Source organism: Pollicipes pollicipes, unplaced genomic scaffold (genome assembly GCF_011947565.3).
Source record: "Pollicipes pollicipes isolate AB1234 unplaced genomic scaffold, Ppol_2.1 Scaffold_3087;HRSCAF=3621_pilon_pilon_pilon, whole genome shotgun sequence".
NCBI classification, from domain to species: Eukaryota; Metazoa; Arthropoda; class Thecostraca; order Pollicipedomorpha; family Pollicipedidae; genus Pollicipes; species Pollicipes pollicipes.
The window spans coordinates 39,481,435-39,534,356 of record NW_023596225.1 but is presented as its reverse complement, the minus strand read 5'-3'; the positions used below and the strand labels follow the sequence as shown (position 1 = coordinate 39,534,356).

Here is a 52,922-nt window from a genome sequence, read left to right as displayed (position 1 = left end):
GTTAACGATGAAAATGTCTTGTGACATCTTCCGCCTTAAGTACAACTATGTCACTTTTAGAAAGCCCGAAGCAACGGTCAATGAGTTACAGACTTGACTACTTCTTAGAGGTTACCAGGCGAGGCTGTCTGGAGCTCTGTAACTCAATGTAGAATTTGAAAATGGCATGAGCCATGCGAGCCGCATCAATTCGGGCCAGTTTACAAGTTTCTTGGTTTTAAAAACTGAATGGATGCGATAATGAGCTCGACATGAAAACATTTGGCGCGAAAGAACTGCACGAGCCTCTGTTAAGCCGTCCACGAGTTAGCAGTCGCGAAGTCGGGAGGCCACCCTGGCCTTGATATTTAGTGCTTTTGCCTGCATATTACCCATGAACAAGGGAAGAGGAACGCCCACCCCGCTCCGCCGCGCAGAAAGTAGAACCGTACGTAACACATAAGTTAGGAACTGAATAATGCGATACCGACGCACTGTGCTAAAAATATGGCAGCTGCCAAACAAACAAGGCAAGAATACCGCAGGGTGATTGGCATCCTCTAGGTTAGTGTTGGCGACCTTTGAGTCACAAAATAAACTATCTTTCATTAAAAAGGAAGGGAAAGAGTAATCGGTGTAATCAGCGTAATGTATGACGACTGACAGAGGACGTCAACACCAACACACACACACACCAAGCCAATGTTGCAAGACTACTGCGGTCCAACGTGCTTCAGAGCGTTGCGGACCAACTGGGTCTGGTCATGCGCGTGCCGACATGCCTGCAAAAGGAAAGCTGAGCAGACCTGGTCTTTGCCGGGTAACAAGGTGACGGCGTAGCCAATTAGCGGCGATCGTGGCTGGGCTGCGTGCAAGCTGGAATCTGCTTTAGATGCCACGCATGCATGCACATGTGCACACATTCCCCGTCGACACATGGCATGCATGCACAGGCATTCATACACGACACATGTCGTGCTCGGGCTTCTGTTGTGTAGGTTTTACGGTCTGTTTCGTTTTATTTTATCTATGTTTTGAGCCTACCGGTTACAGTGTTTTATCTACGCTGTGGCGCAGCTCCCACCCGGTGCTGGCGGGGACTGCCGCAGTCCCACAGACTCCACCCGTGGAGAGGCCGCAGACCGTGGGCTGACCGAGCGCCACAGGTGATCGGTACTCGGGTGGGCGGCCCGACGGTCAGGCCGTGTCGCCTGGTCAGCTATGACTCCGCGTGCTCCGGTGATAGGCGGTATGCATGATATGGGACAAAGGATGCAAGGTGCCGGGTGATGGTGGTTGATGGAAACGTGATTAAATGCCGACATGTTGAGGAAGAATAACCCCAAAGATTATTTGCATTGCTTGGACGAAGGCACCATTCTAAATTATAACGGGCTATTTCGCACGTGATGCTGTTCCATAACCGTGGTGCCGATCTTCACACAGTACGTGCGCGATATGCATAGCGTAGTCGTAAATGCACCAATTATGTTGTGGATGTCTCAAGTGATTTGACACTCGTTCGCGTCAATTGAGGCCTCTTCTGAAGCAGAAAATGCCACATGGCCGACCATAAACGACTGAAGATTTGGTTGCAAAGGTGCGCTAACGTTTTTAGTGTCGTTGAAGAGTGCGAATAGCTACATCTACCATCCATAATTTTCAGCGCACGTCTTGAGAGGACTTCAACCTTCTGCAAATTCATGGGAAATGTCTTCTCCAAATATGGTTATTATTGAAATACGTTAAGTTCATACTTCACTAGCCACTTTTTTAGGCTGACTGTTGACTGAATACTGAGTTTTATTCCATGCAAGACTGTTACAGCTTAATACAGTGCATGCATAGTCGGAAGTGGTTATCATTCCATGTCAGAGTCATTATGCATTACAAGACATTTCATTGCGTCAGTGTGCTGAATGGATGCATCATCAAGTAGAAATTGAAGTCCTACGTTTCTTCGAGATATGTTATACAGTTGCTTATAAGATAATACACGTTTACAGAAATTGTATTGGGCCTACACACCCAGACAGCTGTAGCAGCACAGCGTCAACATTTAGCTGCAATTCTATCCTCTTAATTGTGTCAAGGATGTGGGATCATCAGTAAAGAGGTAGCAGATTTGGCACCTCAACCTGTAAAGTACATCACAAAAACTCCCTGGTTACTGAATGGATGTACATGTGGGTATGCACCTAAGAGTGTCTGGCAGCCAAAATTTGTCTTGTTTGCCGAGTTCGCGTCATCAGCCAAACAGGTCGCGAACTTTATCGCCAAAAATAAGCCGCAAAGCTGCAACCTGCTGCTACCGCCCGAGCTGCCGTTCACCGGGCAGATATAGATGACAATTGTCATGTCACCGGCAGACATAGATGAATTGTTATATTACTGAGGTAAAAAGTTGTACATTGATTACAGCCGGGAGGCGCTGTCTGCGAATAATCATTGAAATAACGGTAACGCATATACCTAAATCATTTTAAATAGTCGTCGGCCTTTGGTTCTCTACATAAACAGAAGGCCTGTTCGCAAGTCGAACATAGCCTGGGATCGCCAGTTTATCAATTGACTGGACTTTATTGGATCAGAAGCATGTCCACACACTTGTTACGACTGGAATGGGTTATTCTTTGTTCACCTTAAAGGGAGTGATCTGCATGTGAAGATGTTGGAAAACGCGTCAGATATCATGAAATAATCTCAGTCATGAATGTCGGCATTCTTTTAAGTCGAAAACACTGTTCTTGACAACCCAATTTCTCTGTTTAGTAAATATACTCCTCAATATGTCATTGTTTTATTGCATCATCGCATCATATATGACACTGATAAAAGGGAATGCTCCACATTTCAGGACGATGTGGCATGCACCAGATGTGATGAAACAAGCCCAGTTATAACAATTAGATGCCTTTAAGTAAAATGGACTGCTCTAGATAACACAACTTCTTTGTGTCTTAAATATGCTGCTCGATATGTCGTTGCTTGATTGCGTCATCGTACCTCGCACAGTTGATTGAGAGCCAGTTCACGGCCATTTTATCTAGGAATCGGCCTCATGACCGCTAGGTATGAACGACTCAGCAAGTATATTTTTTGTGCCTTCCCCCTGTATGGCTGATGAGATGGTAGGATTCGGATGACGTTTTTATGACCGTCATGGATATCATAGATGGTCAGCGACTTTGAAATGGTCTCTTCGAAATAATCTGCACAATTTCGCTGACGTTTTAGCCCCGAAACTAAGAGGATTTTATGTATCAAAAAGGTCAGAGCAGCAAACTGCACCGAATGATCTTCAAGATGGCTATTCCAGTCAAACCTCATGCAAATGTGGAACACCCCTTTAAGAAATCGGGCGCCCTGACGAACTGAACCGAATCGAGGACAATATGTGTTTTTACTGCTCTGGATTACCAACCGGTTCAGAATCTTAAAAGCCAGAAGGACGGGGAACAGAGTAGTGTGCAAATGGTTTGAATGGAAAGGAATCGATTGAAAACTTAAATTGTTCATGCACAACTGTTCCATGCAAGACCAACTTTTCCTTTATGCTTGTTGCCTTCCATTGGCCGTAATTTACTTCATCCTTGGCGTCATGTGCGCCCGACAAACCAGTTTGGCACATGAGGAAATGAATTAAGTGTCGGTGCCAGATCAGGTCACTGAGCTGTGACGTCACCGGTGAAGATGAACACAAGGATGCTGCCTTTCACATGTGCGTATCTGCAATTCCCTTTCAGTTTTTTATATTGTCTGATTTAATTATCACCCTACATGACAGCCTTACCAGTCAGCGTTCATTACATCATGCGAGGCCTCACCACATCATCACCATAGATCACCTGAGGTAGACCCATGGGCGTTGAACCTAAGTGATTTATTATTCCCCTTTGTATTAAGTAAGCCAGTATAGCTGAAACACGTCCACGCCGATGATTTCCATACAGCATGTTAACTGGAAGAGCAGAAGAACTAAATCGGTTGGGCTACTTGCTCTTGATCTGACATGACGTTGACTTCATGTGACCTGGGCACTTGCTCTGCGTCGATATGAATAACAATGATATGTTACCATGTTATATCATGTTATAAATGTTATCATGAGTGTTAAAGGTACCCGAAGTCGTTGAAAAAAATTGGATGATTTATAATAGACATCTTTGTCATATGTGCCGCTATCAATCACATTTCGGGTGATAATTCAGCGATTCATGGTCAAAGATGTCCAAAATATCGACAAACTTCTTTTTAACCCGTCTCCCGCTGGCGGTCACCGGCGGCACAATACCTCAGATGGCACCAGGTTGTCGCAGCGCGCGTCGCATTGAACATGCACGTTCTCGTTCAGTCTTCGCGGACGATATAGCGATTTGGTAAACGCACTCCGTGGATCAAGGCGGCTTGCGAGGCCCATATTAATGTCGTTGCCTAGAGCCAGCACTGGCGCATTCCCGTTTTCGCTCCGAGATTGATGGCCCTCATACGAAATAAGTGCCCTATTCATCACTCCCAAAATCAACCCGCAATCACGTTCCACAAAATTCCAGAACGTTTTTTTTCCTTTGCGTTACCCTCAACCTCTGCCTTCGGGTTCACATCTGCGCCCACCGCATCAAGACGAAGGCCACAAAACGACACAACATTCCTTGTGCCATCTTTCATGCACCATCGTAGGGCGATCGACGCATCTGCCTTCACATATGTATGCTAGTTTGATTCAGTCATGTCTAGAGTATAAGAATCTTTATATTTCGTGATATGTCGTCTTCCAATCAGCGGAAGCTCGACGTGGTACAAGCGCAGCTCTTTGATCTGTCATCGATGCGAGGTGCGACGCTCCAGGGATCGATCTCCACGCAAATTTTCATCATCCGACCCTGGCTCTCCGCTTTCATCTCCCCGTCGTCAAATATTATCTTCGATCTCAGTTCATTCCTCACCATCCCATGGCTGCCTGCCTCAAACTTCGGCCAATCGACTCGTGCCCAGGCGCCGACCGCTCCACACTTCCGAGCCGAGTTTCTCGTCCATCGATTACACCACACATTGACCCGTCCTGTTCCTGTCTAGCGGTTCATTCTCCTATCCTTCCATTCAGACTTTGTCACCACTGCCGGTCAATTTTCCTATTTAGTTTTCAAGATCAACCCTGATTACGACCAACAATCAGTCGAGGCTGCATTATTTCCGCGCTGCGCAGCCATCGTCGCCTTTCTACGTCACTGATTACTCTAAGTCAGGGAAGCGGTCGGAGCGGCCTTTTGAAGAGAGTCTCTGAACTCGTTCCGTCTCCATTCCTTCTGCTCAATTTGTCTGCTAACCTTTTCGCCACTTGGTAGCTCCTGTGGCGCATAAAATCCCGAAGATCCGGTCTCCAGTCGCAAGGTTTGGACTAAAAAAACAGATGCTTTTTCCATTGAAACCCTTTATAGATGAATCAGTGTCGTCTTCGGGATTAAACTTGTGTTCGCTCCGCACTTCGGAAGGTTTCTTTTCTATGTATCTCCGGCCACTCGGAAATGAAACGTAGCCTGTGGGCAAATGAATTCATGGAAATAGCTGCGTCATTCCTCCGATTTGCTTTAGCTATTTTTGTTGTGGGGTTGTCAGGGCGAGCGGGGCGAGCGAGTCTATGTCGAGCGATGTCTATGTCAGGGCGATGTCTATGTCAGGGTGATGTCTATGTCAGGGCGATGTCTATGTCAGGGCGATGTCTATGTCAGGGCGATGTCTGTCAGGGCGATGTCTATGTCAGGGCGATGTCTATGTCAGGCGATGTCTATGTCAGGGCGATGTCTATGTCAGGGCGATGTCTATGTCAGGGCGATGTCTATGTCAGGGCGATGTCTATGTCAGGGCGATGTCTATGTCAGGGCGATGTCTATGTCAGGGCGATGTCTATGTCAGGGCGATCATGTCAGGGTGATGTCTATGTCAGGGCGATGTCTATGTCAGGGTGATGTCTATGTCAGGGCGATGTCTATGTCAGGGCGATGTCTATGTCAGGGCGATGTCTATGTCAGGGCGATGTCTATGTCAGGGCGAGCAAATGGCAAGGTGGCCAAGACTATCTCTTTTCCCACCCAGATCAAGTGGGGTCTTAATGCCAGAGGCTGGCATGCTCATTGGATCAAGCCGGTTTTGACGAAGTGCACGAACAGTTACCGCAATAGCCGGTTCAAAAAAGGTGATGTTGGCCCGCCGCCGGGTGAAGCTCCACCACCATCTGATTATCTCACTCGAGCGCCGACTTTTCCGTTACGTGAATACGAACCGGTCTATTTAAGCCCGAGCCGCACCCAATGCAGCAAGGCATAATCACCTCAAAATGCTTCATTTATTCAGCATCTTCAAGTCGTTCAGCCAGTCCTCAGCGTGTGAGCACCGGCCGGTCGATGGTAAGCTTTCCGTGCTGCACGCTTGTCGCGTCGTACGAAGGTGCGGTTGAACGCCGCAATATGCTAACGATTGGTAATCTCAGGGAAAAGCGTCGTTGTACCGCTGCATTGGAGGCATCGTGGTCACGCGAAGAGTTCAATCCGTTGTTATGATGTTGGAATAATGTGACGACGCTCCAACCTTATTGCGGCGCCCCAAGCATTCAGGCGATGTACTGACGGTCGGCTTTACAGTCGGGGCAACCGTGCATGGCCGCCCAACAGTCCTCAGCGGCGTTTCCAGAAGCTCCGATCTGTGTCAGAGGCTCGCGCTCGAATGGATGGTGTGCGGCTTGCCGACAGACTCTGTGGACAGGCGAGCTGTCGGTACATCGCGACGGTGCGTCGCGCGGTCCGTTCGGTGGACAGTCTCTGCGGACAGGTGAGCTGCTGGTACATCGCAGCGGTGAGTGCGCGGTCTGTTCGGTGGACAGTCTCTGTGGACAGGTGGCTGCTGATGCATCGCAGCGGCGAAATGCGCGGTCTGTTCGGTGGACAGTCTCTGTGGACAGGTGAGCTGCCGGTGCATCGCGGCGGTGAACCGCGCGGTCTGTTCGGTGGACAGTCTCTGTGGACAGGTGAGCTGCTGATACATCGCAGCGGTGAAGTGCGCGGTCTGTTCGGTGGACAGTCTCTGTGGACAGGTGAGCTGCTGATACATCGCGGCGGTGAGCCGCGCGGTCTGTTCGGTGGACGGTCTCTGTGGACAGGTGAGCTGCTGATACATCGCAGCGGTTAAGTGCGCGGTCTGTTCGGTTGACAGTCTCTGTGGACAGGTGAGCTGCTGATACATCGCAGCGGTGAAGTGCGCGGTCCTCGTACCGGTCGGCCTAACCATGGTCTTACCATGATTACCGGCTTGGAGACATCAATCCAGTCACAGTGCTCATTTGATCTGATCACGGTCTTTCGGGCGCTCTCCTGAGCCCCTTGTCGTAGTCTCTACGCGCGGCCGATATGGCCCTGAGGCGTTCCGACAGACAGCTTCTAACAGGGGCAACATCATCTGGTACTTTTACAGCTGTGTCAACGGCAGGCTTGGGTCCCACCAGCGCAGCAAAAAATAGGAGAGTGGCTCATGACGCCGTGAATGGAAGTTTTATGAACCAAAGCAGGGAGGCATAAGAGTGCCACCATTGTGCCATTATGGTGTCATTGTATATGACTTAATGTCGTCGTTCCAGTTCAATCCTTGAAGTTAGTATATTTTGCCACCATGTTTTTGGGGTGTTCATGGAGCAATCGGCCAGGCGATCACTGTACAGGTCGGGGGGTGCTTGTCCTGCCTCCTGAATGCGGAGATACTTGGGGTCATGGACATCCGATGGAATATGTCGGATTATAATTATTTTCGTGTTTCCAAATGCATCTTTTCCGGGACTCTAATGTCATATATTCAATCAGTAAACGCATTAGGGACAGTCTCCGCATCTTGCAATTTTCACAGGATAAGCATGGATGGACTTTGAGAAGTATTCCATATCAATTATAGCAAATCTGTGACCAGTTGCTGACAAAGGTATTCCTGCGGATGGTAATCTGTCGTAATGGCTGGCTGGCCATGTTATTCACGACAGAGGCTCGTTCTGCTGGGGTTGGACAGTGACGACGCTGGCAAAGGCTGCAGGAGCGACCGTTCAACAGATATCTTCGTGCTTGCCCTGCCACAAGAAGTGTTGCTGTTGCACTCTTTCATAAGTACGGCGACGCCCCAGGAAATCCGCAGGGGATGATTGCAAGTTTCGATATTTCTAGCTCGGCCAGATTCAGGAGCAAGGGCTCTAAAACTGCTCTTTGTCCTCAGACCAGCCAACCTCGGTCGAGCCCCAACCTGGATCTAGCCCCAACAAAAGTTATTACATGACAAGCGACTGCTCGTGGATACTGCCGTTGCCGATTAGGCAAGTCCACCTGATCCCATTACGGCATCATGCTCCTGTTGTGCTCTTCGTAGCCCAAGCCTCGCAGAGATTCGGAGAAAAGTCACCCTCCTCTGCCTCCGCTGGCATCTGCATGCAGTATTTTCTCGTGGTGTGGTAAACGCCGCTTTACTGCCCGAGGACGTATCACCCTTCAAGGGCGGCGCTCCATCCTGCGAACCTAATTTCCTCCTTCGGAGCCGCGTCACGTGCGTCGCGTTAATCAGCGTTAGATGCTCGCAATGGGGGAGACGGCGACTTTTTCAGCCGTCCACGGGCCGCTAGAATCGGAGCGTTTACACCTCCCTTGGCATTTGCTGCCGCTGCCAGTCGACGTGACATGACGCGCCATCGCCATGTCGCCATCGCCATGTCGCCATTGCCATGTCGCCATTGCCATAGCCATGGTCACGTCCCGGGCGCATGGCTACGTGGAAATGATGAGAGCTCGGCTCAATAACCCAGCGTCCCCGACATCCCGGGTCATCACGTCCCACGGCGATCGCCTTAAGAATGCCAGCGAGTGGCTTATCATCTGTCGCTGCTTCGAACTGCGCTCCCGCTGTGCCCTGGTTCAATCGCCGTGTCGCATGAACGGTGGCCCGGAGCTCCCTGTGCGTAGGCCGTCTACGCCGCTGCTCGCTAGAACTTTGGTATCATATGCGATAACTTTGTCCGTCCTCCCACGGCATTTATGCAGGTCACTAACCCCACTACCGAGTCACGCGTGTCCGTGTCAAACACGAAAGGACCGCGGTAATTCCCAAGTGGCAGTGTGGGTGGCGAAGTGAAAGTAGTTTTCCGCCTGTCGACCGCTGCCTCCGCCTTAAACGGGCCCCAGTAGGCGCTCGCTCTTTGCCTGGGCCTCTCGAAGTGGTGCGGCTGTAATATCCACACGAGTCCGGGAATTTTTCCATCTCATCATCCGCCTTTGGCAAATTAGGTGGCGAGCGCGCACGGTGTGTCTATTCCGGATGGCCCCCTCGCCACCTCTCGGGTGCCGCCGGTCGGCCCGGTCGACCCAGTCGGATGTCGCAGGCGATAGCCGGGTCACCTGCACAGAGCCGGACCTGGCCGGCGGACCCAGTCCCACCCAGCCCAGGAGCTTACTGATGGTGCTCGGGTTTGAACAGATGTTCTTCTGTGCGACCAGATGAGTACAAAAGTTGCTCTCTTTTAAGCGAGGGCTTCACGTTTGTATATGGTTTTGAACTGAAATAGCCATCTTCAAGATCATTCAGTGCAGTTCACAGCCCTACCCTTCTTAATACCTAAACCAGCCCGCCTTCTTTTTGAGCTTCACGCCCGCGAAGATGTGCAGATATTTTGGGAAAATTATTTCAAGGTCACCCAGGCATCCATGACCTCGTAATAACGTCATTTTTATTTACCAATGCGTTGGTCACACGGCGATCGGGGCCAAGACAGATGTCATTACCAAGTCGTTCACATCTGGCGTTTGTGAGCACAATTTACAGATATAACATCCGCCAACAGACTCTTTATCTGCGCTGTGCAAGATACCATGACGTAATAAAAATGACGCATTGAGGAGCGTGCTTTACTAAACAGAGAAATTATGTAGTCTAGAGCAGTCTTTTTCATTTGAAAGCTATAAGTGAGCTCATTTAATGCAATCTGATGCTTGTTTCAATACCTTCAATTATGGAACAGTGCCTGTAAAGGAAGGTGGGGCATTCCTCGGCCCTGAGCTTTCCAGTATTTAGGGGAGAACTTTGTTCAGTTCAGAACGACGGGGACTCTCCAGGGGAAACGAACATCACCTGAAACGCTAGCAAACCATTATCCGGTAGTTACGCTCTTCACAATACAGGCAAGTAAGGACAATTTTCCCGCGGACCTAGCTGTCATCAAACTAGGAAAATCTTACCTTGCGGTAGTGCCCACATGTGTCCTTCGCCCTGAAAAACCTGGGGGCTCATCCGACGACTTAATCTAATAACCTTAAGTGAAAACAAATGGCCAATGCGGGCAAGGCACGGTCAAAAGTCACGACAATACTGCGCACCAGTCCAAAATCTGTCACCAATCCATTCCAGTTAACAAAGGGATGGCTCTCTTTTTGGATACGCCAAGGATGACAGCTTCCGTGAATTTTATAAATCAGTTTACGCGCGCTCGGGTAGCTGGCTGAATGCGACACGCTTGGGTGCCGAGCTGTCATTTCACTCCCATAATATCTAAAAAAGAAGGGAGATAGATACACGCAATCTACAAAGTAGGCAGGTCTGTATGTGAACTGATTTTTGTAGAATTTATGACTCCCGTGGTTACAGCCTTCGGGTGAAAATAAGGTCAAACAAGGTCAAACTCAAGATCGGTATCCTAAGTGCCCTTTGACCTCCTCATGCAACGACCTCAAATGCAAATGCCTGTTCTAGGCAAAAGGTCCTCACTGCTCATTTCAGGTCAATGACCTTATCTGACTTTTAGAAGGTCACGACAACCAAAAACCTTCGTGAATGTTTTGATTTTTTAATACAAATAAACGTCAAAGGTTACGCTGGGTGATATGTTTATATGAGAAATGATGACCGGGGACTTCTGACCTTCGACCTTGTTTAGGTCAGTGTCTTCTGACCTTCGACAAAATAGCATGTCTGCTGGCAATCCCGCGATCACGAATTTCGAAATGAGGGTCAACCCCCCCCCCCCCCCTTCTACCCCCACTGCACCCCACATCCACAGCGAAAGCTAAGCAGTACAGGAACAACTTGGTCTTGACCTAGGTCTGACCTATACGCTTGACCCAAGGTCTATGTAAAGGCTTGAAATCCCAAATTCATTTATCTAATTTTCTAAGAATATACCTCGTAGATGCATGGCTTTGTCTAACACTCTGCTGTCGTATCAGATTGACCGATTCCCCGGAATTACACTCGCTCACGGACGTGGCCTAAACTTTGACCTGGTATGGGTCAATGATCTCGCAGTGTACATCTTATTGTTAAACCAAAAGATTATCTGTTCAATTGTCCACAGCTATGCAAAGTTAAGGCGTGTCTATGCCACGTCGTTCGAAAGCCAATCTGGAAAATCCTTTGGGAAAGGTCAACTTAACTCTCTCACCAGAGAGCGTGTTCAAAGGATATGTGAAATTAAGCAATGTATTCTTTCAATGATTTTGTTATGAGATTTCAGCAGGGAGTCGCAACATATTTGAAGCCTTATTCCATTGATTCATATCATTCTCATTTTATGACGATTCAAAGCATGCGTATGTTATTTTCATTTTATATTACGAACGTTCGAAACATACACATAAATATGATATCGCCACCGAGCGTCCTGCGTTGCTTCCCTCGAAAGCGTAGTCTTCCTCGAATCCCGAGCGGCTGGTCGCCGAGTTTTTCATCAGAGATTTGCAAGCTTTATCAAAAGAAAATCGCCGTTAGGCGCTAGCCATGATCGACTTCCTGCTTGCTAGTGTTGCAAGATCTGTCATTCCTATCAGTGAACAGCTCCCGTACTAATTGCTTTAGGTGTGGTCTGACCGGTTCTGTTCGTACGCATGTGTTTGTATGCATGGATTTATGTTGTATGCACGTATGTTTGTATCCATATAAGTTGCATGCACAACCGCCACCCCGCCATCCAAGTGTTACCCCTGCCTAATCACGGCCACCCGCATTAAGTTCTCTCACTCTTCCCGGCGAAATGCCTGGTGAGCTGGTCGCGTGAGCACACCTGTTTGCCGCCGCCCGAACCCAATGCTCCTCTCCCTGTCTGCGAGCCGACACCCACGCTCTGGCCATCACGCACGGGGACGGCTGCCGCGCTTGCCGAGCACCGCAAACTGAAAAGGATTTTTGACGCATTATGACGGGTCGTTGGATAGAGATACACCATCCAGGATGGGTTCCCTGATGCTCGTGAAGGCTAAGCTGTCGGCATACGAGCAAGTGATTCGTGCGACAGCTGGCGGCGCGCTGCCAGACGCTTAGTTCCTCCTGAGTGGATCGGCTACCGAGCTTATTGGAAAATGGCGGCGCCGGCCCCCTGGCGCGGCTTGGGCACTGAAGCGGGACCGGCCCACACAGGCAGATGCATGGCTATGATTTAGATATGATTTTCTTGTCAAGTGCTGCCAAGTTAATTGCACTCTGAAATGACGTTAAGGACTATCGATTACGTACCCTGCTCACTCGTATCGACGACACAAACATTAGTAACCTGTCAATTAGAAGTGCAGCTGGCGATGCTTAATAACTAAGCTTAAAATGTCAAACTCTTACCGGGTTCTCATCGGAATCTCAGTTCTGACCAACACTTTTAGCCAAAAAACGCTCTTAAGCCGGTCCGGACATTTTTTAGTGCCCACGTTTTGAGTTCGGAGCCAGACTTCATTTCTAATCGTGAAAAAATTCAAGAAAAACGCCACTAAAAGGTATTATATTAGTTATGCATTAGCATTATCATCAGATATACATTAGCGCCGTGATCTCGGTACGTTGCAATTTAATTATGAAATGCTTCGAAATGCGCCGAAGCTATCAAATCTATGCCACTATCAAAGGCTTTGGAAGGCTTGTAAGAAAAAAATCAGGTCGGCTCTTTGGTCAGGCAGTGACCCGCCGTCTCTATTCTTCGAATTGTGTAATGGTCTCGCTGACCGTTCATCCCCGGCGGCACACCACGTTGTTGTTTCCGCCTATGCGAGAGATCGGTAGCCTCATGTGCAACACATGGTGGCAAGGGATATGCAATTTATGATGCTGAGCTTGGCTGCATTCCTTTAAGCTAGTTAATCTTTTTGAGAGAATTTAGGTGATACATGTGCTAATCGAACCACTGTTGGCGCTTCTCATTGACGTTTTTGGCATACAAATAGCAATTTTATTCAAACGACCGCTTCTATCCCATCAGTATGAAATTGATGCTGTCCCAGTTACATAAACACTCCGTTTTGATACTATGGGTGTCCGCGTCCCAGTTTCTTTCTAGGTTAATATCTGTAATACTGATTATTGACAACGTGTGGCGCCCTCGCCGTCGTCTGTGCACTGCCACCTGGCGGCGAGGCTGAGAAATGCCTCCGACCAGACGGGCCAGCGCTGCCACTCACCGCTTAGTGGTAAGTCCCTGACACCATGTGCTGGCAGTTGACCCAATGACGATAGAGGTGCGTCCCGCAAAATGAATAGATTGGCTGGCTAGACTCGGTGCGGTATATTGACTCTGTCACTCAATATGGATCCACCCCTGGCCGGGTACCAGTGAACTTCCGAAGTCTTTGCACGAGATGTTGTTTCAGCGGTTTAGTTTACTTGGCGTAATACGACGTGGGGTGGCCAGGTGGATACAGCTCGCTCGGATGGTGATGTCAGAAGCAAGCGATCTAGATTATCGAACAAACAGGCCATGGGAAACTGTTTGTGAACTTATTTGCGTGACATTTTTATGTTTTTTCGTAACCTCGGGGTCCACCAAGGCCAGCGAAGGCCAACCTCGAAGTCAAGGTCAGAAGTGGCCTCAGACCTTCTCACACAGCCAGCTTCAACCTACATCTACCTTTCCCGACCGACAGGTCCGACAGTGTCGCTTCAGGTCAGTGACCTGACCTTACCTGAAGCGGTCCAAGGTGGTTCAACAGCCTTCTTAAATTGCTTTGATATTTCAGTCCAAAACTAACGTTAAGAAGCACTCTCTAAGCTTTCCCGTACAATATGTTTAATCTCATCCAGGACCAGTAAGTCGCGGTTTCACTCCGAAAGATGATTCTCCAAAAGATGCTGTTTCGGGTTGCAGACAACATGTCCAGGTCAGGGGTGTCATTTCGCATAGACAGTTTGAGGGACTGAGCCTGGGGCGGATCCAGAGGGGAATTTAGAGCACGTTTAGCCCACTAACTTCCATAGCGATGCGTCTCGCGTACTTCGCGCGATACTTGAACGTCTCGTGTTGATTTACGGGACTATTATATTACATGATCAAGATGTTGGCCCCGGCGACTCAAACACGCACGGATGCCCTTGGTCAGACAGTTCACAACGTGCGCGCTCTGAGTGATGGGGATCGCCCGAATGTTGTAATATCTCGTTACTCCGACCTCAAAAATTGTCTGTGGCGATCCCCACAGCCATGGTCCGACAGGCACGCCCGCAGAAAGGCGCTACGGGGTGACGGATCGGGGAAACGAGCCGCCCGTTCCATGTGTCGATCGGTGCCTGGTCACGTGATCACCGAAGTGATTCTGGAGTCACTCCCCGTTCCATGTGTCGATCGGTGCCTGGTCACGTGATCACCGAAGTGATTCTGGAGTCACTCCCCGCTCCATGTTTCGATCGGTGCCTGGTCACGTGATCACCGAAGTGATTCTGGAGTCGCTCCCCGCTCCCTGTGTCGATCGGTGCCTGGTCACGTGATCCCCGAAGTGATTCTGGAGTCACTCCCGGCTCCATGTGTCGATCGGTGCCTGGTCACGTGATCACCGAAGTGATTCTGGAGTCATTCTCAATGAGGTATGGTCCCGATATGTTGAACAAACTACTGGCTGACATGCATACGACTCATTGCAACTGATACCGCAACGGTGACAATTTCGGGAGGGATTTTCCCGAAATTTTAGTCCTCCCAAAATCTTAAATAACACCTGAAGTAACAAGGACTTAATAACACCCGAAAACGTTCGGAAAATTTCCTGACCAGAACGCTGCGTTCGCACTAGTACCAGACGGTTACAATGATACGAACAATTATAACATTCATAACTCCTTGTTGAAAATTTAACGACACACGAATAAACGTTGTTGCACATCCCAGGGAGTTGTCCCTATGTTTTGCTGTCCGACAATATATGAAATCAAGTCTCAACATCAAACTGTCTTCGCCGCTTTGAACGAACACGACCAACACATTATATTCGCATCACGCGGTGTCACTTGCGTCGCTACGATTTTGGATTAGTATAATGGTCACCGCCCTCGTTTGAAACCGTGCACTGCAAGTAAGCTCTGTAATCTAAAGATGCAATTTTTCTCTGGAGGTTTCGCCACATGTAACAATCAATAGCTAGCCAGTATAATCAATTGCCGTGCCTGTATTTTACGGCGTTTAACAACCAGCTTTACTCACTTTGCCACATATCATCTGAATATTCACACATCCTCAATAAAATATTTCGCAAAATTATAACATCTAACAGTCTGTGGACAAAAATGAACGCATTTCTTGTATTTACGTACCGTGTCCCTCCAGTGTGACGCCCATTAAGAGAGTCACCCCTTACTCACATAGCAATAACACGCATCTGAAATTGAACGGCAAAAATCCAGAACTTTTTTGTGGAGGAGAAGACTAAATCCCATAAGGTGTTTCAGGAACATTTATTTCAGGAATATTTGAGCCGAATTCGCTCGTATTCAGACCGATATTACTCCAGATGCGGACTTTCGAACAACCTTTAAATCTGCACACAAATATAACGTGACCTTCTGATTGCGTTAAGTAGAAAAAAAAGTTCGGCACACAAGTTTCCTTACGTCTTACTTATGTTACCAATGTGTAGTGGCAGTTGTAGACGAGGAAATTGTAGGCGTGGTGTATTATGTAGAATCATTTAAAACAGATTCCTTCGATTTTCAAGAGCATTAAGCTAATGCAAATGATAGACATTTAATCGATAGCTACATCACGATGAACACAAAAGCTGGACCACCGAGACCCACTGCCGAACCCATAGGAGGTCGATATGAATATATCGATTTTAATATGAATTTGAATTCGTTGCCAACTTGAGCCCTTATCGAGTGCTCTGCTCTGCCAAAATCCGGGTCCGTAGCAGTGGCAAATACATACATCATGTTACACCGCATGCCCGATCAAGAACTGGGGTTTCCAGAAAACCCCATCGACACGTCGGCCAAACGCGACTTTGCGATGAGTCCCTAACTTCAAACACAGCGAGGCCTTGCACCGACTGACGCACGGTTGTTGCATGCAGCTCGGTCGGCTGATAAGGCGTTCACCGCAGAGGCATGCAGGAGCGTAGATGGATACATGGAGCGCGTATAGCAGCCTCGCCATCCTGCGCGAGGAAAAGAAAAGATACACTAGATTTACACGCGTTTTTACTGTAAATGAGAAAACCGGTTAAATCTGAGTGCTACATGCACCGTGGACGATTTGAACTTGGCGCAAAGGCAGGCAAGCAAAAAAAAACTTAAAAGTCATCTTGGCTTCCAAAAGTTTATGACTCTCTTTGGCCTGCCACCCAAGGATCTGCTCAGTGCGGGCTATATAAATTTGGCCCTTCCCCCCTAAATCCTCGGGTCTCGGCGTAGAAAGTTAAGGATTCTAATGTGTGCTATTTTTGTGCGGAAAAACCATCTCAATGTTCACAGCTCGAGAATGGTATGTATGTTCACACATGGAGGACGTTCATTGAGCAGCGTATGACCTGATGTCGGGCCCGAGGAGCGATGAAGAGCGCCCCGATGGTCGATTAAGGTTCAAGTCCCTGTCAACAGCGCAGGCTCTCCGCTAAAATGGGAAAATCCAACACCAGTCGGGACGGCACCTGAGCGGTCGAACGATCGAGGGCGCCGCGATAGATCAACATAGGGACTCTCGTCAACGCTGTAGGGACCTCCGAGCAAACAAGTGAATCCCGAAACGAAAGAAGTGGGCCCTCTGAAGATCGGGAGTGCCCCGGCAGGTTAAGCACATAGGGTTCCGGCCAGAGCGCAGTGCCCTCCGAGCAAACGGGAAGAACCGAAGAGCAACAGCAGCAAGAAGAGGAAGTAAATTGATGATCTTTAGCCATCGAGAGTGTCTGGGCAGATGAGCGTATAAGACCCCCGACAATCAGTGTAAGGTCATCCGAGCAATTATGATGTCCCCCAAGACTAATGTGGCCGATCCCGGCGCGATCAGAGGTGATCTCGCGGATTAGCAGAGAGGATGCCGACAAGCACCCCTTCTGCTCTGCTTCCTGCTTTTTTTCTGCCGGGTCCTCCTTAAGTGAGATCAAATGGAGAGCGCCCTAGACCAATATAGAGAGCCCTTGGGCGTCGAGTACATCGGTATGTTACCTTATATGGGCCACAGCAAAAGCGCAGGGTCCTCCAAGCATGTGGAAAGAACCCGAAACCAATGTGAAGGGCCCCTGAGCAACCTACAGTACCCCGGCAGGTGGCGGGACCTGGCAACAGCGTAAAGATCCCTTCGGGCAATTGGTAAGAATCCGTGGATGGCTCCGGACTGATCAGAAGTGTCTCGGCAGGTTAGCATATCGGGCCTCAACAGCACCGTGCTCATAAGGCCATCCGAGCGGATGTCAGAAAATCAGGAGTAACGTGGAAGGCTCCTTATCGATCGGATTGACCGGCAAGTTGACATACAGATCCCGGGCAATAGCGAGGGACCTCCAGACAGCGAAGTCAGGCCATCCCATTCCCATATACCCTTCACTTTGCTTGTGACTGTTCCTGGCCTGTAGGACGTTAGGACGTCCTGGCCTCAAAGACGTTAGATCTTTGTTGTAGTTTGAGCTTTAAAAAACTGCGCCCATTCTGCCCGCTTATGTGCCTCTTTGGAGCCCAAAGTTAGAACCGAAGAACAATGTACCGAAGAGCAATGTGCGTGAATTTATTTCGACTGAGGCCACGACTGAGGCCACGACCGAGGCCACAGGGCCACGGTCAAGGCCCCGTGGCCTCCCTCCGGATCCGCCACCGGACTTGCAGCCTAGAGTCCATGATACGAAGTGATAGCCGGGTCGTCCTTGATGCCACCTAGCGGTTTCAACGCTGGTACGCACCCCTAACCGCCCCCTGGCGACCGAACCGGCCACGGCAGCCGTCGCCACCTGGCGGCAGCGTACCGAATTTCACACCAAGCTGGATGGAGATGGGCGCTCACGACAGCGTGGCCTAAATACCCTTTTACATGCACCCTCTGACGTGATATTTGAACGGTGCATGACAATGCTGACTAAAACCTAAGATATAAACAAAAAAACGCGCTTAATATTCGTTGACGGCAATGTGTCATCCTCACAAGGGCGCGCACGAAACAGCCAACTCCCACCGGACCAAAGGTTCATCTCCATCTCACCAAAACAGTGGCACTTGAATGAAACGATGAAGGGAAACAAGACCATCGGTAAGTTTTTCAACGTTATTCAAGGAAAAATATCTGAATTCCGTATTTAAAACTCTGTGATAAAATTATTTGGATTTTGTATTCCAAAACTAATAACGGCCACATCGAAATTGGGAGACCCTTCCCGTGTCTAAGAGATGTGACCTCCCTCCTGTCCCCCTCCCTGTTTCTGTGCCAGCATACTGAATTGTCCGTCTGCCGCCGGCAGCACAAGTTGATGCGCATGCGAAATATATGTCCAGCAAGATGACGGGGTACACCAGTGACGTCACTTAGAAAGCCTGGTGGGATGTGTGCGAATTACGTGTTCAGCTCATCCAGATCAGTGCGTCGTGGGCGTCACAGTGATCAGATGGCTCAGTTCAGCGGGGAGAACGGGTGTGGGGTTGGTACATGAGGTTGGCCCTGTCGAGTATGTGTTCGTAGATATCGGTGTGGTCATTCATGTCGTCGCCGTTTGTGTGAGCGTGGAGTGAGCATTTCCAGCTTACGGCGGTGTTTCCTCATACGTGTTGTAATGGGGTTTGTGTACTGATAAAACCTGATCATTTAGGCTTACCTTGCCGCAGTACTGTCCACCCACGTAAATCGCTATGATGATGGACAATATGCCAGTGTTCCTCATTTTATAGCTAAATGAGGTGATGTGGGTTCCGATTTTATGGACCTACTGTTCAAACCGCAAGTCTGCACCCAGTGTTAAAACCAGCCATTTGTGTGATATCTGTTTCTCCCCAAAGCCTATTGAAAACAAGTTGCACAGTTTTAGTAATTTGCCCTGTTGTGGTACACGGGTATTATACTGTCATTTATATTTAGACTGCAAAACATGCATGTTACGCCAAAGTTATCTAGGGTTGCAGCAACATATTGCTACCATGTCGCTGCACCTTGTAAATGCAAACATTGGTAGAGCAGTGCACTGTGCATACAAATTTCAGTGCATAGAGAGCAAACTCTTGAGGAATTATGATGTTTCCAAGGTCATTTCAGACCAGATTGCCCCTAAGATGCACTACAAAAAAGTGATGGAAATTCAGCCAAATTTCACTTGGCCAAGGGCAGCTTATACAGAAGTGAAATTCAGTTCATCAATGTTGTGTTGATGCCTGATGCAGTGGATTTCTTTCAGATGGGAGTTAGGTATTCATAACATTTAGTTGTCATTGTGCAACTGAAGGACTTGATTATGGCTGTAACTGTCATCATACTTCTAACATTGATAAGTGGCCAGCTCTGATACCAGGGCAATGTATATCAGTACTGAATAAAAAGCCTGATACATATATTATCTTTATTGAATGAGCTGAACTTAGGACTGAATGATTTCAAGCTGGGTCTCTTTAATTGATGGTCATGCTTGGTGTGCATGTGGAGACCATGCTAACTAATTTTTGTTGGAACTTTGATAAGTTTCATGGTCTTGTCTTTAAGTATTAGTATGACTATCATGCACCACTTGGTTTTGCTCAAGGTATGCTGATCTGTCTGAAGCAGAATTCCATGAGTGGTCTAGTTGGGTATCAAGGATATAAATGGAAATACATGTTACCATGCTTCTGGCTTATTTGCAGCCTTCACACCTGCAACATTGTGTGGGCTGGCAATATGTCACCTTTTGAACTAGAACCCTGACATGTTGGTCTATCCACCTGATCTGCCAAGCCACAATCACCTAGGTGATGGGTCGACCATCATTTGACTCAATGCTGTTTGGCTGATCCTAAGAAATTGCTTCTTAACGTCCTGTAATTGGTGCTGATCACCAAACCTGAGTGCTCAGATGTATGGTGTAGATGTTGTCATGATGCCAGTGCTGGACATGTTTGCTGTAATATTTATTCTCTGCGGTCGGGGGCAGGGTGTGATAGCATGAAAACAAATTTATAACTTTTTCCCTTCAAGTGGGAGAACTACCATTCTGCTTTCAACTGTGTGCCCTGGCACACCTTGCCCAGAACCAGCAGGGGTTTGCTCCCTCAGCAGGAGATTTGGTGAAGTCATGGAGGCTGGAATGTGTTTGGCTGTCATATAACCTGCACAAAATCAGAACAAATAGTATTGATTTGATGGAAACAAATTATGCTTTCCAAATAGTCAGCAAATGCTAAGGGCTGGGTCTGGTTTATCTGGGTCTGACAATTTGGTCCGGCAACAGCATGTCAAATGCTTGTGTGACTGTCACCACTAATGGGGAAATTTTTATTAATGATATTCAATTTGTACCAAGTAGTACTGTAAAGCTTCCATTAGCCCAAAAATTATGTTTGTAATTGGCATGTTAAATTGCACATGTCAGGTGTGATACTTGAGTGGAATGGTGTGTGCATATGGGCATATCTTGTGTTAAAGTTCTGGAAGCTGTAGGCTGTTTCATGTTAAATTTGGGCATGACTGCAGTCATAAGCAACATATCTCAGCATGCTCATTGCTTTCTTCTTTTTCAGCAGTGTGAGATGGAAGCTGTGGGACATGATATCTTTGATAGATTCCCCCTGCATTGGCTGGTGTGGAATGACGAGCACGCAAAACTTGAAGCCGAGCTTCAGAAAATCGACGTAAGCAGTGTGATCTGTGCCATAAACTGCTGACTGATCTTGGCATGGATTAATTGTGGCAATTCCTTATGACATGTGGCTTCACATCCACTGCTGCGTACCTGAAGCACGATAGCATAATTATAAGTGACGTGACGTGTGGACTCGGCCAAGAGCGACTATTTCACCCGCAGTTTGTAATTCAGGACAGCATCGTCCGGCCCACCACAGCGCGCCTCGCTGCGGACCTCCTCCGCCGAGACATTCGAGTCGGCTCGCGGCGCGTCTGCCGCGTTGTCCGCGGCGTGCCACCCGGCTCCTGACCGCGCCCGGCTCCCGCGCAGGTGGACCGCGAGCGGCGCGACCCGCGCGGCCGCACGCCGCTGATGCTGGCCGTCACGCTGGGCCGCACCGAGGCGGCGCGCGTCCTGCTGCGCCACAACTGCAACGTCAACGCCGACAACGGCGGTGGCTGGTCCGGTGAGCGGCCCGCTAAGCGCCGGTGGGGGGGGGGGGGGGGGAGGGGGCTGTGCGCCCGTGGTGACTGCGGGCGCCCTGGCTGCCCTGGCTGGAGGTGGATCGGAGCCGCAGGGAGACGGAGGGATGCTCTGACGAGGGACGCGCGCGAGCACTGCGGGTGACCGATTGGGAGGAACTGAATATGTGGCCCTCCGCCTGCTCCATAACGCACTCAGTGGCCGATGTGCTCGCCGAGGCCTCCCCGCTGCGGCGGGCCGCCGGTTCATCGGACGTGGGATCGACACGCTGTGGCGCCCGGTGACCGGGGCGCGGGTGGGTGGCGCCGGCAGTGTCGCAGGAGGCCGTCGCCACCGGAGACCCGGAGCTGGCGGAGCTGGTGCTGCGCGAGCGGGACGTGCAGCGCTACAGCAGCCGCGCCACCGCGCTGCCCGCCCTGCTGCAGCGGCTCACCGAGGTCAGAGCTCTCCCCACCCCATCCTCACCCACCCCGGCAGCGCGCGGCTCTGTGTGCACTGTCGTGTGGACTGTTGAAGGAAAGCCGGACCCCAAAATGTCTCCTACGGGACTGAGATTTTGCTTGTGCGTTTCTGTGAATGGAGAGTGTGTCTTCTGTCTGATATGTGCGCAGGAACGTGCTACCATGGTGTGAAATCGTTGTCGGGGATAACAGCTGCATTAGAAAGTTGAGATGTGGCGGAAACGCATCTTCGTCGCACTCACTTTACACCGAAACGCTTGTAGATTCCGCTGCGGGACCGCTCAACGCTGCCAGGACGCAATCGCTCCGACATCGTCACGTCGTCACAGCCTTTGTGCAGATGTGACGCCGCGCCGGGCGGGGCACGGCACCCAGCGTGCGTCGAACTCGCGCTCGTCCGGCGGCCGCTGGCCTCGCGCCGGCTTCCCGAGGCCGTGCAAGTGCCTGTCAGGCGGGCTGGGGGCGGCGGCCGGCCCGGCGACGGCGCTGGCGGGGCCCGGCGCGCCGCGCGCTGGGTTCCGCACTTTGCTCGGCATCCGGCTCCAGAAGAGGGAGGGGGTGGGCAGCAGCCACCGCGTCGGACATGTCGAGTGGGGATTGAGCACCGCTTATGGCAGCGATAGTCGATGGATGTTAAGATAAGTTATTGCTCAAGTACGGGTGGATAGGGAACTCCTAAGCCACCTAGAAATCCATGTAAAGCGCACAAAGGCATGCAGATGCGGGGGTCGCATGTCTATAAACGCTTCTGTGCAAGCCGTCAGTTGTCGAAAATAGACGGCATACATGACGCGGCCGGAATCCCGTAGCTGACACATCCTGTGAAGGTATGTCATCATGGATTGATCGATTTCCAATGAGATTGCTATAATTGGAGTTGACGGATTGGCGCCACTGTTGGAGCTTTGGAAGGCGAGGGTTGACCATCGGACGTCACGAAACACCAGAGATGCTGGCCATGTCTGCTGCCGTCTGTCATATGCCAGGCCCGCTCGTTCCCTTTATTGATCATCGAGCGTACCGGTCGCCACCTTTCCAACCGTTCAGAAACCCTACGGCAAGGAAGTGTCACGCGATATGAACGTGCTGGAATGCGAGGCGAGCGTCGCCTTCATGCAATAAAAAGTTGCCGATGTTGCGGATCTCGACAGGCCGGTGTCGCGGCGAGCAGTTGCCATTGGTCGGCCCCTCAACGGGTGGGGGTGCGAGCGCCTGAATGTGTGCGTAGGCAGCCTCTGTTGCCGGTGTGGGCTCGCTCCATCTCCGCTGGGGTGCCTCCTTTTGTGCAACAACAACGATGTGAGCCCGCCACAGCTAGCTGCAGGCGCCTGGCTCCCGTGGTCAGCTTCGGTGGCGGTGTGAGCTCGCCCCAGCCAGTTGCAGGCGCCTGGCTCCCGTGGTCAGCTTCGGTGGCCGGTGTGAGCCCGCCCAAGCCAGCTGCAGGCGCCTGGCTTCCGTGGTCAGCTTCGGTGGCCGGTGTGAGCCCGCCCCAGCTAGCTGCAGGCGCCTGGCTCCCGTGGTCAGCTTCGGTGGCCGGTGTGAGCTCGCCCCAGGCAGCTGCAGGCGCCTGGCTCCCGTGGTCAGCTTCTGTGGCCGGTGTGAGCTCGCCCCAGCCAGCTGCAGGCGCCTGGCTCCCGTGGTCAGCTTCGGTGGCCGTTGTGAGCCCGCCCCAGCTAGCTGCAGGCGCCTGGCTCCCGTGGTCAGCTTTGGTGGCCGTTGTGAGCCCGCCCCAGCTAGCTGGCGGCGCTTGGCTTCCGTGGTCAGCTTTAGTGGCTGATGTGAGCCCGCCCCAGCTAGCTGCAGGCGCCTGGCTCCCGTGGTCAGCTTCAGTGGCCGGTGTGAGCCCGCCCCAGCTAGCTGCAGGCGCCTGGCTCCCGTGGTCAGCTTCGGTGGCCGGTGTGAGCTCGCCCCAGGCAGCTGCAGGCGCCTGGCTCCCGTGGTCAGCTTCGGTGGCCGGTGTGAGCTCGCCCCAGGCAGCTGCAGGCGCCTGGCTCCTGTGGTCAGCTTCGGTGGCCGGTGTGAGCCCGCCCCAGCTAGCTGCAGACGCCTGGCTCCCGTGGTCAACTTCAGAAGCTGGTGTGAGCCCGCCCCAGCTAGCTGCCGGCGCCTGGCTCCTGTGTGCAGCTTCGGTGGCCAGTGTGAGCCCGCCCCAGCTAGCTGCCGGCGCCTGGCTCCCGTGGTCAACTTCAGTGGCCGGTATGACCTCTCCCCAGCTAGCTGCGGGCGCCTGGCTCCCGTGTGCAGCCGCGCTGGCCGGTGTGAGCCGGCTCCGGCTCCGTCTGCCGTCCGCTGTCGGCTCCGTCAGCTGACCGACGCCCAATCGATGCGGACGTGCCTGCTCGCCGCCGCCGCTGACCTTTACGCGGCCCGGGGCTTCGTTGGACCAGGCCAACAGGGGACGGGTGCGGCCGCACGGTCGGCGCGAGCCGGGCGGACCGAGCACGGCCGGGCCGGGTCCAGGGACGGACGCCGCACACCGCCACGAGCCCGGGGCCGTCCACGTGCGGCTGTTGGTCCGTCGCGAGCCACCCCTGCGGCCAGAGCCGATGCGTCCGGCTCACCGGTGGACGCGGCGTGAACGGATGAGTCGACCGACGCTGTTAGGAGCGAGCGCCGGCGCTGACTCGCGTCGGTCCGGTCCCGGCCGCCGATGCTGACGGCCGGCCCCGTATCCTGTTTCAGGCGCCCGACTTCTACGTGGAGATGAAGTGGGAGTTCGCCAGCTGGGGTGAGCGGCCGGCGCCGGCGGCCACGCTCGCGACGCCGCGCTCTGCCCGCCGGGCTGCGGCGCCGCGGCCCGCGCTTCGCGCGGCTCTGTCTCGGAGGGGGGGGGGGGGAGGGGGCGCTGCGGTGGGATCACTACGAGCGGCACGTCTGGGCTGGCGTCTCGTCCCGCTGTGATGCACACGCACGCGCCGTGCGGGTCTTGGACGGTCTCTCGGCCGTCAGGCTGCCGTCTGTGCCGGCGTTGGCTCGCCATCAGTATGTCCATTCTGTGTAGCATGTATCGTCCTTGATCTGTCCCGGTTAAAGGTTCACAGTGACAGCCGTTTGCACCGCAGCCCCGTGTGCTCCGCTGTCCTTCTGTCCCATGTTGCCCACCTGCCTCTCCCATCGACCTTGCCCCGCCTCCACCGACCCATCCCTCAAGATCATCGACCCTTCTGACGTGTCCAGCAGCACCGCCCTCTCCGGGTGACCCTGCGCCCTCCTCGTGCGACCCCGCGCCCTCGCCAGCAGTGCGGCAGCACCGCCCTCCCCTTATGACCCCGCGCCCTCGCCGGCAGTGCCTCTCGTGTCCCGCCTGTGCCCGCACGACACGTACAAGGTGTACAAGCTGGGCTCGCGCGTCCGCATCGACACCACCTTGCTGGGCTTCGACGACACCAACTGGCAGCGCGGCAACAAGAGCTACATCTTCAAGGGCCAGAGTAAGTCGCCGCCCCCTGCCGTGGAGCGGTCTCGCCGCCTGTTCCGTGCTGATGGTGGCCCGCGCGAGCCGGCCCCTTCGCGACGGGCGACCGTCCCGCAACACGCCAGCAGTGTCGCGCGTATCAGCCACCCCGGAGTGTGCGACTGTGCTGGGGCCTCCCGAGATTGTGCCCCCCCCCCCCCCTCCCGCGACTGTGCCGGGTCTCCTGCGACTATGTCGGGCCTCCCGCGACTGCCGAAGCATTCTGCGACTGAGTCGGGGCCTCCCGCGACTGTGCCGGGTCTCCGGTGACGCCGGGTCTCCGGTGACTGTGCTGGATCTCCGGTTACTGTGCCGGGTCTCTTGTGACTGTGCCGGGTCTCTTGTGGCTGTGCCGGGTCTCCTGTGACTGTGTCGAGCCTCCTGTGACTGTGCCGGGTCTCTTATGACTGTGCCGGATCTCCTGTGACTGTGCCGGGTCTCCGTCTGCTCCCGGATGGGGCTGAGCCGTGCGGTATCCTGCGCTGTTCTAGTCTTCGAGCCGGTGCGCGGTAACAGAAGCAGAGTCTACACTCTGCTCCGGAAGCCGGAAGGTGCGGTGCGGCCCGTCGGTCGGGCTTGACAGCTGAGACAGCACCGTGGGCGCCGAGCTGACGGCGGTGTAGCGCACGTCCGCTCCCGCACACAGGCGTAGGGTCGCCCGCGCCGTAGCTGGCGTGGCGCCACTCAGCGTGCACTGTATCAGCTCACGTGAGCGGGGTAGGAGTCGCAGGTGGGCGTGGCGTGGTAATTCAGAACTGGCAGTATGATAGGATATACTTGAGCGTAGGCCCTACATAGCGTAGATTTTATGACACTCGGTATCATGTAACTTGGGTGCCGTGCATAGTTCGACTCAACTATGCGTCTCACCTAACGAAGAATTTCAGTCGTGAGGGTTGCAAACTGTCGTCTTCAAGCGGTGTTATCAATGCCTACGTGAAAAACTGGTCGCAGAAATTAGTAGTTAAAACAAGAAAACGGGTCTGATGTGGCATGATAGCTGATTAAACGCAGATTGGTCTCATGGTATAGTCGCGTTAGCAGAGTCGATCCAAAACGTCGTCCTCTCGCACGAAAAACCGTGTACGCGGAGTGCCAGTGTGTTGTGCCTCCCGTTCGTTGATACCTTAACCCTACTGGGTGCACTAAACGAACTTCAGGGTGGTCAACAACGCCAGGCATATGTAAAAAGTTTCGCCAGTGATCCCCGGCCATGCAACCAGGGCAAGCGCTGTCGTGGGGACAGTAGGTTTGAATGGCGTGAGCGTGGCGTGACCAGACATGGGCTGCATTCATTTATTCACTCCATTCATTCGGCCCGCCCTGAGCTGGCCGGCGTTCGCGGTTGGTATAGGATCCTGCCGTGCGCGCGGCAGTGGGCTGAAGGAAAGCTGTGTGGCAAGACCCCGGCATGCAGTTTCGTGTGGTCCTCGCACGAATATACTTAATAAAGGTGACCATGTGCGTAGCACTCAATCATCTCAAGAGGTGTCCAGCAGGCTTGGACGACGGAGAGCGCTCACGCCGCTGAGAAGGCGTGGTTCGGTGGCATCGGGTGTGAACCATCGCCAAACACCGTTCCCTCCCCCCCCCCCAAAAAAAACGCAAGGAACTCCAGCACACCAGGGGCGGCCTCATGATTGTTGAATATTTCCACGACCGCAACTTTCGGACGCTACTGAAAATGCAAACGTCATTATCATTGGGTGTTAGTGGCCAGTTTGATTCAGGTAAGGGACGTGCGCACCAACCCCGTTTGATGCCGCCTAGTTGGCTCGTAGCTTCTAGTGGTTTGTCGTGCATCCACCCGATTCAAACACCCATGCCCATTGTTATCCACCTGTTACGTTTCTTTTAGTCATCAGCTCCACTGCGCTCCACCATGTTTTCACATCGAACGATGCCATTGACCGAAACATGGAAATTTTTCGTATTATGTTGAGGTGGACTCCCATTCGGCTGCTGTTATATATTGAGCACTCTCATGGTTCTTTTTCGGCAACAATCGCAAACACACAGGAGCTTGATGTCTGTCTTAAGCACAGCAAGCACACCACAGGCTGTAATTTTGGGGACTGCTTTTGCCGGTATGGGTTCCCGAGCCGGTGACAGGGAGATACGGAGGTACATACATGGCGAGACGTTGGCAAACTGTCAGCCATTGTGCCTGATTGCCGCAAATGACCACGGCAGGTGTGACGCCCCGTAATCGGCAATCATTACAGGGCGGCGCTCGGCACGTGTTTGTTCACGCGGTGATGTTTGCCACGTGTTTGTTCCCGGGTGACGTTTGCCGCGTGTTAATTCACAGGGTGGTGTTTGCCACGTGTTTGTTCACGAGATGACGCTCGCTTCGTGCGCAATTTGTACCCCGCCGGTGGGTGTTCACTCGGTGCCGACTCTTCCCACTCCTCGCCCGCCCTGTCCACCAAGTGAACGGCAGTGGCAGCGGCGTTCCAGACTGTTACAGGATGTCACTACCGATCGACCGACCAGCGCTGGCCGACGGCGTTGGTCGTCGCCAGGTGTCGCCAGGCCCGTCTGCAGGCCGCCCGCTGTCCGTCTCCAGCGCTGCTCGGTCCATCCGCAGGTGCCGCGCGCCTATGCGATGTGTTCCTTTGTCCGTCCTCATGCAAACTATTGCCCTTCCGTGGGCGGCTTGCCCCTGTGTCCGGATGACCATCGGCGGCTGGCTGCTGGCCGTGGCCGGTCCGCCTGACGCCGGTGCCGCCTCGCCAGGTGACCGGGTGGTGGTGACGGAGGTGGACCACGAGGAGCGGGTGGTGTTCTCGGAGGAGGTGCAGCTGGCCAGCGACGAGGTGCTGGCCAGCGCCGTCGGGCCCGACCCGGCCGCCGTCGCCGCCCGCCTTACCTCGCCCATCGTCACCACCTACATCGACACGGAGAAGATCAACTTCGAGCGGTGAGTGTCCGGGCGCCCGCGGCCGGACGGCCGGGCTGAGGGCGGCCCGGCAGGCGGCGATCCCCGCACCGCCGCGGCGCGCGCGACGCTCGGCGTGGTACAGCGTGTCTTGTTGGACGCGTTCAGTGGAGTTGACTGTACTGCGGTACAGGCCTTCCCGGACTGAGTAAACCCGTGGTTACATGTATGCATGGGTGTAATTACTGCTTTGAGAGTGTGGAAGGGGGGGGGGGCAAGCCAGGCTTGCAGAGGTCAAATTGGAATCAGGGATCCAACCTGACCTGAAAATGGTTTTGAATGGAAAACGTGAAACGTGATTTGCCGAACATGGACGGGGACGGAACCCCGAATGACAGAGGGTCTCTTGCATTGGTCGAGGCCCTCTGACAATGAAAGGAAACATGAAAACTTATGATGACTGCTCGTATTGAAGCAATGAAAGGGACTGCGCCAGTCAGGGTCCCAGCACTGAACGGCGGGCCCTCCAACCCAATTCCATCATGGGCCTGTTAAGCCGAACTGGAGACTATTGTCAATTATTGGGCCACCTGCGGCGATCAGAGATGTTGGTGTATCTATTAGGGTTCCTTCATCGATCCGGGATCAATTGCGCGGGTCACAAAGCCTTCTGCGTCAGGCAGGGGACCAATGTCATATGGTGTATCCTTCTAAAGGTCCTCCGAATCGGCCAGTGGATGCTGCCACGTGTCGTCAGAATTGCGGCCGGAAGACACCCCGCGGTGGAACGGAAGGGCCCTTCAGCCCTTGGCCGGGAGCAATAATGTGCCCTGTGGTATTCTGTTTAAGGCCTATTTCTCGGAAAGAAATGGGGAATCTCATTAATGGTGAGAGAGTGGGCCGAAATTAGTTGAAAGACAAACGAGGCAATTTCGTGTTTGTCTGCGAACGTTTATTTTTTGTAGAGTTGGCTAGCGAAACAAATTACACCAACAAGTTCGAGCCTGCGCGCTTGCAGTCTTGGGAGCGAGGATAGCGATGGCCTGGGTTGCAGTTTCCGTAGAGCTGAACGGTGTTGGTCACTTCACGTAACGCCAGGCGGCGGGCGCCGTGAGCTGGAAAAGAAACGTCGTGAGTTAAGGCTTTGGATGCCTTCCAAAAATAACGCGAACTGAGAGAAAGTTGACAGATTTTACCAAATTTATTCGAAGATAGAGATGCTACATTTATTTTTCCAGTTCGACCACCATATTCCCACACTACTTCGCGGTGGGCGCCGGTAGTGTAGTGGTTAAAGTGTCTGCGTTAAACGCTGCGCGTCTGGGAAACCAGAGGTGTGGGGTTCGATTCCCCGCGGTGCCCGCCCTTCCTGCCTGGGTGAGAGGCAGGCATGCCACATAGCCTCAGCAGCTGAGTGCGTCGCAAAGCCCCAATGACGCACACACACACACACTGCTTCGCGGTGCTGTTAAGGTCAGGCGTTCTTATCATTGATGTAAAAGTCGCACGGATGAAATAGACGCCCGGACTACTGTCTAAAGGTATGATTTGATGTTTTAAAGCGTTCAAAGGTACTTCTTTCAAATGCGTCATCATTTTCCGCCACCCGTTGGTCACGGCTTAGTGTTAGCCGCAGGATCGGCGCTGCGCGTTTAATGGAGACTGCAATGCCTGGCATGGTAGTTTTTGTTGCTGAGATTTGTGAGCGCACGTGCTGAAAATTACGTTACGTCATTTGTGGCACTAATCAATTCTGACTGAACATGACAGATTTTCTTACAAACATGGCTCCGCCATGTTGATGCAAATTGTTGACCCACTTCGATCTGCCTTTGCAGGGTCATTAGTATCGCTGTAGAGCCCAGATAAATATTCTTGTAAAGCTTCTGAGTTCTATTGGTTTAGACTGAGTCCACGGGACGATTGTAAAATGAAGAGCGCGAATGATTTATTTCATGCAGCCGTTTAATGCATGATTTCTTGAATATACTGACTTGAAATTCAGGCAAAATTGTTCTTGTTGTAGCTTCTGGCTCTTATTCCAATTACAGAAAGTAAAAATGAACAACACCAAAGAAAATATGCCTTATTAGCAAATGGGTCATATCCGGCGATTTCTTTGGCGGGCCTTTTCCTATAAGGGGACCCCTTTGTCAACCCTGTGCCCTCCCTCTTGCCAGGGCTCTGACTGCCCGCCTGGTCCCCAGCTGAGGTTTCTGGAGGGAGTATGGAAATGGAGAGAGCCGCCGTCCGCCTGCAGACCGGTTAAAAATTGCATTTCTGATTATTGCACGCGGTCCGCGCTTAGTGAGAAACAATTACGGCTGCGAACCCCGTGTGTTTGCTCGCCCTGGAGTGTTGGTGCGCATTTAGAGCTGGCATTTACACTGCGTCGGATGCCATTGTAGGCCGGACCCCCCCCCCCCCCCCTCCCCCCCTTCCGATCAACATCGACGGTCGTTGGTCTGACTCGGCCGCCGCCGGCTGCGGCAGGAACAAGTCCGGCATCTGGGGCTGGCGGTCCGACCGCCTGGAGGAGGTCAACGGACGGGAGTGCAAGGTCTTCTCAGCCAGCAACGTGGAACTGGTCACCAAAACCCGCACCGAACATCTCACGGAACAGGTTGGGCTCCGCTGGTGGCTGCAGGCTCGAATCCTTGTTATGCCGTGACGTAGTCAGCGCTTGAAAATTTGCCGATCCTAGTAACAAAGTGTGGCCGCGCGAGCGTTGGCTGATCAAAAAGCCATGTTGTCTTCTTTTATGAAGGAGCGGCTGCACCGCATCTTGCTATTGTGGAGTCGGGCTGCAGCGGCGCTGTGTTGGGTCGGTGCCGCGCTCCTGCCCTGAGGCTCTCGTGTCGACGGCCGGCCCCGTCTCGGCTCAAGTCGGGCCTCAGCGGCGCTGTGTTGGGTCGGTGCCGCGCCCCTGCCCGGAGCCTCTGGTGTCGACGGCCGGCCCCGTCTGTGTTGGGTCGGTGCCGCGCTCCTGCCCGGTGGCTCTCGTGTTGACGGCCGGCCCCGTCTATGTTGGGTCGGTGCCGCGCTCCTGCCCGGAGCCTCTGGTGTCGACGGCCGGCCCCGTCTGTGTTGGGTCGGTGCCGCGCTCCTGCCCGGTGGCTCTCGTGTCGAAGGCCGGCCCCGTCTCTGCAGGACCGAGAGCAGACCCGCGCCTTCGTCAAGAACCCGCTGCACTCCATCCTGGGCGTGGCCGAGGTCGAGGAGTGTCGGACCACGCCCTCGCCGGACGTCGTCACGGTGAGCGCCGGCAGAGGGCGTGGCGGAGCGGGGCAGCGTCTGACCGCCGCCTGGCCAGCAGCGTCGTCACGGGAGGGCGGCCGACTGGTCACCACTGGTGGTGTTGCGGCGGATGACATCGGCAGCTCGAAGAAGAGGTCATCATGCGACGTTATACGGCGTGCAGCCCGCGGCTGGTGTTACGCTGTCGACCTCCCCTGTGTGTCCTTTTCTCACTGCGTGTTCCGCCGCTCCGTGCTCCGTGAACTCAGGCCCCTCATCGGATTTAACGAGTCCTTTCGCGGCCGATCCATCAAGTGTGGAGCCGCCCTGTGCCGCTATTACGAGTGGAGGAGCCTATCAGCGTCGTCACGGAACCGCGTGAAACGGAGCACACCTCTCCCGACCGCGTGCGGGCCTGAGCCCCCCTGGTGTGATGACGTCAGCACGTATCACCGCCACGTCCCCGATCGGCGCGAAGCGCCGCCGAGAGCGACGGCGGCGGCGTCTCACCCCCCTCCACGCGCCGGCAGCCGGAGGTGAGCGAGTCGAGCACGAACCCGTGCCACATCGCGGCCGAGGAGTACTTCGACCCGGCCTGCGACCTGGGCGAGCGCGACATCGGCCGGCCGCGCCACACCGCCACCAAGACGCAGAGGCTCAAGGTCCGTGGCGCCGCGCGGGCGTGGTGACGGCGCGGGGCTGGTGCCCCTCGGCTCTGTGCCGCTACCACCAGCGCTGGGGCGAACGGGCCCACCGGCAGCCGATGGGGAAATATTGGAACGTCTCACTTGGCGGGGTTCGACGGTGTGAGACGTTGTGTTGTGTAGTGGTTTTAAGAGACAGCTGCCCCAACGTCCGCATGTTAAACAGACCGGCTTGGTGGTCAGACCTCTCACGCTGTGTGCGACATGTGACGTGGAAGGATTTTACTCAGCTGTCGCCTGTAACTGTGATAGATGTCAAGTTTGTTTTCCAGTGACACTTTGGTCAGTATGATTCTCAGTTATCACAACGACGCATGTTTCAGGCGACGCTATGGCTATGCGAGGAATATCCGCTGAGCCTACAAGAGCAAGTGATGCCCATAGTGGACCTGATGTCTATACATTCCACACATTTTGCCAAACTAAAGGAGTTTATTCAGATGCAGCTCCCTTCAGGATTCCCCGTCAAAATAGGTTAGTGACTTCTCTTGCGTGCTGAATTCATTTGGAGGTCACCCGTGGAGTGATGCTGTCTTGCTTGTCTTCCATATTGATAAGCACACCTGTCACCATCCATAGTAAACTGGTATGGATGGTGACTCGCTCTCCTTTTTTCGGTATGGTCTTTGCTTCTATGCAGACCCCATTTTCACATATGTCACTAAGTGTCTGGTTGTGACGCCTCTGGCGTCATTCCACCGCGCTGAAGCGTGCGTGCCGCCCTCGCGCCGGGCCGTGAGCCGGCCTCTGTCGCGTCGCTCGGCACAGCGCGGCCGGCGCTCGCCGCGAGCCCCCCGTAACGCGCGTGCTCGTCCGCGCGGCAGAGATCCCGCTCTTTCACGTGCTGACGGCGCGGATCACGTTCGGCAACATCTTCGCCGTGGACGAGCCGGTGCAGCACGTGTCCGTGATCGAGGAGCCCGGCCGGCCGGCGTGCGTGGTGGACGAGGCCGTGTTCGAGCCGCCAGCGGGCTATCGCAGCGTCGGTGAGTGTGGCGACACTGCCGGCTGGACGCCCCGGGGTGCCGCCCCCCAAACCCCACCCCCGCGGTGCGCCGCGTCCTCGGCCCCTCGTCCTCTGCTCCGCCAGGTCATCCGAGCGCCCAGAGCGGTGGCGTCAGTGCCGTGCCGTGTGCTGGGCGTCCGTCCCCTGGCAAGCGGGTGCGGGGTCCTTCTGTTGCCGTTGTCAGTATCTCTGGTGGACGGGATACACCGGACATCAGTCCGTAACATGCAATATATGCATCACCTCGATCGCCGGCGCGGGGCCGCCCACACCGGTGGTTCTGCTTGCGTTATTTCGTCGGTGTGCCGCCGGTGCTGCGGCGGCAGGCGCGGTCTGTGTTCTGCGCGCCGGAGGCCGCTGCAGTGCCGCTGCCACGACCGTGCTGTGTGGCCAGGCTCGGGGGTGATGCGCCACTTCGGGGGTCCGGACGAGGAGGACGAGCTGCTGCAGATGGCCATCCAGCAGAGCCTGCTCGACTCCGGCACCGAGAACGAACGGGTGAGCCGCCGCCGCCGCCGCTGCTGCCGGCCGAGCTGCCGGTGACGTGAGCGCCGTGCGCGGCCGCGCAACGGCACCGAGAGCAAGCCAGGTGCTTATGTGCACTCCGGCGTCCGACGCGCGTTGCTCCGCCTGCGACGTTGGCTCCAGTGAGCCATACTGGTCGAGGTTTTCGTGCAGGACATCTGCTATGTTCTAGACGTATGGTGCCGTGATAGGCAGTCGCCGATCAAGGCGTTACTGTGTTATGACTCGTCATGGTACACCGGCTGTCGGCTGTCAGCAATGACCGGACGCAGTGTTGACCCGACCCGACCTGACCCGACCTGACCTGATCTGACCCTGGCCAGGTGGACATCTGGGAGGCGCTGCGGGCCGAGTCGTGCACGCCGCGCGGACACGCGGCGCCGGACCTGGACGAGCAGATGCTACAGAGGTACCGCTCGCCCTCGCTCTCTCGGCTCACGGCTCGCGCGCCACCGCCCAAGAGCGGCGGTCGGCGCAAGTCCATCTTCTGACGACGCCCCGCAGACGGCGCTGGCGGCGCGCCGCCGCGGCCCGGCATCAGGCGGTGTCTGTCGGTGCGGCGGCCGGCGCCCGCCGCCGAGGGTCTGGGCACTCGCCTGCTCCGCTCCCTCTCGCTGCGCCGTCGCCGGCCCACCGACAATTAGCAGCCCGTCCACCCCTTGCCGCAGCACTCACCAGATGTACCCCGCCTTACGCACCCAGTGGAGACACGCTGTATGGCTCCCCGGCACTAGGTGGTAGCTATCCTGCTGTAACGATGCACCCCGATCCGGGGCTGGGTATGGCGCAGGTGGTGGGGCCCACCCTTCTTCAGCACGGCGTCTCCTGAAAATGTTAAGCCCACTAGTCTATTGACACTGCCCATCGTGGGAGTGTCATTCAACGGGTGTGTTCATATGAACACACCCGTTGCTGCCGAAGGCGTGCGCGGTGCGTTACGACTTCCTTGGTTGATGCTGGTGTATACCGGGTCCTAACCGGCGCACTGCCATCATTAGCCTTGCGCCGTTTGTGTCCGGCCGTTGAGCGCGGTGGCCTGTCTACAGGGGTGTTTGTATTCGTTAGTGGGGCCTCCCTCTGGCATGGTTGGTTTATGGTTGGTTTATAAACCACGGTGATGTGGTTTTAAACATTGCTTCCAAAAATATTGTTATGGATTGTTCCGAAAATGCAGCACCTAATGTGACAAGGTTTAATATCGCCTTCAAAATTCAGTATTACTTCCTAGGTCATAATGTGAAGGCCCCACTTCTATGCTTCGTAAGAAAGACGTTTGCCTCATGTCCACGTGCTATCCTTCTCCTGTGGTTCGTCTTTCCTACGTGTACCGCTCTCCCCGACGGCATGCCCTCGCAGCCACGTGCTGAAGAGCAGCACTCGGCCACGGGCAGCCACGGCGGACCACAGAACTGTACGTCAGCCCACCAGAGTAATCAGCCAGCTTCCTGTCGGGTGGCGCTGGTCGGGCGTCTGTGCCTTTGTATTTTAGCAACACGAGTCAGTTAACAGTTAGCAGTTGGTGCACCGAGCTCGCGCTGTCGCTGAGATCCCGTACAGTAGTGTGGCGGCTGGCCCGGCTGTCGGCCGGCCTGGCCACCGGCCTGAGCCGTTCCCTAGTGAGGTCGCGCCCCTGTGCAGTCGGCCGCTCAGCCGGTGGGCTCGTGTCGGGGTACGCCATCGTCTGGTCACACGTGTCTCCTGCCGACCGTCCAGGGCGATTCAGCTGTCCCTGGCGTCCGACGGCGGCGGCGGCGGCCCCGGCGGCGGCCCGGAGCCGGGGCCGCAGCCGGAGCCAGAGGACGCCGACATGGCGGCCGCGCTCGAGCTGTCGCGGCGGGAGGACGCGGCTGCCGACCGGCAGCGGCGCGAGGAGGAGGAGATGGTGCGGCGTGCCATCGAGCTCTCCCTGCTGGAACAGTGACCGTACAGCTGGAGCAGTGACCGGATAGCTGGCACAGTGACCGGACAGCTGGAGCAGTGATCGGACAGCTGTAACAGTGACCAGACAGCTGGAGCAGTAGCTGGACAGCTGGAGCGGTGACTGTACAGCTGTAACAGTGACCGGACACCTGTAACAGTGACCGGGCAGCTGTCGCAGTGACTGGGCAGCTGAAGCGGTGACCGGCCACCTGGAGCAGTGACCGGCCAGCTGTAACAGTGACCAGACAGCTGGAGCAGTGACGGCGGTAGCCCGAGCAGGAGCGCGACCGGACCGAGTCTTTCCCGACTGGAGGTGCGGTCAGTGACCGGCGGCGTCTGTCCCAGGCGGAGCAGCGTTCAGCCCCTCCGCTGGAGCAGTGATCTACAGATGGCGGTCAGCGCTGGAGAGCGACACATGGCTGCCTGCGCTGTCGGACAGTGCGCACGGCAGAACACGGAGGGAGCGGAGGCCGGCTGAGAGTGGCGGCCGCTGTCTGGACGCGGTGCGCGCTGCCCGTCCCTGGTCACGGGCGCGACCCGGCGTCGCCCGTCCTGCCCCCGTGCCGCCCTGACCAGCCGGAGGTGTCGCGGACGGCGCGCTTCGTCCGGATAGCCGGCGGCGACAGCCGGCTGAGCGCCGGTCACGTGGCCGCCCGCGCGGCTGGGAGGACAGATGCCGGTGCCCTGAGCTCGCGGCGAGATCGCTTTAAACTGAGGAGGGTTTTGCTCAATGGCGAGTTTCCTGCAGAACCTGATGGTGCTTATATTCGCTATTTATTCGCATATTCATACCAAAGCCAGTGTCGTAGTTTCGTGAGTGTTTGTACCGACAAGACCCGCTGCTGTTGGGTGTGGGAGCTGGATGTCCTCGAAACGATACGAAGCGTTACTAACCTGCGCCCGCGCTCGTTTAGATATGAATGGCCGCGCCTGACGCCCTCGATATAACTGAATGGCTATCGACAAGTTCGGCCCGTCATCTTAGTGATATGTACCACGCTAGCTGACGTGCTCCCAGAGTGCGCGCTTAAACCGTGAGCGCGTGAGTTTGAACTCCCTGCAAGATGTGGCTTCCTGTGCGGTTGAGCTGCTGTGTGTCGAGGTATGTCGGGTGGAACTCGTACTTTACAGCAAGCGCATACATGCGGTGGCGCCTACCTGTGGATGGCTTTGACTAACCGGTACCAGGGTACAGAGCTATAAAGTTCGGCGCTGCTCAGGACTATCGTGCGATGACGAGTCTTCCTCGGACAAAGCAAAGCGCTGGTGCGAACACGCTATATTTGTCGGAACGCAGTCAAACAAACATGTGAGAGGTGCGCTACGTGGAATGTGACTGAGTGTAAAAGCCTGAAACACGTCACAGGTAACATCACTACTGCAAACGAGTCTTCAGCAAGCGCACCGACGCCGGACGGTTATTCTCACCCGACAACGCACGGTCCCAACGCTATCCGTCATACAGCCGACACCAGAGATCACAGTTCGTCTTTCGCGCCGTCTGCGGGCGCAACAAACGCCTGCAGCACGTTCAGTCTCGTCTCCATCTCCCGCCTCTTCTGCTCGGACAGCTTGCCCTCCAGCAGGCCCCGCACGCGGCGACGCTCCGTCTCCACAACCGCGCTGCCCTCTTCGGCCAGCCGTCCCATGACACGCACGTAGTACTGCGCCGTGTCGCGACGCTCGGCCGGCGCTTCGCGCAGCAGCCGGTCGGCCTCGGCCAGCAGCGGCGCCCGCTCGGCCGGCTCGGCCGCCGCCAGCCGCCCGGCCAGAGCGTCGAACTCGGCCAGCGCGCCCGGCAGCGGCAGCGGTACGCCGGCGCCGCGCACCAGCCGGCCCAGCGCCGCCGCCGTCACCGGGCCGCTGAAGGGCAGCGGCGGCCGGCCGTCCTGCGGCACAGGGCGGCGTCAACGGCGCCGGTGCCCGCGGGGCGGGGCTCGCCAGCACACGGCAGGGATGACCTGCCATCGGGCAGGGCAGGTCACTGGCACACTGCAGAGGTCACTGGAACACTGCGGAGATCACTGGCACACTGTGGAGGTCACTGGGACACTGCGGAGGTCACTGGGTTACTGTGGAGGTCCCTGGCCTCACCGTGGACTGCATGGCCTCAAGTGTGCTACCGTAACTCCAAGATGTGGAAATGCAGTCTTTGTGGTAATCCTTTGCAGCATCAATGGTGAATGGCCAACTATAAGCAGAGCATGAGTGAATGACTCATGCATGTGTCTTTGTGACAACACTGATGAACGTACCACAAATGATCAAAAAATGGATAAAGAAACTCACAGGGAAGTAAAGCTTGATCACAGGTAGGTCTTCAGGTGATATTCCAAACCTTTCCAGTAGGTCTTTATTTTCATAATCACCATAATCCTTGACACCAACCTGGAACATAAGTCAGGTAATGGTATGCCGGGTCAGGTCACAAGTCAGGTAATGTGATGGCACTAGTTGCAAGCTAACAAAAAATAGCATTTTACTGGGCACACACAAGCAAGTCTTCCTATATGAAAGCCTCAAATGTGAAACAACTAAAGAGAACTTAACCCTGGCATGCTCCATTCCTAACTAAATGAGAGCTACATGGATCTGGAAATATTCCCCCCCAAGGTACTGAGTGCCTTAACATTTGTAGATAACACACATTTGCCTTACCTCAGCCACAAGGAAATCACTGTTGTCTGCTGCATTGACTGCCATTTTGACATACTCATCATGATCAGGACCATATGGAAAGTATTTATCAAACTTGATCAGTGTTGCCTTAAACTTTGATGTTATCTGCAAAATCAGGTCAAAGTTAACATAACTTCTTGAAATTAATCACCAGACTGCAAAACACTAACAGACATTTGAGCTTATCAAGATGACAAAGAGGGTTATGACTAAAATCAAGTTATTCACAGCCCACAGACATTATACACCACAGTTTACAAATAATGCAAAACATAATGCATATGCTTGTAAGCAAAAAACTCAGCCTCTTATATGATGCAACCATAGTATGAAAAGTTACTGTGTAAATGCAAATGCAACACAAAGGAGCAAAAAATAAAAAAGCAAGCATGGTCTTACCTTATCAAATGATGCTGAGTCCAGGGGAGTTAGCCCACGGCCATTCAGGCCAAAGGCGACCTGAATGACTGATGCCACACATATTGCAAGACTGAACATGTTTGGTTAACTTCAAACAAGTGGCATCACACCCTCATGTGCTGAATTGTTAACTACAGTGTCACTCTTAATCTGTCTGCTTGATCTTTCAGGTCATTCAAAACAGATATGCATATCCTTATTCAGGTGATAATGAGAAATAATGCATGTATTATTGTAACAATTAAATTTGTCTGAAAATATATACACAAGTCAGCTATATAAGTTAAGTCAAAACATGACTTTATTTTTCAGCTCCATGTTTTGCTTTTATTTCATGAGTATTTCCTTTGTTTGATCATAAATAACACAAGAAAGCCTGCCCAATGAAATCTGCAAAACATTACTGAAGGTATGGTTCTTGGTACATACCCAGTGGATTAGTTGCCCGGTAGGCCTAAATTTGGACCTCTTCAGACCATTTCACACTCAAACATACTGCATGGGTGATGGGAATGGCTTAACATGCAAGTGAGGACAAAGTAATTTGGTTCTGAGAAGCCTATTTCCTCAAACAACTTTAGATTTAGCTGAAGCTTAGAAAAATGTTCCATGCCCAAGATAAGTTTCAGCTTCAGCATCATGTAATTTTATGTGGCTGGCTTTGGCTCCACCTGCATGACATTTTTAGCAGTTGCCTTCATCTTAGAATGTTTTACATCATTGCTTCACTTTTGGCTTCATGCAAACTAAAGTTGTTTTGGCTTTGCCATGTTAGCTATTTCCCAGAAGCTATAACTTAATTTTATGTTGCCTCTAGCAGCCTTCCTGGACTATCACCACATAAATTACATGATTTTTCAGGGCTGTGATTCATGCATGTTTGAGAGCCTGAAACAATGAGGATCAGCTAAGAAACAATTTAAGCTTGGGAGCTATCTAAAACATTGTATTCATGCTAGCAAGAGGTGAGGAGATAAGTCAAATGTTCCATCAGAGGTAATGTTAACCCCTTTTCTTAATCAATCTGCAAAACCCTTGCATTTGGCTCCACCTTTAGCTTGTGCAATTTAAACTGGTCATGGCTCAGTTTGGCTTTGAATTTCCAATTTATTAAGTCCCTGGTTTGCCCTTTTTATCTGCAAAGCTGGAAGCCACCAGCTCATCTTCATGTTTATGCTTTCTAATGCAAAGCTACTGGTTTCAGCTTTGGTTTCTTAACTTTGTCTTGGCTTTAGATTTGGCCTTCAAAAGGGTATAAAATGATCATATAAGTTGATTAGCACTATAACCTTGATCAATAGCAACACACAGTAATCAGAACCCTCACATTGCTTGATAAGACAACAGCATCAGGCCAACAAGGCCCACAAGGGCCCATCAAGGTCAGCCTACCTCACATTCTACACACATCCTGGAAACAAATAATGCCATGTGACCTGCCTGCTTTTAGATATGTAAATGAGATATACCACATATATATATATATATGGGATATATATGGGGCATATATACACCTATTAATGCCCCAGAGAGCCTCAACAAGCACTCAATAGCAATGCTCAGACATGCAACACATGGCAAATATGGTCGATCGTATGGAGTACCCACTATGACTGGGAAACGGCATGTAGCACGAATGCGACTATAGATGGCAGTTGTAACAAGCCCGTTCTATCTAAGACATGGGAACCATGAAACTAGCTCCTTTTACTCCAAAACTTGTCCTAATCTCGCGGGACCGTACTGACATTCCCAGTTGTTTTGTTATTATTGAGCATCATGTGCCGGTCAAAACCGATAGCGCATTTTATGTCACATACGCGTCAGTTTGAGCTTCCCCTCCCTCGAAATATTCATCCCAGCGCATGTAATGCTTTACAATGCAGCACGTCGCGCGACGACCCCCAGCACGGCGTGGTATCGCATCAAACAGGTACACTGTATCAGGGTTGACCATGTGAAAGAAATGACCTCTGGGCGTAAGAGGGTTAAGATGCCTTAGATGGCCACGGAGCCAAAGTCCGATCACTGACCTAAAACGCGTTCCATTCGCGTGAAACGTAGTCCAGGTTTGCATTCATGCAGTCACCGGCATCTTCATAGGCACCATTTCGTGCCCCGCCACGGTCCAAAGATGCTTAAAAATTAGTTATCGCCAGATCTTCCCTTTCACCAGTGATTTTACATCCTGTCAATATAAGACCCTTTGAAAGCCAACATAATAGCCGGCGACTTGTCCTGGGTATCTATAGTTTCAGCACTGGGATATATTCTTGGCAACTGCGGGCGTAATTCATGACTGGTTCTTTCAGCTGGAGTCGGCCTGATCATTCTGCTAACCTTCAATTTCGTTCATGGCCTGTGAAGGCTTTCCAGCCATCCTGCTTTTAGTGTGCGACACACGTGCTTTTCGTTCTTATCAAGGTGATGTTAATGTGAAATCGCTTCTGTTCAGCCAACGTGTACGCTCCTATCGACCGGCGGAGCACCCCACACCGTTTCACTTCCAAGACGCCTGAAATGTCACGACCCGCACATCCCACGTTCTCTCCAACAGGCACCAGGATCAGCACGAGCGATTATATATTCCGTTCTGACGTGGCGCCTCGGTGGCCGCCGCCAGCGCGGCGTCCGTGCCACCAGAAACAGATCCACAAGGCCCGTTCAGCGTCCGAGGTCAACACACAACGACCGCGGCCGATGCAGACCCAGCTCGCAGCCAATACCGCGCAGCAGCAGCCTCCAGAACGGCCCGGCCCACTCGGACCGCCACGCTTCACGCCACCGCCACACAACGCCGCCACACCGAGGGAGAACCGGCCGGTTGGATCACATCACAGCGGGCCGTGGCCGCCGCCGCGGTCGCGCGCGCCCGCCGCCCTCCCGAAGCTCGCCGGGCGGCCGGCGAAGAGTCTGTGACAGCGGAGCGCTTCGGCCCGGCCGCAGTTGGCTGGTCCAGAGCCGACCCCTCCGGTCCCCGTGGCTGCTCGCTGCCGGCGGCTGCCTACACCGGCGCGGGCTGCACGCGGCCGCCGCCAGCTGTCGTCGGGCGGCACGCTTCGGCGCGGCGGCAACCGCGTTCGCCGTTATTCACAGCGCTCGTCACATGCGCTGGCCGGCTCCACACCGCTCACGTCGCGTTGGCACCCTTCCGACACGGCAGTGGTCACGGGAAAACGTATTTCGGCGCGGCGGCCATCCGGCTGCCTCCAGCCCCGCAGTGCGGCAGTCACGTGATATCAACCTCCAGAGGGAGGGCAATCACGCGATATCCGCTCCAACACGGGCACGATCACGTGACGTCCCGCTCCAGAAAGGGCGTGACCACGAGACATCCCACTCCAGCCGGGCGGTGACCACGTGCCATTCCGCTCCAGCGGGCGGTGATCACGTGGCCTCCTGCTCCAGAACGGCGGCGCTGTAGGCCAGGTCCCAGTAGTGTTCCACACCCTGCTTGCGGAAGTGCTCGCGCGCGAAGCTCTCGTTGGGACACAGCTTGAACTTGATCTCGCCGAAGCTGCGCTGTTTGGTGGTGCCCTGGCGGCGGCGAGGTCGGGTCAGTGCCGCCGCCCACCCTGTGCAGGCGAGCTGGACCGGGGGAGATGGATCCCTTACAGGGCGGTCCTACGCACTGCGCCGGCTCGGCCGGGCACCACAGGGCCGGTGCTTCGAAAGGCAAAATGGCAAACCCGTCAACAACACGCTCCCCGCGTAACGTATCTATAACTTGCAATGTCCATCAAACCGAGAAGGAAGACACCCATCTCAATAATCGCCGAGTGTCGGTAACCCTTTGGATTTCAACATGAGGACATGTCGACTTGCCATGACGTACGACAATGACAAATTTACGGGAGATCATCCAACACCATCACATAATTATTCACATTTAACGTCGCTTAACATCGGAGTGTAAACACGTATATCACTTTGGCTCCAGGCCTTCGGCAACCTTCCCAGCTGACGGCAAATGTCAAGAGCGGTAACATAGGAACTTACATGAATTCAAATGCTCATAATTTAACAGCGACACCATGTCGAATAGAATACATCGCTATAATTTAGTTTATGCAGCGACGAACAGAATGGCCACCTACCTCCCATATGAGGACGCATTTGTTTTCGGCCTCTTCTCCTTCCTTTCCTTTCACCATGTCCTCTTCCCATTTGATTCTATGAAGCATCAACCTGTAATTAACAAAATCATAGTAATCATCTCAATTTCCACAAGCAGTTTACCAAGCTAAAGCATCTCAATCGCTTAACGTTACACACGAGCAGCCCTTCCTGATTTATGGAACGGAGCTGAGCCCCCACTTTCTGCAAACTTGAATACCCGGCCAGGTATTCGGATTCTTACATCACTTGATCCCACACATGAAGATTACAATATACGCCTCATATAATATTGCAATACAATACAATAAACAATATATAAATGCACTAATTACAATAAACGATTATAATAAACACCTTGCGAAATTACTACACTTGTTATACAAAAACAATTCACTACGAATTATGCGACCGACAACTTTGTCAACCTTTGGTCGAACCCTCCAATGACTACAATCGAGGGGAAGGGTGTCTGTCGGCCGCGCGTTCAGCTCTCAACGGGGCCGACCGCGCCGAAGTGGCGCCACACCACTGACGCGCACACGCCACAAACGTTACAAACACACGCTACAAGCAACATTTTGCAGACATGGTGCAGCGGCAAGACGGAACACGTGGCAACAAGGGAGTATAAACGTGGGGACAAAATGATGCAGCTTTTAAAAAAAATCCTCCGTAATGAATTCAAGCGTGGCGAAAGCCTGAGGCATCTAGTTTATGTCTATGACACAACCATAGGATTTCCGTACCTGACACCTTATGTGAGGCATGGCCCTTTCCAGTGGTTGTCAAACGATGTTCAGAGATCTCAGTAACTGTTCTCAATTTTAACACGTCTCAACTACCGTTTCATTCGGGGCCGTGCGAAGTCAATTTTACTCCAATTCTACGCAGAACTCCCACACCTCCATGGACAAATTCCATCCAGGTACACTCCATATATGGCCCCCTCCATACCCGGCGGCCGCCAACAGCACCCTGGGCTGGCAGCAAGTTAGCTAGGGACTTACTTCTTGTACTTTTTCTGCTGCTTCGGCCCGCCCTCGACCACCACCACGTTTACGTCCTTGAAGAGCACCACCGCGCCCGTCATGAACAGTTGGTTGGCGTTGGTCTCTACCTTGAACTTCTTTGCTTGATTCGAGAGATCCGTTACCCTGGTAACGGGAAAGTTCGCGGTCAGCGCGTCAACACATGACCACCCAGCCAACAGCAAGCCAGCAAAAGGCGGTAGGGTATACATAGAAGCAAACGGAGCATATCGCGGCATGACGAGACACTGGAGACACCAAGTCTGTACCGATTCGCGATCAACTGCAAAAATTGAATGGTAATGGCCATGAAAGGAAGCAGTTCATGCCACTGTAATGGCAGCAAAACCAATTCAACACAAATTCAAAGTGGTGGGCATGTTGCCAGCATACAAGGCCAAACGCGCCCGACCCTCACCTCAATCCTAAAAAGACGCTAAAACCCCTGCGTTGTCCAGCGCAGGCACCGACGCTCTGACACCACCGCCCGACAACCAGCCCCTATCCCGCTCTCAACACGCCGCACCTATAGATCGCCACGTGGATCTCGGTGGACGTGTCCTCCTTGATCTTGGCAATCTTCTTCTCCTTGCGCTGCTCGGTGGTGAGCTTGCGCGCCGCGTTGGCGTCCAGGTGCGTCTTCTGGCGCTTGGCCATCTGGGCGCGCACGTGCGCCTCGATCTTCGTCGGGTCCTGGACGGCCTCGTTGCCCAGCACGCGCATCAGGTTCGACATGCGGACCTGCGACGGAGGGGGAAATAGGGGTGGGGTTAGCGCGCCGCGGCCACCGTAGCCCGCGGAACCACCCGCGGACCGGCGACGTAGAGGCTGAGGCGGCGTCCTTTGCGCTTCAGGAAGGCGACCAGGTAGAATGAGAACATGGCTTGTTGCACTGCCTTCAACACGGCAGATCAGAACCAGCGACATCGGAAGGGTGCGGTGTTGCGGACGATGCAGGGCACTGAAAGGCAACATTTCGCGAAGGGGCGAAATATTACCTTTTCTATGTCGTCACTAATGACGATAATCAAGTGAACAGTGATTGGGGGGGGAGGGGCAGATTCCATTTTGGAGGATCGTGCGCACTCAGTGGCGAGATCGCCGTCCCTTCCGTGGGCAGACGCCATCCCGAGAACTCTGTCTCCCTTGCCTGTCGATTCCTGCCATCCTGTTCAGGGACACCGCGTTCTGCACGGGTCAATTGCACTTTCGCACCTACACCCCCCGGGAGCTATGGTTTGGTAAAGGTGACCTCCGTTCGGATGGGCCACGTCGACACCAGCCGAGCCGACGCGCCACGCGACACCTGCCGAGTCGGCAGTCGGCGCCGTGCGACCCCCTGACCCGTGGCCTGCCGTCCGGCGAGGGCGCCGCGGGCCCGACGGACGCGCACCATTCGACCGCCCTCAGATCTCTGATCGATCGATCGATCGCCCTCAGCTGCTGACACAGGTGTAGGTCGCCAAGAAGGGGGCAGGGAGGACGGTGGGTATTCCTGCGTCGTCAATACGACGAGGGTGCAGTGATTTTGGACCGTGATCGGAGAGTCTGCGTTGAACGTCGCCGTTTGATCTCGCCGAGCGAGGTCGTCACTTCTCGGTCTCCGTCCAGCTCCAAATCGAAATGGAGGTGCAAGGAGAGCAAAATTATAAGTCATGAGTGAATAGCAAGCCTGGGTTTTCGCAAGACGTGGTCTTCAGGGCTCCAGCGAGCCCACTCTACTACACTCAAAAATATGGGAAGACACCCCTAACAGTATCGTTTAGCGGGGCTTGTTCTAACTCGACAACACCGTACCCGGTTTCGCAGCCCGCTCATCTGGAAGTATCTCCTACTCCGAGATCGTCTCCCGGTTTACGGCGCGCCGCGCTCGGCTTCGCCAGCTGTCGTGCCGTCCGCCGGCTGCTCCTCACCTTAGGCTCCGGCGGAGGCTCCAGACCGAGCCGGATCTTCTCCTGCTTGTCCTTCCAGGCCTCGCGACGGTTGGTGCGCCGCAGCTTCTTGCGCTCCTTCTTGGTGAGTAGCACCGGCAGAAACACGTCCTTGCCGCCGTCAGCTGCAGGTGGACGGGTGACGTCAGGACGGATGACGTCAGGACGAGTTACGCCAGATGACGTCCGGGCGGTTGACGACAGGTGACGGAAAGACACGTCACCGGCAGACGCCCGCCACATCGCCTTCCATGCATGCAGAAATGAAGCGGCTCCATTGGCTGGATCCTGCAAAGCTTGGCCAGTCGCCACGCTGATTGGCTCGTTGTCGAAATCACCGTTGCACAATTGGCCAGGGTATGACATAAGACTGCTGGCTGCTCCATGTTATGCCAGTCGTTACATTGACATCAGCCAAACCTAGGGATTGAAATTGGGCATAATAAACCTCTATCTCCAGGCTGGCGTTCTGGTACGAGATGTATCTACATTAAATGTACGATCCTCACTTACACTCAATGGCCACGATTCTGCTTGTCGCTGGGGGCGTTCTGAAATACTACGCGCAACATGCAATCGCTCACGGCCACGGTCTCGACCTCAGAAAAGAGCGTCTTGACCGCCGTCCCGTCCCACCACAACAGCCACCATAGGCATGGCCTCCGTCCCTCCAGCCCCTGCCCCGGGCCGGCGCATGTACTGACTGGGCGGCGCCATCTGTGTGGGATGCTCCACCAGGCTGGTGACGCCCTGGTACCGCTCGGCGCGCGGCCGCTCGTCCGTCTCCGGGCCGTACGAGTCGGCCTGCAGCACCACCTGGTCCCACCACTCGATGGCGGGCGGGCCGCCGTCGGCCGCCGGCTGCCAGCCGGCCGGCCGCGGCGCCACCATGGCCAGCCGCATTGCCGACGAGATGCCTGTCTTGCGCGCGATCTGCGCTATCTCGCTCTGCAAGCGATGCAGGAGGGAGTGAGAGTCGGTGGCGGAGGTGGGAGTGAGAGTCAGGGCAGGAAAGAGTGAGGGTCAATGGAGGGAGAGAGAGTGAGGGTTGGTGGAAGAGGAGGAGTGAGAGTGGTGGAGGAAGATGGTGTGAGCATTGGCGGACGCAGAGGGAGTGAAAGTTGGCGGATGAGGAGGGAGTGAGAATCAGTGGAGGAGGAGGGAGTGAGATTCGGCGGAGGAGGGAGTGCGAGTCGGCGGAGGAGGGAGTGCGAGTTGGTGGAGGAAATGACAGTCGGTAGAGAAGGAGAAAGTGCGAGTCGGTGGAGAAGGGAATGACGGTCGGTAGAGGAGGAGAAAGTGAGAGTCGGTGGAGGAGGAGGGAATGAGAGTTGCCGGAGGAAGAAGTGAGGGTGAGGGGAGGCAATCTGACGACGCGGCGGGTCGCACAACCATGCCGCCAGCCATTGCGCACATATGGAACACGAAGTCACGAGGATGAATTGCCGCGAAAATCCGTTACAAGGCACTCTTATTTGTCGCCCAATCAATGATAACGCGCGAAAAGCCAATGAGACAACCTAAGCAAAGACGGCCAAAACGCGAAGTGACGCACCTGGAGTTTCTCGAGCTGCGCCTTGGTGCGCATGCGCGCGGCCACCTGCTGGAAGCGGCCAGGCTCGTGGAAGTTGAAGGCGCGCCGGCCGCGGGCCGACGGCCGCAGCGAGACGCGCGGGTCGAAAAAGGCCTGCTCGCTGACGTCCTCGGCCGGCCGCTCCTGCAGCTGCTGGCGGAACTCGGCGCGCCGCTTCGCACGGATGTTGGCCTGTCGCGGAGCAAGTGACGAGTCACGCCCGGGCCCTTCACGAAGACACATAGCGATACCATTCCGATGACTACACACACGCATAGTGCACCGTTTCCATTGAAAGTCTCAGGATTATAGTCTGACAGCGTCCCCGCACAGAAACCCTTCTACTAACCTAGCCTACATTTCACGTCGCATACAACGCATACTCCAACAGAGAACCTGCCCACGACAGCACCAGCGACGGCACCCGACCGCACATCCCCGTCGGCCCGACGCCGGCGCCGCCCGGCGTCAGCTCACCTTCAGTGTGGGCATGCGGGCGGCGATCTGCACCTCGTTGCCCGAGGCGTCCACCGTGCGGCCGTGGTCGTCCAGGATGAGCGGGCGCGGCTTGTCGGCCGGGTCCGTCGAGCGTACCGGCAGCGACGATAGCTTGGCCGCGATCTCGGCCTGCCAGCGGCGGCGCATCGGTCACCATGGCGACACGGCGGCGTCAGCTAGCGGAGCAGCAAAACTGCGCCGCGTTAGAGATGTTACATCAACCTCAGCGAGCTTGGTTCCGTGCACAAATGTTTCCCACCATGCAGATGACATCAGTATCACAACGGAATACATGGAAAAAGAGGTACACATCAGTAGACAACATGGTCATCTGAAACACACTGATAAGCTTGACATGTATGATACTATGATTCAAAAGCCGTTTCAGACTGGCAAATACCCTGCTTAAATGCTTTCATACTCAAGCCATCCCATGAGCCTACAGTGCAGTCCACATGCCCTCAACCAAAGTGTCAAGTGTTGGCTAATGCCATGCAGCCATCTACCAGCACACAGCTCTGAGGCCAGGTTATGCTTCAAACTCGGTCTGACACCAGCCTTCGCCGTCCCGAGCCCGAGCCAAGCCGCCGCCGGCGGCCAGTAGTGGTCGGCCCTCGATCAGCGGTGACCCGCCCTCAGCCCACCTGCAGGTCAGCGATCTTCTTGGCCTTGTCGGTGAACGGCGCCTCGCCGCTGGTCGCCGCCAGGCCTGGCTGCGCCAGACCCCCCGGCGCCAGCGCGCCCAGCGTCTTCTTCCGCATCTCGATCATCTTCTGCGCGTTGGCCATCATCTCCTTGATCTGCGTGAAGAGGACGACACGTTGGTGATCCGGACACATGCTACAACGGAATGTGACCTCGCGTAAGTCATGACAAAATGAACGGTGCAGCCATGTATGTCAAACTGAATTAAAAGCGTACCTGCTCAGTTACTTCAAAGAAGCACGGGAGAAAAGAAACACGACCGACCTGGGAAACATACGCGTTTGCCACAAGGGGCAAATAGAGCTAGAGAGGCTCGTGCCCTGTGACACCATGATACAACATTAGCCCCGCTTTTCTGCCCAGCCGTTCACAGGGTCGACGGAGTGAATGGCGAAAAGTCGAATCACGTCAAATGGACAGGTCATCTCACATCTTGACAAACAGCCTGTTTGAGCAGCCTCCCAAGATCACCTACCCGGCCATCGGTGAGCAGCTGATCACCAAACCGGGCCACCATCCCGCCCCATCCGCTCCGGTCTTATCGGTCCGGGGTCGGAGCGTATCCCCACCGCAGCCGCGGAGAACGGGTCGGCCCGCTCGGGTATCCCCCTCCCCCCCCCCTCCGTTCCCCGAGTCTCTGCCCGCAAGGCCGGCAAAGCACCGTGCTCGGTCTCCTCACCTGCAGCGGCGTAAGCGGCGCCTTGCCATCCCCAGAAGCAGCGGGCGGCGCGGCGGGCGCGGCGGCAGCAGGAGCGGCAGGAGCGGCGGGAGCGGCGGGCGCGGCGGGCGCGGGGGCCGGCGCGGGTGCGGGCCGCGCCGGGACCGCCTCCTCGCGGCGCATCTTCTTGGCGCCGTTCTCGGTGGCGTCCGGCGCCGCGCCGGGCCGCTTGGCCGCGAACTTGGGCCCCAGCCGCTTCTCCTCCAGCAGGTCGTACACCCGCGCCGTCAGCTTGGCCGCCTTGCTAGCGTCGATCAGCGACGAGATCTTACCTGTTGACGGGTCAGGACAGGTGGTCAGACCGTTGCGCCTGCAGCACCTCAGGCGATCAGACTGCTGCACCCACACCACCTCGGACAGTTAGACTGCTGCACCCACACCACCTCAGACAGTTTAGACTGCTGCACCACATGCTGACCGCTGCATCGTCGAAGTTCCTGATGCTGATCCAGGGAACAATTTTCATTGATTTTAGCCCAGATGCCCCAACAGTGGAAGGACTATGGCCTGGACAATAAGTGGGGTGGCATCACAAGCTGGAGGTGGCACATCACATTGATCAGCTATCACAGCGAAGCTGGTGCCGGTCTCTGTGGTGATGCTTCAACACAACAATTTGAGTTGCGACAGTGGCAAAACAAGTTGCCAACTAGCTATTGGGTACTACAAATGCCATGTTATAAAAACAGCTTAGCATGGAAATAGTCCTTAGACTGAGCGACACTGTTATTGCCTATCTTGCCATGCTGGTGAGGTTCTTGACACACCCGAGAATTGAGCACACAATCAGTCATGACTGTAAAAGAAGACAGCAAACTGGCAAGCAAACAAACACAGCACCAACAAAAAACACAGCTGTTTGTAAACTGAAACCTCATGGTCACCATGGATGCACAGATTGCAGACAAATGGGTGACATTACACCTCAGGTATCAAGCCAATTATGGCATCTAAACAAGTCTGGCCAAAAGATCAGCTGCCTGCGGCTTAGCTTTGAAAGTAGAACATAAAGCCAAGCCAGACCTCCTTCAACTTACTGGTGGTCTTGTCCTTGCTGTATCCAGCATTGATGTAAGAGGTCAGTGCTGTCACCACTGATGAGTCACTGGCTCCCAGGTACTTGCGGGCTGCCTTCTCCACATGAATACTCCACTCCTTTGCTGGAGGAATGTGACATATCTGATCCTTCCTGTTACTGCACGGCTTCACCACAGTCTATGACCCTGCAAACCAGGGCCAAACTGGTCAAGTTCAGTAATGTGTGCAATGTAGTTAGTTGTGATTGTTAAAGAAATCATCATTGTGAAATATTTCTGGAACATGCAAGGATCATCAAAAATGAAAATGGCTAGAAGGTATGACAGAGTAGGTACTACTCCCTCTTCAACACATAACATCATAGAGGCATTCCACAGCAAATTGCTTAACTAATCATTCTTAGAATCTATAATTGCATTAGAAACTTAAGCACAAAGTTTTTTTCAATCTGCAAAGCATGGACCAACCAATCTTGTCAGTAATTACAAACATCTTGCAAACTCTGTTGGAAAATCAAAATCTAAATTATTGTTCAACTGATGCACATTTACTTAAACTTTGTAACTATGTGGTTATATTGACTGTCCAAACCATTACCCTGGGATGTATCATACAGGATGAAACATTAAGGAACATAAACAACACCACGCCATGCAGCAGGATAGTCTTCACCTTCCTTTCATCATCCTCTTTGGTGATGTATCATCATATTGATGAGGAAAACATCCAACATCACCAATGCCAAGCCTGCTGTGATGTTTTACAAAACATGTCATATGTATATTTCACACTGTCTTACCAAAACATTATGAAATAGACTACATAAGCCATGTGAAAAACTCACTGCATACCCATACTGCATACCCACTGATGCTGTTCAAGGAGGCTGGTGCATGGCTAGGGCACTAAAAATGGCTGGGGCCCTGCTGCCCCAGCTGACAGGGCTCTGCAGGCTGTTGATGTATTTGAAGAGCATTTGTTGTCAGTTGATTGCAATGTCTTGTCCAGCAATGGATACACCTTAATGCTTGCAAGTTCCAGTCCATGACAGATTTTCCTCTCATTTTATACCATGTGGGTCTATTTATATTTAGTGTGTAGGCTCCCCAGATCATGTAAGCCTGCATGATTATGTTGTGGCCAACAGGACACTAAATTGCATGTCAATGATGTGGCTTTTTATCACACCTTTGATCTACAGTGCCTATCACCAAATTTTAGCTAAGAACTTATAAAACTCCTCCATCTTGGTGTTGTGCCTTGGCAAGAGACATTTTTTCAAGTCACTGCAACCAGTGAGATCAAAACTTTACAACTGTGTCATAGTTCTACAACTGCTCTTTTGCGCAGCGATGCATTTCATAATGGACATGTGCAGTGTAGAACTTCCTGTTGCTTATGTTTGTACTAATGCTCTTTATCACAATGGTATTATTCCATTATGAGCTGGGGCATTATTTTTTGTCCTTCATGCCTCTCACAAACACCCAGTTAACCTTAGTTTATTTGCAGTGCAAATCTGCAGACTTATCAAATTTGTGAAATTATCTTGGGGCAAAACAATCCAATAAAAGACGAATGCTCAAAATGCATGCAATGCCTGGGCAACTCTAAATTTGCCTGCCAATCCGCTAGCAGTTTGCATAACCTTGGGTCGACAGGGTTGGTTGCGGTGATGTCACCGGTGACTGGACCTCACAACTGGGCAGGGCAATAATACAGGCGGTACCAATGAGATGAAGCTCATTCCGACAAATATAATTACCTCCCTATCTGACAAACCGCGTAACGCGTGGAGAATGGACAAACGCACCGACGCACGAAGATACTGAACATGGCGCAACAATTACAAATGTGGAGACGAAAATGGTACAAACGTTTCAAGCCGGGTTTGGATTTCACTCATTCCTCCACAAATGCTTCCTGTCGCGAATAGACGGAGAGATGTTGCTAAGATTCGGTATGGTCCGTAAGTCCGCGAGTGTCAAATCACCGAAAACGCAGAAACCTTACATAAATCAAAAATTCCGCATTACGGCGGTGCCGTAGTACATCTTATATTATCGGGTTTCACCCTGCTCCTAGTACTACTCACCGTTGAAAGGTGGTTACAAGTTTCTGTGCAAAATTCCATGAAAAATTATCTTAGGTGACTGCTAGAAAAAGCTCAAAGCTGAGACTACACTGGTGCTTAGCATATATTTCACGTATTTGACGTCATCAATGAACATTCCTTACTGATAACAAGCATTCAACGACTTAGTCGTGGTGATATTCCCATTCCGATACCGCGTGAGATAAGTGTCGTTCGGTTCGAGCGCGTATGTTCCAAATCGGTCAGTCGTGTGGGTGCTCTTGGTAGGGGTGTGGGTGCTTCGAAACGTGATACATTTCAAATAGTACGGCTGCCTGCTTGCTGAAGCTATGTTTGGTGCACTAATGGTGATGAAAAGACGTTATGTCTCGGACCGCTGATTTTCGGAGTGCCATTTAGTTTACGCCTCAACTTTGTGACTAAATTCCTG

General features: G+C 53.7%; 4 protein-coding genes and 1 long non-coding RNA gene across 5 annotated transcripts in view; 2 read left to right on the top strand and 3 right to left on the bottom strand.

Moving 5' to 3' along the window:
• Positions 1 to 18,837: 18,837 nt before the first annotated feature.
• On the top strand, positions 18,838 to 36,908 carry LOC119090139 (ankyrin repeat domain-containing protein 13D). Its single transcript, XM_037212933.1, has 15 exons — positions 18,838 to 18,851; positions 20,914 to 21,024; positions 21,348 to 21,483; positions 21,813 to 21,937; positions 24,644 to 24,689; positions 25,249 to 25,392; positions 28,155 to 28,338; positions 30,790 to 30,919; positions 31,447 to 31,551; positions 32,064 to 32,195; positions 32,561 to 32,711; positions 33,062 to 33,223; positions 33,638 to 33,741; positions 34,092 to 34,208; positions 35,555 to 36,908. The coding sequence occupies exons 2-15, from the start codon at positions 20,923 to 20,925 to the stop codon at positions 35,687 to 35,689; spliced, it is 1,773 nt and encodes a 590-aa protein (XP_037068828.1). The 5' UTR covers positions 18,838 to 18,851; positions 20,914 to 20,922; the 3' UTR covers positions 35,690 to 36,908.
• A 632-nt stretch (positions 36,909 to 37,540) lies between these two features.
• Positions 37,541 to 39,887, bottom strand: LOC119090536 (uncharacterized). The gene is made up of 4 exons (XR_005093253.1): positions 38,767 to 39,887; positions 38,347 to 38,472; positions 37,978 to 38,076; positions 37,541 to 37,577 (listed from the first exon to the last, which is right to left on the bottom strand). It is a non-coding gene; the product is annotated as an uncharacterized LOC119090536 (long non-coding RNA).
• Positions 39,888 to 41,805: 1,918 nt separating this feature from the next.
• Positions 41,806 to 49,411, bottom strand: LOC119090535 (U4/U6 small nuclear ribonucleoprotein Prp3). Its single transcript, XM_037213352.1, has 10 exons — positions 49,321 to 49,411; positions 48,581 to 48,736; positions 47,916 to 48,065; positions 47,421 to 47,630; positions 46,570 to 46,813; positions 45,848 to 45,990; positions 44,461 to 44,675; positions 43,914 to 44,060; positions 42,885 to 42,975; positions 41,806 to 42,324 (listed from the first exon to the last, which is right to left on the bottom strand). Exons 2-10 carry the CDS (start codon positions 48,725 to 48,727, stop codon positions 42,175 to 42,177), a joined length of 1,497 nt encoding a protein of 498 aa, XP_037069247.1. The 5' UTR covers positions 48,728 to 48,736; positions 49,321 to 49,411; the 3' UTR covers positions 41,806 to 42,174.
• On the bottom strand, positions 49,068 to 50,502 carry LOC119090138 (uncharacterized; the record flags this gene model as incomplete). Its single annotated transcript, XM_037212932.1, has 3 exons — positions 49,068 to 49,112; positions 49,465 to 49,631; positions 50,397 to 50,502. Coding segments are annotated over 3 exons (318 nt in total), but the record flags the coding sequence as incomplete, so codon positions are not given.
• Positions 50,503 to 52,359: 1,857 nt separating this feature from the next.
• LOC119090137 (ankyrin repeat domain-containing protein 13D) overlaps positions 52,360 to 52,922 on the top strand; it is a 5,687-nt gene continuing 5,124 nt past the window's right edge. Inside the window, exon 1 of the mRNA XM_037212931.1 lies at positions 52,360 to 52,374. Within this exon, the coding sequence (XP_037068826.1) occupies positions 52,360 to 52,374 (15 nt within the window). The remainder of the gene's footprint in view (positions 52,375 to 52,922) is intronic.

Bases quoted from the DNA above. Each gene is read 5' to 3' on its own strand.
- LOC119090535 (XM_037213352.1), bottom strand. From the start codon at position 48,727: ATGATGGCCAACGCGCAGAAGATGATCGAGATGCGGAAGAAGACGCTG. The intron at 44,061-44,460 runs GTGCGGCGTGTT...TCCCGTTACCAG, and splicing joins ATCCACGTGGCGATCTATAG to GGTAACGGATCTCTCGAATC. The intron at 42,325-42,884 runs GTAGGTGGCCAT...CGCCGCCGCCAG, and splicing joins AATGCGTCCTCATATGGGAG to GGCACCACCAAACAGCGCAG.
- LOC119090139 (XM_037212933.1), top strand. From the start codon at position 20,923: ATGGAAGCTGTGGGACATGATATCTTTGATAGATTCCCCCTGCATTGG. The intron at 32,712-33,061 runs GTTAGTGACTTC...TCCGCGCGGCAG, and splicing joins AGGATTCCCCGTCAAAATAG to AGATCCCGCTCTTTCACGTG. The intron at 34,209-35,554 runs GCTCGCGCGCCA...CCGGGGCCGCAG, and splicing joins CCTCGCTCTCTCGGCTCACG to CCGGAGCCAGAGGACGCCGA.